The sequence below is a fragment of the Diadema setosum genome, chromosome 9, assembly GCF_964275005.1.
Source record: "Diadema setosum chromosome 9, eeDiaSeto1, whole genome shotgun sequence".
NCBI lineage: Eukaryota > Metazoa > Echinodermata > Echinoidea > Diadematoida > Diadematidae > Diadema > Diadema setosum.
Genome location: NC_092693.1, coordinates 22,279,950 through 22,340,897, shown reverse-complemented (window position 1 = coordinate 22,340,897; position 60,948 = coordinate 22,279,950). Strand labels below are relative to the sequence as shown.

General features: G+C 39.8%; 3 protein-coding genes across 3 annotated transcripts; 2 read left to right on the top strand and 1 right to left on the bottom strand.

The window, feature by feature from the left end:
• The first annotated feature begins 1,775 nt into the window (after positions 1-1,775).
• LOC140232951 (cytochrome b-c1 complex subunit Rieske, mitochondrial-like) lies at positions 1,776-11,903 on the top strand. The gene is made up of 3 exons (XM_072313063.1): positions 1,776-2,067; positions 9,491-9,759; positions 10,752-11,903. Exons 1-3 carry the CDS (start codon positions 1,851-1,853, stop codon positions 11,091-11,093), a joined length of 828 nt encoding a protein of 275 aa, XP_072169164.1. The 5' UTR covers positions 1,776-1,850; the 3' UTR covers positions 11,094-11,903.
• Positions 11,904-16,760: 4,857 nt separating this feature from the next.
• LOC140233451 (NEDD8-activating enzyme E1 regulatory subunit-like) lies at positions 16,761-42,062 on the bottom strand. Its single transcript, XM_072313568.1, has 14 exons — positions 41,995-42,062; positions 32,478-32,642; positions 31,367-31,469; positions 30,205-30,284; positions 28,740-28,849; positions 28,134-28,243; positions 27,067-27,129; positions 25,119-25,334; positions 24,127-24,260; positions 23,205-23,280; positions 22,245-22,371; positions 21,413-21,549; positions 18,877-18,947; positions 16,761-17,812 (listed from the first exon to the last, which is right to left on the bottom strand). The coding sequence occupies exons 1-14, from the start codon at positions 42,054-42,056 to the stop codon at positions 17,653-17,655; spliced, it is 1,614 nt and encodes a 537-aa protein (XP_072169669.1). The 5' UTR covers positions 42,057-42,062; the 3' UTR covers positions 16,761-17,652.
• A 1,075-nt stretch (positions 42,063-43,137) lies between these two features.
• Positions 43,138-55,703, top strand: LOC140232712 (eukaryotic translation initiation factor 2-alpha kinase 1-like). The gene is made up of 13 exons (XM_072312829.1): positions 43,138-43,225; positions 44,217-44,395; positions 45,445-45,546; positions 46,570-46,734; positions 47,633-47,707; positions 48,443-48,591; positions 49,353-50,221; positions 51,287-51,393; positions 52,012-52,153; positions 52,435-52,538; positions 53,046-53,183; positions 53,621-53,713; positions 55,317-55,703. The coding sequence occupies exons 1-13, from the start codon at positions 43,138-43,140 to the stop codon at positions 55,434-55,436; spliced, it is 2,331 nt and encodes a 776-aa protein (XP_072168930.1). The 3' UTR covers positions 55,437-55,703.
• The last annotated feature ends 5,245 nt before the right edge of the window (positions 55,704-60,948 follow it).

Genomic DNA, 60,948 nt, shown 5'->3' with positions numbered 1-60,948 from the left:
TTGAGGAAAATCGGACAATCCGTTCAAAAGTTATGAATTTTTGAAGTTTTAATGCAGTAACCACTGGATGAGAAGACTACTGCATTGTATGAATAACTTAGATGTCACATGCGTACAACAATATAAGGAAAATACAAAGAGAATTTCACAAAATTTCATCTTTTGAAAAAAGTACACATTCCCTTGACTCGTTACCGACATATGTTAGGGGTAATATCATTCCCCCTGCCTTTTTATTAGAAAGAGGCAAGTCAAGTGCTCTTTTATTATGCGAAAAAAGTGAAAATATGTTGAATTTTCTTTACATTTTCTTTATACTGTTGTACGCATAATTACTCACAAGCTGTAGTAGTCTCCTCATCCAGCGGTTCCAACACAAAAATTTTAAAAATTCATAACTTTTGCATCGATTGTCCAATTTTCCTCAAACTTTCACTGATGTGTTCTACTAATATTGCTGCATTCTCTCAATCCTTATGTTTATGAAGGTGAACTTGTCCTTTTAGTTTTGACATTAGTCTTTTCGAAGGTGAATATATACAATGGAGAGGAATTCTCCTTGTTGTAAGACTCCTATAGAGGGATAATCATCTGCTCCATACGGAATAAAAACATGGAATATCAAACTTAGTGTCATGATGAGTGTTGAGTTTGAGTTTATCATAAACAGCAATACCAAGAACTAAGAACGGTATCAAGTTTGTATAAAAACAAAAATGAAATTAGATGAAATTGGGAAATAAAAATGCGACACTGGAAAAGGACAAACATGTAAGAATGGCATGATTTGAGAGTCGATGCATCATAACCCATTCTTTGCCAGGGACAGTGGACAGTGTGTACAATGCGATGGCGTTTTCTGTGCTGATCGGCACTGAAGACACACAAAGAGTAACAATAACTGACAAGACCAGCACATAGGCCTTACAGCATATAGTGTTATTTATAGTCCAGTCCTCATGGCTCCACTCCCCCCCCCCCAAAAAAAAAAATAATAATAATAATAAAACAAATAAATACAAATGACTAAATAAATAAATAAAAATAAAAAAAAAATGAATAAATAAAGCAACACTGTAGTACACTGTACATGATTTTGAACTGGATCTATAGAGCATATTAGGTACAAAATGTAAATGCTGAACAAACAAACAAAAATAACAGAATGAATGTGGTGTTGCAACAATGCTCGAGTGATTATCGATATCTAAGGTATAGGGCTTAATTGCAGAATTTGTGACCTCTGTAAAAGAAACATTTGACGTTAAATTGGCAACGTAAATCACGATTCATTGGTTGTCAAACGTGTCGGTTTCTTCAGCCCCTGCGTATTGACCGATTCTGTGACGCGCTATGTGTATTTTTGGCATGGGCAGCGCCATTACTGCGGTGTATCGTCCGACCCCCCCTCCTCTCTCCCCACCCCTCTCACGCGCGCAGAATGAAAAACTGATGCATGGTTGTTTTAGCCAATGGGCATCTCGTACTGAGTGCGCGAATGCTTGTTTAGTGCGCGAACCTTTGTTACAAGTGCGCGATAAACATGTTGCCCGTGGGGTGGGGGAGAGCAGGGGGGGTCGGCTGAGACACCGCAATTTGAGCTCATGGCTGCGCCCAGTGCCATAAAATGTCTGCTGCCCTCAACGAACCCGAATCGGTCAATACTAGTAAAAGAATGACATAAAAAACGCCGGTTACGTATCGCAGCCTCCATGGTCATACACATACACAGCACACGTTACATGACTCGACTGCATAGCTAGCTTCGCACTCACTGGGCGGCGTGCGGGTATCGCGTATCGGTAGTATTAAAGTCGTCATAAAATCAATCCACCATTAGCACCAAGAAAATGTACTCGGCGGTCAGTAAACTTGGAGTTGTTGCTCCGTTTGTTAACGCAACAGCACACAATGTGGCGTGTCAAATTAGACCAGCTGTTGTTACATCAACTGTGATCCAAAAAATTGATATGCCCCTTCCAGAAAAGGAAGATAGGCTCTCAAACTACAAGCTTACTGCCCTCCTTCCCAGATCACACACTACGCGATCAACGTCCGGTGTGCAAGGTATGTACAGTATTCAGAACCGGCACTGTCTGTACAATGTCAATGTAGGTCAAGTCTGAAATTGTGTCACTGCTTTCTTATTTTTCCCCCAATATTTTACAGTATTTTATTGTATTTAGAATTGCTGTAATAAAGCGTTGTAAATTTTACTGTACATTGTGTCTTTTACGACTTTGTAAGTTTAAGAGCATACAAATCCCAATAATGTGTTAACTGTTAGAGTGCCATAGCATAGGGGTTCTACCTACGGTCGGTTTCTATTTGACTATGTAACGTTAAAAATTTATCCCGGCCAGACGCTGTTAATACGCTGTGCGAATGGGCTGTGTATAGTTAAGTTTCTATGCAGAATTTAGGCCTAATATTGTTACCAGTTTAAAAAAAAAGAAAAATAGTAACTGACGACCATGCAGGTGCGGCGCACCGGCTTGTTACACTATAGCAGTGGAAAATGCCCCCAGACTTGCGCGCCCGTGCCCGCGCCTGCACCACCAAGTTCAAGTTCAAGTCCAATGTTCGTCATCATAAGCAGCGGAAGCAAAATAGCGTGCATAATCCGAACGCTTGCGCTGCAACCATCGTTCGGCCCCCTGTACTCATTGTTCGGCCCCTTATGTCCATGCATCAACATGCGCAACGTACCGCGCCGTGCGCTCGCCCTGCCTATGTGAATGTATCAGTGCGCGGGCTATGCACGGGCGAAACCGTATACATCAGTTCGGGAAACCCACTCACAAGGGGGGCCCCTCCTTATAAGTAACCCGTCCCCCTTATAAGTAACCCCGTCCCCCTTATAAGTAACCCCCGGGGCACCCCTTATAAGGAGTCTCCACGCTTTTTTGCAATGCAACGCGAAAATGAAAGGACTGCGGCAATTCGCTTGATTATGTCCATAAAGCTTCACAAGTTTCCTAGTTACTCACGAAATTTGAGCAAAATCGGTTTGAGGCATCATATCTAAAATCATGGATTTAAATGCGATGTCAAACGACCCATGCGAATGCTGAAATGCGAGCGATTACTGGCGTGAGTGTCGCCAGGCGCGGCGGCGTGGCAATGCTTGAGTGCAGACGTGGCGACTGAGTCACGGGGTGGCATGCAAAATATACATATCGCGTAAACGCCTAAGTTATCTCAGAAACGGTTGCAATCATGGCTGTAAGTGTACCTGCTGTATAGATTCAATGCAGATAAACGGACTAGTAACTTTAAAACTTGGAATGAAACAAGTCTATATGTGTTGCTATGCAACTTTACTTACCTGTTACTTACCCGTTGAACTGCTTGTGCGAGTTGACCCGGGAGGGTTCAACAACGATTTTCGGGGGTCCGGCGACGTGGCCCACTGTTGTGCTCTTCGGAACACGTGTGGAGATAGTTGCATAGTTTGAATTTCGCACTTGATATGCGCCATTTTTTATTCATGAATTTCAGTGAATTTTTATTTGTAAGAGTGGTTGATTCATGGAACCCTGCCGAATCATGGACCACTTGCTTTATAGTAAGGGTACTAGGTCTCGCGCAGGGACCTAATGATCGCGCATAGCGTAACTGCGTATAACAAGCGATATTACGCACAGGACTAAGCGCAAAATTTGCCGATACCCCCATGGAATAAACATACCTGACTTACCGCTCAACATGAGAAGGAAGCAGGTAAGAAATTTTGATTTCCAACAAATTTTCCGCTAAATTTCCAATTTTTTACCTTGTACAAACCTACCTTCCCTTAAAATCTGTTCTAAGGATGTTGTAGCCTAGACGTGTCGTCTCGCTTGTCTCGTTCGTAGTCGATAGAATTCGTAATTTGTTCGATCGATCGTTTACCACGTGACGTCATCATACACAAGAACAATGTATGCTGCCAGCTACGCTGAAATACTGTTAATACGTTGTTTTAAGTCAAATTTTAACACAACGATTATAATATTACAAAGGAATAAATATTTCAGTCTATCGAAGTTGAAGTGTGATTTCAATTTGAATTTGCTTGTGATTTCTTGCGCTAACTTGTGATATATTTGTGACAGGGGAGGGCCATTTAATGATACTGAAGAAAACAAATTAGATGAGAGTGTGACAAATGGGTGACGAAAATGAGAGGGTGACGAATGGGTAAGCACACACACAAACACACACACACACACAATATATGTTCATATCAGGGAGGTGTGAGACCTCCCTATTCATATTTGTGACCGTGCACCTCAAAACGAACATAAAGTCGCGCACACTGATTTTGAATCCCTTTTTCATTTCTGAAAAACCTTGTCCATACTCTTCACTTTCAACTCTAATAACTTTGGAAAGGATAGTGCTACTGCTTTGAAAGTTGGCAGTAATTATGGACAGAATGTGTTAATGAGGCATGCTCAATGTCATTTTAATCTGATATTAAATCCCTTTGTTGTTACTCTGGTGGTGTACTTCCTGTTTTTTGTCCCATTCATCGCACAGCCAGCATGGTTTGGTAAAGATTAAGCGCTTGAATAGACACTGTACTTCAGAGCCTCTTTTCTCAGTTCACACTTTTCCTGAGTTTGTGCTTTCTTTCCAATATTTAGATAGGTTAGGAGAGTCCATTTGATTTGAGTTATACATCATTTTAAAGCTTAAAGTCTGCTCTTTCAGCATAATGGTCTTAACTAAAAATTCATGTCTGGCTACTTTTTGTTTGTTTTGAGGTGGAGAGTCTCATTTTACTTTTCTCCATTTTATATTACGTGTATATTATTGGTTAAAGTGATTACAAATATTGTAAGAAAACTTTATAAATGAAAATCATTAACGATTATGAAAATATCAATGATAAAAATAATAATAAGAATGATTAAATGATGATGGTGGTGGAGTGATAATAATAATGAAAATAATAATGATGATGATGATGATTATGTCCGATGATGGTGGTGGTGATAATAGTAATAATGATAATAATAATAATAATAACAATAATAATAATAACACATATAATAATAATAATAACAATAATATACACAAGTTAGGTAAAACTGCTGTTGCTTAACAGGGACAAATTTAATATCAAGTGAAAAAATATTCTACGAAAGCCGGAGCACATTACAGCCGCAGCGCAGAGGGGCAGACACTTTCACGCATGAAACTACAGAGGGCAGCTGCGCGATCTTTTGATACATACCCCGAGAAATTGAACGCATAAAAAAAAGTCTGACATACAAACGGCGACAGCGCACTACTCCGTCATCGTATCATCAGGAGATTCTGGGAGGTGATATTTCTGCATTTCCGTGATATTCATTGAGAAATTTAGGTACGATTATGGAATAACTTCTATTATAAGAGCATTTCAAATTTTCGTGCGCGATATCTAGACCCCTCAACCATACTGTATGCGTCATATGATATATTTCACGAATCTGAAATTCCTGACGATTTCGCGAGTGGTTAAATTCTCGATCGTTGAGACTTGTACTGAACGGAGAAATGTACACGCGTACATCACATCCACATCTCGAGCAGAGTCAATATTTTCGTGTGTCTTTAATTTCGCGAATAGCACCCGACTCGCGAAATTCGTGAAAATAAAGACCTTGCAAAATATTCGGCGTATACAGTATAGTTGAGTGACCGACACCTCATCATAGTTAATGTTTATGCATGTTTGAATCACATTTCGTCACTGAAATTCTATGAAATCCCACTCACATAGGAGGTAAGAAAAATGCTGAAGATTCCAATAGAACCACCAAGTTCACTGATTGATACCGGAAATTTGCAGCTATTGTCCTAAAACGCATAAAAAAGCAAAGCATGTAAAACTACTAAAAGACGTGTGCAGGTGACCGTGATGTTCCCATGCATAGACAAGCACGTAAAGATGTGTGCCGTGATGATACTTACGGTATAATGTGTATTCCTATTTAGTATTATAAATTTAAGATTTTTGCGAAAAATTGCTCAGTTTTTACCACAGTTTGCTTGGTTGTGATAACCCTGCCAAGTTTCAAGTGTACTGAACACAGTCCCAGGCATAAATTTTTGTTCAGTGCAATTGTAACAATATCAAGCAGGGTGACGGTATTCGGGCCCCTGACGAGGTGCAGGCACCTCACTATACCTGCGCTCGTGCTGGACGCCTCCTTTATCTACCCAGAGCAAACTGCCTGTGCCTCCCTTCAGAACACTATTTAGAAAGTATGTAAAAGATTATTTCAATATCTATACAGAAGGCACATTCATATTTGTAGTTGTGTTGAGATCAGCAGATTTTATCTTGAAAAGAGGATAATTTTAGATTCTAACTGATAATTATAAAAATGAAGCAGATTGTGAACGAGGGTGGCAATTGTACAGACACAGTCACGACAGTACAAAATTCTGTGGCGATAGTCATCGTTTTCACTTTGCAGAAAGATGAATGAACGACGCCCCTAGAGAGGATGCGAAAGAGACGGCAAATAAACGTGACAGACACGTACGAACGAGGCTGGTAACGGGCCATGCGACTCTGTTAGATATCACAGTGCTCGCATGAGGCATATGAAATACTTGTACAACGCGATCATACCTACAATTGTAGCAACACGTTGCCAATACAAGAAATATCACATGATGCGAAATGACAAGTTCGCTTGAATTTTGGCATGTATGTTTTATACTGTACAGCGAACACACCACACCTCACAGACAACACACAATGCAATTATACTACCGGGTATAGTAGGGCCCACACAGAAGCACAAGCGAAGGCCATGAGATGAGACAAGCAGTAACCTAAAGTCAGTGAGTAAAGATGACCACTGATATTCGGTAAAAATAGATGGAGGATATCGGCACAGCGACCACTGTTCTACAGACAGTGCTTCACATTTTGGGGGAGGCGCTTGGCATGAAAGGAGGCGCTCATTCCTTCCTGACTGAGCCTGCTCCAGGAGAGGCTGCTTCCCCTATATCTTATCCCCTGTGATGAGGGCCAGGGGAGGCGGGTATACCTAAAATTTTAGGAATGCCGGCCTGGTGCAGGCTCGCAGCTCTGGAGGCGCTTTCCGCTGCTACACTGGCTAGAAAGTTTTTGAACTCTGACTCGATTAATATACCAAACATGACCCAATGCTTAATGGCAATGGTGTGTAGACTCTAGTTCTACAGAACAGAGGGCAGCAGTTGAGCTTGCCGAGATGTCTGGTACATAAAGCAGGCATGATATTCTGTAGATTTAAATCTGATTTCAGATCTTTTTTTCTCAAGTCTACACACATTTTGCTTTTTCCATGAATCAAAATCACCTGAAAATTTATGTTTTTTTTCAACAAACCTCAATATCATCCCTGATAAAGGCAAAACCCCCTACCCCTACACTTGTACGACGTAGTACCTACCCAAGCACACTGTGCTTCTGATGAGAAGTATCTGCACCCACACCAACGTTCGACCTCCCATGCCGAGGTTCGACCGTGCACAATTTAAGCATACTCAGCTAGGTTTCTACATGTAGCAGGCGGTCAAATTTTGGATGGCCAAAATACACATTGTATGGGCTGTGTATAGTTGGCGAAGGCCATGAGACAAGCAATAGACCACTGATATTCGGTAAAAATAGATGGAGGATATTGGCAAATTATGGGTGGCTCGCGTTCTGACATGTTTCAGCTTCTCAACAATGCCATTTTGAACCAAATTGACAATTATGAAATTATATTACATAAATATTGTCAGATACCTACAGAAATTGCATATGGTCACTGATTCGCTACTTGGTCACTAGCTACAGTACCTGTACCTGTACTCCCAGATCCTGGCATTAATGCCCATATGCCTAGCGTACGCACATCATCTGCTGAAGTTACTTGAGTGCTTGAGTGCTTGAGCCAGTCACTCTGATTGAAAGCTGGCATGTTATACCGCTCCTGAGGCCAGTTGCAAGAATCTTGAATCAAATGCAAGTCCCCCAAATTGTATGCACCATTGCATTTAAGGGCGTGTCTGTTGCTGGCAGCATGAAAGTTTAATTTCATGTGAAAATATCAGACTCAAATTCACATTTGATTCTGACCAACACAAAGTTTCGGCCAATAATTGCATTTGAATTTGATGTGAAGTTCTATCACAAGTCGAGTTTCTAGCAACGGGCGGCCCGCAGTAAGCGTTACGGAGGTCAGCATACCCAGACCGTGACAATTTATCACTTTTGCTGGCTGCATGTAAATTTCAGTAGAATGTTCGCTTCCGCCAGGCATACATGTATCCGCAGGTGATGATGCAAGGTTGAAAATGACCTGTTTATTATTCCTTCATTGATGTTGGCTCTTACTCAGCGTCTGCTTCATGTTTTCAAGTGCTGTTGAAACAGCACCCTCAAGTCGCTTTCTTCATTTCCAGATGTACCAGAGATGGGATCTGTATGTGTGTAGATATAAGAACCATTGATTCTTTGTTCCAGAGTGTACTGCTTTGCACTTACTTTCATTCAGTGGCAATTGCCATTCATTGGACCAGTTTGTTATGGCAATTGAATTCCATAGCAGATCTGAGTCAGCTTTAGAGTCATTGTCCTGTATAGCTTGGTGTCATCTGCAAAAAGTGTGATACGGGAATCAACTGTTGAAGGCAGATAGTTTCTATTATATGTTGAACAATGTTGGTCCGGTTCTAGCACACTTCTCTGCGGTATACCGCTTGTCACGAATAGATCTCAACTCCTTACCATTAATTACTACTTTTTGGGTCCTGTCCTACATTGAATGTATGTATGTTATTACACATAACATTATGATAATGATAATTATAATAGTAGTAGTAGTAGTAGTAGTAGTAGTAGTACACTTTGTAGTAGTTGTAGTAGTAGTAGTAGTAGTAGTAGTAGTAGTAATTAATTAGTTCATAAAGCTCGTAACCTACACTGTACATATCATGTATATATTCTTCTGTGCTGCAATAGCTTCTGATATGCTTAACAATATTGTCTTATGTCAGTATCAAGAGAAGGAACAAAACATTTTTTGTACATATATATATCATTGTCCTGCGGCAGGGGTGGATCCAGGAATTCCGTAAAAGGGGCTTGCCTTTACAAAATTAAAGGGAGCGCATGCGCCCCCCTTTTTTTCTTTTGTTTTAACAAAAATCAAAAGGGGGGTACGCACCCCGTGCACCCCCGCCTACATTGTAGATATGCCACTGTACGGTGACATCACAAACTGTTGTAGACAGTCTTCTCATCCAGTGATGATGGCATAGAATTTTAAGAATTTATAACAGTTGAATGGATTGTCCTGTATTCCTCAAAATTCACTTGTCAATACATGTACATGTATATTGCCGTATCAACTCAATCCATATACATGTACATGTACATTTGTCCAGTACATTGCCTGGCAGTCAAGTAGCTCACAAACATACACTGCAATGTAGTTTTTTATTTGTTGTAAATACCTTTGTTGTGCAGGTCCCAGCCATGTCAGGTTTGCGCACACAGATGTCCAGGTTCCAGATTTCTCAGAGTACAGGCGGGACACATCTCAGGACCCAAACAAGCCGGCTGGGACATCGTCCATTGACCGGCAGATGTTCACCTACCTCTTGGTTGGCGGCGGCAGTATCGCTGCGGCCTATAGTGCCAAGAACATCGTGACAGACTTCATCCAGACCATGAATGCATCTGCTGATGTTCTGGCCATGGCCAAGATTGAGATTAAGCTGGATGAGATTCCAGAGGTTAGTGCCATTAGTTTACACCGAGTATGGTCGTGGCAACAGTCTATTTTTTTGCTATGGTGCACCAAAAGGAACCATGTCTGGTTCTGTTACAATATCATTTCCCCAAGTTTCTTACTTAGATTAGTCTTCAACTGTTGAATTTGTTGCTTTTGATTTTGACATATGAATAACATTTTGGGTGACTTGAATTTTGAATTACAGTGGACTCCCGTTATAGCAAACTCCTTGGGACCGGCAGTTTTCTTTCATTATATATCGAAATTTTGTTATAATGAAACAAATAAACAATAAAAAAACATAAAACTGATAATGTTGTATTCTGAATTTTTACTTTGTTATAACTGGAATTTCATTATAACCGTGTTCGTTATAACGGGAGTACACCGTACCGATTTTTAAAAAACAAAACCAGACATGATTCCGTTTGGCGCACCCATAGCAAAAAACATGATTGTTGCCGTTACTTTCCTCGGTGTAAACACGCCCTTACAGTGTACGCCCTGTTTCACACCTCCTTTCTCCTTGTCAAAGTGTGAAACTATTTGACTGAGTTCAGGATTATGTAAAGCATGGTTACTGTCTTCCCAGTTGAATTGTTTACATGTTGTACTTGTTTAAAAGCAACTTTCCTGTGATTTTTGTAATCAAAATGGTAGTACATGTATCTCAAGGCTGTTTCAATCTGTGTTACTGACTCGCCCGTTATTTTTTTCTTTTTTTTTTATTTACCAGTGGTAGCATGATTTTTAATGAATGGGGATAAACAGAATTCATCACGTGTTGTCATACAATGCATTTATGTGATAGTGAATGATGTGATTCAGTATCAGGAATATAAATTTGATAGCCTTGTTGTTAGAAGTCATTGTGTTTATAGAGTTACAGGGATCAAGGAAATGAGAGAAATTTGACAATTCATGCCCTTAATGAGTTGAATGTGTTGAGGGAGAACTTCAGGTTAATCTTTCCTTTCCTTTCCCTTGCAACAGGGCAAGAACATGACCTTCAAGTGGAGGGGCAAGCCTCTCTTCGTCAGGCACCGGACACAGGAAGAGATCGACGACGTCAACAGCGTCGATGTGGCGTCCCTGCGCGACCCCCAGGCTGACAAGGAGCGTGTGCAGAACGACAAGTGGCTGGTGCTCATCGGCGTCTGCACCCACCTGGGATGCGTGCCCATCGCCAACGCCGGCGAGTTCGGCGGCTACTACTGCCCCTGCCACGGCTCCCACTACGACGCCTCCGGCCGCATCAGGAAGGGCCCCGCCCCCCTCAACCTCGAGATCCCAGAGTACGCCTTCCCATCCGATGATCTTCTCGTTGTTGGTTAGCAGCCATCAAACCTTTCCCCCCGCACAACCATCACATTGCTTTGTGATCGTCAAGACACAAGCCTACATTTCGACAAACTGTACACTTTGAAGAAGCGATCCTGATACAGAATGAGTGATAGTCTTTTTTTTCCTCCCAACTATCACCCAAGTTCTCTTTTATCATTCAGTAACAAAGACCACTCTAGTGAATTTATGAAAGATAGGTTATGCAATATAAAAAAAAAAATCTAATAAAGATGTCTTAACTATAGGTTAACTGTGTACCATCTGCAGTGATATGCCTGTTTTCTTGGAAGTAGTGTATCCAGCAGTGAGCTCAATGTCACACTGATATAGGATGGAAATATTTTAAATATTGGTGAGAAAATTGACATGCATTATTTATTACCATATGTGAATAAAGAAAAAAGAGGAATATTAGGATCTTATGCATTGACTGCTTTACAAACTATCATCATTGGTCGAGAAAGAAAGTCTTCAGTGTCCACTTCATGTAGGCTTTGAACAGTGTTTTAGCCCTGGCGCTCTGTCATAGACAATAACTTACCTCATCATGGCAGTGGACTGGTTTATATTAAGCACCATATGCAGAGCAGTAGGTGAATACTTGCCTAGAATATTTTTGTGGGCGATTATTGCGAGGTATGTGCAACAGAAGAGAGGAGTACTGCAGTTTGGCATGGTGAAGAATTTGCTGTCCCATCATGACTAGTAGGTATTTTACGACACCCACTGTGTGTTTTATCTATGTACAAGAGTTGAATTAAAGATTGAGAGTTATTGTATTAAAAGACATGTTGTAAAAGAGCCAATGAATCTCCCTTTTTCCTCCCTCTTGTGTGTGTGTGTGTGTGTGTGTTGTTGTTTTAATAGTGGCCCTCCTGTGATACCGTATATTGTATTGATACGTCTGGCATGTTGAAACGGAGTCTCTCTTTATATGAAAAAAAAAAGAAAGAATGGGGCCCTGTTGTAAATACAGTAAACCTCGCATGAGTCGAATCTCTCGGGACTGAAAAAAATGCGTCGACTTAGGTGAACTTCGACTCTTGCGAGAGTCAATTTTTTTTCGACTTACAGTTATGTACATGTATTATAGTACATTTGCTTGCATGTGTGTGTGTTTGCATTCAAATTTGTCTGTTCTTGAAGATAATGTTCTTATTTTGTTCTACATTGAACATGGAATTTGTATCAATACTAGTAGTTAAACGTAGTTCTGAGAATGTCTGCGCTAATGTGGCAATGTGCATGTGCTATGTCTATTGTGCAACATAGGTAGCCATTGCTGGCAGACATTCTCTCAGCTGCGTGCTTTCATCTCTGTCAACCTTCCCCGAGACAAACACTCTCCCAGGCCCATCCCACCTCCATTGAACAAAACTATGCAGCCAGCATGCACAAACAAGCTCCGCCCACTTGGCCTGTCACTAAAATATTAAAGCAGCGATTGGCTTGACCAAGGAGTTCTGGCTTGACATGGATAAAGTATGGATGTGCTGTGTGTATGGATAAAGTATGGATCGATGTGCTGTGTGTATACATGTATACATGTGTATGTATTCGACATGCGTGCGGAACGGTACGGTATAAGATATTGAGTGTGCATGCTTACCTGCGGCAGGTCAGGGACGGGGTACTGCGACATGCCGATTTTTTGGTTCTCCTCTAAATGTAATGAGAATGCCAGACAAATCTTCTTCGGCTCAAGTGATGTAAACTACGTGTATTTTGTACAAAAGGGACCGAATGTTTTACTTCGACACAGCCGAAATATCGACTCTTGTACTTCGGCTTATCCACACATTTCTTAGAGAAAATAGATAGGGAAAAATCGGGACTCTTTATTTTGCTTCGAGTTAAGTGATTTTCGACTCACTCGACGTCGACTTATCCGAGTCCCGCTGGTACTGATATCAAATCAAAAAATGTTGCCAAAAAAAAAATCAAACAATACTATGATTTATACCTCGTATACTACATATTAGGATGTCTCCATGAGGGAGCTCATATCCATATTTGCCCTCGTAGAGGAGCTCACGATGAAAGGTCTCCATTATTATGGAATCTCATATTATAATCCAAATAGCATTATAGTCTCCATTCAGGAGCTCATGAAATTAATATCTCCACATTGCAGCTTATTGTATTTTCATCGCCCAAATACACTATGTATCTATCTACCTATCTATCTATGTGCATCTGTGTGTGTGTGTGTGTGTGTGTATATATATAATATATATACATAGGACTTACTTTAGAAAAGCACATTACGTGAACTTTGTTTTTAAGCTGTCTTATATACTAAATTCTGTCCCAATTTAAATTGCTGTGTTGAAAAACATTGGTCAAAACATTAGATGGACGTGTATATGTCCCGCCATTGTAAAAGACCTCATAATGTATGTTTTCGAAGCATGGAAGGTCCATCTAAGGTAGGCTTTGTATATATAAATATCTATCAATCTCTCTCTCTCTCTCCCTCTCTCTCTCTCTCTCTCTCTCTCTCTCTCTATATATATATATATATATATACATATACATGTGTGTGTGTGTGTGTGTGTGTGTGTGTGTGTGTGTGTGTGTGTGAAAATGCAAACAAACTACACTTGACCACAAATACACAACTCATTACTGCATGTACTACACCTGTGGACCTAAGGGGGCATTGCAAGAAAGTTGCAATCAGAGCTCTTTATGGCTCGAGTTGTGATCAATTGCAAATCCCTCAATCAAATTCCAAGTCTTGAAATTATTAGCAAATTTGTAATGCAACTCGACTTTCTTGCAATACCCCATAAGTCAGATACAGTAGCCACAATGCAAACTCACCTGTACTAACGTATAGGTCATAAAATGGGGATACATATTAATACAATACATATTATGAAAAAGCACTACCTTCTTATTCACATTTCTCATTCATGTCTGATCGCATCAAAATACAGACAAACATATAGGTACAAATAAACCTTTCACCAGTGATATAGTTGACACATGTACCAACATATGAGACGAAGCAATACAATGTACTTGCATTTACTAATTGTGTTTTTCATCTACATTACGGCAGTCTTTCCTGCCAGTCTGTTTGCATATGATTACATCATGTTTACAATCGGGTATTACCTCGCATTGTCATTTTCTTCGTATTACAGACAAAACATGTAGCTAAATTCATAATAACGGCATAGTTTATACACGGCGGTACGTGTGTGAATATTAGAACCCCACTGGTTGAGCGTGCACACTACACTGTCCATCAGCACTTGTGTGGACAACGTGACTTTGTAATAAGCATTTAAAACTATCCTCCTTGGTGTTGTTTTTGGCTTTGACGACAGATCATTAATCCTTTTGCAGACAAGAAATAGATAATTCCTCAATAATTTCTATCCCTTGGATTGCAACTGAACAAAAGATGAACATTATAGCAAATTCAGTGAACTTAGACCCTGTGCCCCATCATCTCGACATAATTGTATACACACTACCCAGTACATGGTCCTCCTTCTATGAAATCGTACAATTAAACTGAAATTATCTCCAGTGATCTTTGACCTCGACGTTTGATGCAATCACTTAACTATATATTAACAACGTTTGCTAATGTCCTTCCTTCTCACAAACTTAAACCATAAGAGATTCCAAGCTGTCAATCATGTTATTGGCCAAAGGTCTTTGACCTTTGTTTTCAGAGATTTTGCCAACATTCTCATCAGCACAAATTGCACCTCATATGACAAACACATGCTGAGCATGAACAGATTATCCTTTTTGTTGTGAAATCACAGTAACCAGATGGACGGATGGACAACTCAACTACACATTACCTATGTCATCATGAAAGGGTGGCGGCAAAGTAGTGATATGTTTCAAATCATTTCATGCATACACATTACATCACACCCTTACAAGTAACAACAAAATAAATACAATCACAGTGTATGCACTACTTTGTACAAAACAAACAAATCTAAGAACAGTTCAGTTTTTTTCCTTCGAGTTCTCTCTCTCTGCACCATGCCAGAGATGACCACAGATGTAGTGCGTTGACTTGTATGGAACTGCTGTCAACTCCGCATAAGTCGACGACACATGTGTCAAAGACAAAAAATCTACCACGTCAATTAAAGCAAAAAGTTTCAATTTACATTGAAAGCCTCAAGGAGTGTACATGTGCTATTCCTCCGAAGACGCAGAAGTCGGTGCCTTTTTCACAGTCGTGTCAAGACCGACTTACGCAGAGTTGACTGTATAGGGTATAAGGCTACAAGAAACCTGTCCTTTCAAAAGTGCCTTTGGAAAGAGGGTTTCTGTGTCTCGCTGTGCATCAAAAATAATAGGATTGAGTGTACTGATGGAGAATGTTTCAACACGGAAACCTGGAGATACTTTTAACAATTTTTCCCCAACATGATGCCACAAAATAATATCACGGCACTGAAAAAAAAAGAACATAAAACAAGAACTGGCGGGTCTGTATACTTCACATGACAGGCTACAAACAGGGTGGAATCAACCACTGGCCACAAATACGCATGAAATGATTTACTCATGCAACCAACATTTTGGCAAATTTATTTGACATATTGTTTCAACAGACGACATAACCAAGACAAAGATGCATAATCTTTGACTCCTGTAACCCTAATTACTGTACGAGCTGACATTTTTCGCGTACAGATATTTTCGCGAATTGCTACTAGGAGGACATTTTCACGTGTTGTTAATTTCGCGGTTGCGAGGTCTAACTGTACTTATCGTTCGCACGTTGTTATTTTCGCGTGTTGTTATTTTCGCGGTTCAAAGGCGATTCGCGAAATTCGCGAAAATAAAACCACCGCGAAAATTTCAGCTCGTACAGTATGAGGACTGCTATATATTTTCTCACAGCAAGTTTTGGAGAGCTTATTCAATTGTTGTTGTTTTTTTATATGGGTATTTGTCAGCACTTCAGTCAACTTTATGTAAAGTTGGGACTGGTAGGTAACTACAGTATTTGACCAACATGATGTAATTAATACACATCTATCATATCTTGGGCTCATGAAATTTCTTTGATTTTGGCATAAATTTGACTCATATGATTGACATCGGCAGAGTCAACTGTATCAGAGCTATAACTGCAGTAAGTTGTACCCTGTTAGTGAAGACTTCTATACAATCATCTTCTTCATATGACACAATGTGCCTGGTTGCCTGTTTGCCAACGACTGCTAGTCACCTGGACCAAACCATGAGGGGTTTGCCATCATTCATCCAACTTCAGTTTTGTCATGTATGCTCAACAATAAAGCTAAGACAACACCACAGAGCATCTATTGTATAACCCTAGAGCTGGACCAGGGCCACAAGTGATGTCACATTTTGCATTTGTGATAGCGCATATAATATTGTGCACATGTTTGTGCAATCAGCACCTCCATTTTGCTAGCGGGTCAAGGTGGGAAATTCTCCATTTGAAAGAGGTGCTTGGGGATGGAGTTTCTGAGTTTTACGATAGCCGATTTTGCAGGTGACGTACAGTCTTGTTTGGTAAAATTTCTCACAAATTTCAGCAGCATGGATACATCTTATCCAAAGCATGAAATATTTATTGAAACACTTTCGGACACAGTGTATGTACTTGAAATGAGGTGATTTAGGTCATGAGACTATTTTCTTTTTATGACATAGATACTGAAAAACCAGAAATTTTCGCATACATGAAACTTTCGTGAATTTTGCAAGGGGCCAAGATTCATGAAAGTTCTCGTCTGCATAATGCACTGAATGCCAGTGGCAAATCCTGAAAGTTTCGTGCTGCGAAAAAGAACGGTGGCCCCAAATTGCAAAAGTTTCATACCGCAAATGTTTCTGGTTTTACAGTATAGATCAGCAGCATTTGCCATGGTCCTTGTGACATGTCACCACAGCACACTGATGCTTCACATGGCTCATGTCCGTACCATCGACCAAAAATTTTCATTTTGCGACTGGTGAATTTTTCTCCAGTCAGTATCGAAATTTTCACATGGTTTTGACACCTACCTATGGTGGTAGCCCCAATAACACTTGAAAAAAAATCACTCTCAATGGACTGAAATATGCAATTATGGCAGTGTGCTCTCGGTTTATAATCGCACAGACCTTACTTGCAATTTGAGATATAGGGGGACATCAGCAGTAGAATTTTCACGGAAAACATGATACATGTATATGTAAATAATCCTTCATTGTTTAGTTCTCAATGCAGATGCAGTCAGATCATATCACATAACTGAGGCATCCTCCGCCTTGAGGCGTCCTCCGCCACTAATTTCCAGATTACTTCAACTCCATGTCACAGGCTGCTGCTTTTGTGACTGCATGTTTTGTACCATATTAATCCAGTACCTGCGACGAGATCCTCCTTCGAAAATTCAGCGTGAATGAGGACAGAACTTTGCATGGTAGCACAAATGTTTGTGAGTGATGCGTCTGTGTTCTTGTGACAAACATGCACGCTGTCACCATGACAACAGTACACACATTTTCACCGAATTTTCACCGCAACAGAGTTCTCACAGCTGGATTAGAGTTGGTAAGTGGCTGAGCTACCATTGATGCCACTGTATATGAAAGTGTTGCAGAATGGCACGAACTGGTGTGTAACGAGTTTGATAACTTCCTGAGCAGCCACGCCTCCAATGAACGCCGCCACTGAGTGGAGCTCTGCAGCTCCATAGCGACATCTACACAGAACAAGAGAAAGAAAAAAAAAATAAGAGAGGAAAGATGGGCAAGAAAAATTATTGCTATCATGACAAATTGCACAGACTGATGGATCAATTATTGAAAGTGATAAGGGGTAGGAGATGACGATTTGAGGGAGGAAAACCTAACCCATCAAGTCCAAGAAATCATACTTCTGTGATTTGGTGCTGTGTCTTTTCTTTATGAGCTAATGTGTCTGTTGTTATGACAACTTGCTCCTTCATCTTATATCAAAACACAACCATGCCTCCTACCAGGTAACTTCATATTGGCTAACAATGGGCATGTAGAACGATATGAGCTCTTGACTCTTAACCCATTAAGGACGAGTCCCGTGTATACTTCTGAATCTGACATGAATGCTACGTGCCCGCATCCATTTCTCTGTTTATAACTGTATTCCACAAACCCGAATATACCCACGCACATAATTGTTGGGAATTCCTGATTCGCAAAAATTACACTTGCTGTATATTTGCTGTATATTGTGAAAGATTATACTTCCTGTATACCTGGCGTCTACAAGAGTTCATAAATACTGGCAAGAACCTTTTTCCTCACAAACTTAACAATTATAAATCAAAATGCTAGGAATTACATTCATCTGATCCTTGAGGACCCAAACCACCTGTGGCTGCCCCTTCTGAAAATCAAAGAACTGCCTGATGCTGCCCTTGCATAATGATGATAATAGACCGTATTTATAAAGCACCTATCGCAAAATATACATGACTGTCTCTATGCACATTAAAAAAATCCATGACTGTGTGCATGCTTGTGTGTGTGCGTGTGTGTGTGTATGTGGAAAGAGAGAGAGAATCAAAAATAGACAGACAGACAGACTGTTGGTGGTTCATATCATCCATACATTACCCCCACCCCCCGCACTTTTCTATCCACTGATAATGTGAAATTGACTCCTTTCTCCAGTGAATAGAGGTTTAAAAAAACAACAACACACAAACAAACATTTGGGTGATAGGAGGGTTGACTTCAAAATGTCCTGCAGACGTCTTTGCTGCAGTGATAGGGAATTACTTACATTTCTCTGAAGTAATCTTCCTTGATGCTTGCCGTGACATTCCACTCATGTTGGAGGCTGTTAGCACATGCCTGGATCAAAAATAAAACAGGCAACATGTGATCATACACATACAAACGGGCTCCAAATAACAATGGAGCAGATGGACATCCCCTACAGAATATCCAACGTGAAAAGTCAGATCAAAAAGCTAAGCATTATAACAAACTAACTGCTACTGTCATCAGGACTGTTGTACTTTTATTTTTGCATCATCTTTTCTCTTTCTGCCCCCTTCCCTGTCAAACTCTCACCAATCCTAACTTTTGAACATGGTAAAACCAGAAATATTCACTGCATGAAATTTTTGTGAATTGGAACCAAGAGCCTTTTTGGCGGCATGAAATTTTTGCTAATTGCCACTTGCATTCAGTGCATGGTGTACACAAGAACTTTCAAGTGCTTTTTTGCATTTTCATTACTTAAATCAAAAAGGTCATAACAGTCACAGGACTCATCCACTCAGCCCCGGTGCTACGGTGCAATTAACTCACTGATAAGAGGCCAAAGCTTTTGAATTCTTAACGGTCATCGAAGCGCTGTGCGGAGGGAAGGACAAAAAATCTCGAAAGTTCACCTCCTCGTATCTCCCTTATTTTACCACCAAATCCCTTGAAACTTCACACATATATCAAATATGAATATATCATCCTTCATATGATTTTTGGGCGAAAACGCTGATGTATCTTTCGAGATATGTGTATTTTTCTGCTTGAGTCGACTGTGGGAAAGGGTTACGATTTTTTCCCGACACAAGTCTGCGCCTGCATGAATATGCATTTGATCAACATATTACTAGTCTGTATACACCAGACTCACTACCTGCGAAGTCTCGTGTTTGTGCAATTAGTAGTTAGGTAAAAATAAGAGCAAAAAGACAACCAACTTTAAGAGAAGATACTGGACATGCACAACTAGATCATCCTCCTGCGCATGCGTTTTCTACTGGTGAGTGCACGCTTAGCCAATCAGCGGTGTCAGGCTCGGCGCAATGCGACAGAGGTCGATTTTCGGTCAGCAGGGTGGTGAGTGGGCAAGAGAGGAACCCTGCTTTGTGCTTCAACTGTTTCAAGCAGCACAAAAACCAATACATCGGACTGCGTATTCCTTGCGCCATGGATTTTACGTGGGTCACAAGTGACAGTGATCTCGATCTTTTCCAGACATAGCTGTGCGCCAAATGATACAGAAAAGATATTTGGAGAGCAGCATGGATATACTACCATAAGTCATATACCGAAGTTTCATTTTTGTGCAATGAAGGAAAATGTGAGAAAATAACACTTGTTTTGAGACCAAATTTTCTGTTTTGGAAGCTAAGTTTCGACATTATTTTCACACGTTTATCCTCAATAAAACCCCAAATAACTAACATTACGAGTTAGAGAATAGTTTCTTCTTCAGTTTGCTGTATAGATTTAATCATTTGATGGCTTTGAGGTGAGATATTGCGATTGTCCTGCAACACTTCCCCAGCGGTTTTACGCACACAAGCCGTCTACTTTTTGCAACTGAGGCTTCGAGGTCATAAGCTTTTGGCGAGTTAATTGCACCCTAGCGCCGCGCCTGCACTAATCATCACCACTGCATATCAAACTGAGAAGGAAAAGTCCAATGTTCCTTAGACTAGATATTCATTTCATATTTTCATTTTAACAGCAACTGCTTAAAGGCATAGTTTACCATTTGCAGATCAAACAAAAGCACAGCATTGGTGCTTTAAAATAGTTGTTAGATGTGAGTTAGGGATAGAAACAACCACTGTAGAAATGTGAAATTTGTATGATCGATGCTAGGTATTGTTAAATACACAGAATGTAAACAGTAGCTATAATAAAAATGTTTCCAGACTAAACCATCTACAGTTATGGTTTATTGAGAAAAATACTGATATGTCCTTATATTTTAGGCTTTATTGCAAAAATTTTATATGGTAGGATGTTTTTTGATACAACAGACCTACACATATGCATCAAATAATAATAATAACAATAATAATAATAATAATAATAATAATAATAATAATAATACTAATAATAATAATAATAATAATAATAATAATAATAATAATAATAATAATAATAATAATAATAATAATAATAATAATAATAATAATAATAATAATAATAATAATAATAATAATAATAATAATAATAATAATAATAATAATAATAATAACAGTGGCTACTTGTATAGCGCACAGGTCCAATTTTCAATTTTGTGAAATTCTCTTTATATTTTCCTTGTATTGTTGTACGCATGTGACATCATACACTGCAGTAGTCTTCTCATCCAGCAGTGACTGCACAAAAACTTCAAAAATTCATAACTTTTGAACGGATTGTCCAATTTTCCTCAAACTTTCAATGATGTGTTCTACTAATATTGCTACATTCTCTCAATCCTTATGTTAATGAAGGTGAACTTATCCTTTAAAAAATTTTTCAAAGGATTGGAAATGAAGAGATATCGGCTTTAGCCTGCACGATGTACTGACCTTTAACCTTCCAAAATCGTCCTCTGTCTGATCATCATACCAGCCAGGATAGCGGTTGTACTGCCTGAAGAACCTGTCTACTGCCCTCAATGCCACATACAGGCACATCTCACTGTCGGGGTTTTCTAGGTTCATAGCTAAGGGGGAGAGAGAGACAGTGACAGACATAGAAATGACACACATGCATGACGTGACACTATCATTACATTACTGTTGAAAATAAAGGCAAAATCAACAAACATATAGCATTCTGACATTATCTGATTGGCCCGAATTCTCAAAGGTGGTTTAAACCTAGAAAATGGTACAAATTTAGACCATGGTCTAAAATGAGCCTGAAATAGGCGTACCTTTGACATGCGCGTGTCAATGCATGTTCGCTACTGGACGTCTGTTGGCATACGCAATCTGTCAATCATATCTATGCAGAAGAAATGCGCTTAAACCATGGTTTGCACCTTCGTGAATATGGGCCATTTCACAAGTCCATTTCACAAGATCAATGTTAAAGCTATCCTGTCATGTAATTCATGTTATCAGGCATGGCAATAAGTCCCCCCCCCCCCCCCCCCTGTGTATCAAATTATTAGTGCTTGATTTACTTTAACCTTCATAACATTTACTTAATAGAGAAAGTAGAGAAGATAATGCTGAACTAGGCCCACAAGGTAACATGTGATCACAGTAAACATCCAGGTCTGGACAAATTCTATATTAGTATCAGTACACATTGTGTCTCCACAATGCTCATCTACATCAATGACATGCCAAGGTCAGCTCAAAGAACTTATAGTGTATCCCTCGTACCGACTGTCGTGGGGAGGACTCTTACCTATGTCCCCGACGTTTGCCTTCTGGGCCATGTGCTCCTCTTCCAGTGGGCGGCATCGCACCACGCGGAGAAACGACGCGTTCTTGCAGAACATGCGCACTTCCCAGTCGGGCACACAGTCAGGGGACTTTGTGTGTAATTAAAAGAAAGATTGATGGAAAAATTGAAAGAAGCTTTCTCATTTTGATAAGATCTGTTCTGTTTGTTGGGGTATTTTGTTTCCCTTGCAAAAAGAAATTAATGGACTTGTCAGCCAAAGTTACACTGAAGCTTTTAAAGTACAGGGAATCTAATGTAACGTAAACAATGGTATAGATGATGCCAAAGACATGGAAAAATCATAATTATTGTATATGTTGCTACACATCAAAATATTCTTATTACCATTTTACTATTCAGAAAGTGACCAAACACATGAATGCCATGCATTCTGCAATTTGCATACATATTTGACAGCTTCATGTCATTTGTTAGTTATGAAAGATAGCATTAACAGCAGCAAATACAACAGTCTCCACATAATCGGGTACCACTCAATCAGGTACTCCGCTTAATTGACATACAAAGCGAAGAGACACTTCCAATTCGTGTATCTTCAATGGATAATCGGGTAGGCATTTTGGTCAAACAGGTAGAAATTTTCCAAACAAGCCCTATCTATTGTTGCAATACAGTGGACTCCCGTTATAACGAACATGGTTATAACGAAATTCCGGTTACAACGAAATAAAAATTCAGGCCGCAACATTATCAGTTCTATGTATTTTTATTATTTATTTGGTCGCTTATGACGAAATTTCAATACAATGAAAGAAAACTGCTGGTCCTGAGGACTCTGTTATAATGGGAGACCACTGTATCTGACTGTTTTTCTGGTGACTTGTTGAGTCCATGCAGCTAAGATACCACACAAGGCTTTGTGTGCACAAGCAGAAGTTTGCCTCTGTCGGCAAGACTGACCTTTCCAAGGGAGGTTAGAATCTGTTGCACCCTGGTGGACACAGCTGACACATCTTGCCTTGCTTGTTCCAAATATCTGCCAAACAAACACATCATGATGCTCATTAAATAGAATCAATACTCTGTCTGCAAACAATATTACTCATATTTGCACAAAATGGTTTTGAAGCAGAATCAGTCAGCAAGGGAAACCAACAAACACATTTCAATGTGATTACATGTGTATCTCATCAACGGGCAACCAATGCAACTGTTTGAGCAGTGGAGATGTACACATGCGCTTGCTTTACCCCTGGCACAACATGGGCTGCTCAGGTTTGAACACACTGAAGTCTAGCTATATGGCATGGCCCCCATCCACATACATCACAGCAGAACTACAGTAGTCCAGCATACTCAAAACTTGAAAACATCCAATAAGCAGGTAGCGATGTTACATATATGTCCTATATTCTTGATTCTACAGGCTGGCAGATGTAAAAAAAAAAAAAAAAAAAAATGTTCAAACTTGTTGAAGACACTGCTGACAAAGCACAGCAATTATTTGTCATAAATTAGATTCATATTTATTCATGTATGATATCAAAGCAATACATTTTAAGGTTATAGCAGAGCTTTGAAATCACAAAGATGCATGCATGGATTATATTATTGTCTGTCATTTGATATGTGATAACAGTATAAAGTCTTGCCATTTCACTTTAATGGTATCAAAAACAATATTTGCATACATGTGCTAACATGGGTACGAAATAACAAAAATGAATCAACGTACCTCACAATACTAATTTTACATCAGCCATCATTACTACACTTAATTCTTATTTCCCTAGAGCTTTTTTTTTTTTCTAAAATTTGCCACTGCACTACATCACTTATAATGTATCTGGTGTTGATCAGTGATAACCAAAATATTACATACACATTTTGCAGCTGAATGTATCTCTTTGAGTCAGCTGTCATGTCCGGGATAGAGCCACGGAGTGGCAGGGCTCCACTGCCCTCATTCTCCACAAACTGCTTTACTGCCTGCGCCAGGATCCAGAAGTTGGAACTCTTTTCATGGCAGGGAAAGAAGCAGAGGATAACATTTGGATATTGACGGAAACATAAGCACATGTTACAAACTTAGAATAAAAACACTTCATCTTTACACCACTTTACAAAATGAACACTCATATGATCGTAGTGATGTTGATTACCTTTCAATGTTACCCTTGACCAATTTGACAAAACGTGATGTACCAGGTAGTAAAAATGTCACAGAAAGTTAAAATCTCTTGGAAATCTGAGAGAGAATATCATCATGCAATTACAAGTACATGACATACCTCACTCTATATCCTAATATGTACCGTAAATTGTTTGATTGTAATAGTAGCAGGACATAGTCGAGAATATTACCTCTGTTCCATCACACAGCCCTATGTACTTCATCTGTGCATTTCTGTAGAACATTTTATAATCAAACCTTGCCATTGCCTTTGTTTCATCAAACAGTTTTATGCTCTTTGGGTGTTTTCCCTTAGATGCAAAGACTGAGCACATAAACATGCTGAAACATTAATCTTGCTGTCCAAAAGTGAGGACAGTGTTTTACTCAACTGTGCTTTACAGCATTAGGCATGTACCCAATAAATAGGAAAAAAAAAACACACACACACACACACACACACACAAAATAATTGCTAATCACTTTTCCTGGACCAAAAAAAAAACCACACAAAAAAAAATAAATATACAGATTAAAAATAAATATAAAGCTACTAGTAGTTTCATCTGATATTGGGGGCATTGATCATAATATGTATATTGGTTGATAATTTTCTTCTTTTTTTAAACCTTTTTATACATATTGATACGTACTCTCCACATGAGAAGAAATGCCTGAGATGGCAAACTCTGTAAACCCACCTCAGCATTGAGATTGGAACAGGACGAATCGTTGAAAATATCCCGAACTTGACTCGGGACCCGGGTAGCCACCAGGGTTGCGTTCACAGCTTTTATGGCTTCGTCAAAGTTCTCCTCTGCCTCGGGGACGCCGTCTTCATTCTTGCGGATTCCGTCCCTGAGGAGTTCCTTGAATGCCGTCTTCTCCCGATAGTTCTTTGGCATCTCTCCACCGTGCTGAAGTGGGGACAGAAAGGAGTTATTGTGTCGGAGTAGGTACATCATGCACTGATTTTGTCTTCCACACTTTTGGCCACATGGAATCCAAGTGTAAGTTCATTCCAGGCTCCATGTGCAAGTTAAATCTAACAATTAAGAATTCATGTGTAACTAACCTATGAACAAATGAAATCCATTCAATGCTCATGTTAAGCCTAATAAGTAAGAATCAAACATTCAGAATAGCAAAAAAATTTCATGAAATTTCAACAAAGAGTACGAAAGTGTTAGAATATCATGTCTAGAAGTGTGATATTGACCACAGTCACAAGAGTGCAATGAATGTCCATGCCTATTGTTCTAAGCACTCTCTATCTCTCTTTCTTACACACACATACAGACACAGACACACACAAACACATAACACAATTTCAACTAAAAAATTTGTTTATTCTGGCAAAGGAGAAAAAATCAGTGGTAAAAACCTGCTTTAAGATAAACCTTGAATTTCAACAAAAGCATATAGACTCCCTGGCAAACCTTAGGATCAAGGTATCCACAGGTGAATTTCATCAGACCTTTATATAAATACTGCTTGAATCAGTAAAGACTTTCTTGGCACTACTTCTTTCCCACACGGCACACAAAAGCAAACTGTGCTGTCCTTCATGAAATATATCAAAGGTCAACGTGTTTCAGTTTGCTATAATTATGCCTTAAAGGTAGGGAATCCCATTTGCACGCCTTAAATGAAGAGTTGTATAAATACAGTGTATGTTGAAGAGAGTATCATTTTAGAAACTCCCATAAAGTATTGAAAGCGGAAGGTAACATTTAGTACATTTTTTTGACCGTTAGATTTTGAATTGAACTGTTTTCGGGGCTCACCGTAAATTCCAGTACATTACTAGGCTACCTTTGCAGACTCATGTACTGCATGTGTGTCCATCATGTATATTTTGTGAAGAAAGTTCATCAACACTTACAAACATTTCTATATACATTCTTGCCACACACTCTATATGTTATTACATCAGCTCTTGTACTTTTAGATTTGTGTTTATAGATCACAAATACAGAAGAATGCAACAAAAAGGCTTAAGTGTGGCTGACACACAGAACTACTGAGTAGTTGAGTTTTGTGCATTATTCAAATTTTAGATAACTGTTGACTTCCAAATTTCTAAGCAGTGGCCTAAGCAAGTCCCCTGAGGTTCATATTTAATGTTTTGCTGCATTTTGGGAGGTCTGTAAAAGGTATCCCCTACCTTTAAAGGCATTATTACCATTTGCATATGAAACAAAAACCCAGCATTAGTGCTTTGAAATAGTTCTAAAATGTGAGTTAGGGATAAAATACAACCACTGTAAAAATTTGAATCGGTAAAATTGATGTTAATTATTGTTAAATATATATACAAAGTTACAAATTATAATAAAAAGTGTTTCAGGACTAAACTGTCTACAGTTATGGTTTATTGAGAAAAATACAGATATTCATTGATATTTTGGGATTTATTGCAGAAATTTTATATTATAGGATGTTTTGTGGTACAACAGACCTACACATATGCATTAAATGTCATATCTTGAACATCTTTTCAATCACTGTTTCCAAAGGTAAACACGACCTTTAAACTATGAGGTCTTTTCCCTCCCCAGGAAAATGTCTTTAAAATGTATAGGTACATGTTAGTGGGAAGGCGAAAAGATTGAGTGATTTGTGTTGCCTGACAAAGGTGGAACTCACCTCTTCTTTCCACTTTGACAAGAATTTATACAGGAGAATCAGGTAGGGTGTATGCATGTGGTCCTGCAAAAACAATGAAATACAATACTTTTGAGTGATGAACAACAAATAAGCCTTCATAGTGAAATTCTAACAAGATAAATCTTTCCGGCAATAAATTTTGCAAATTGATTATTGTTTACACCTATGCATAGCAATCTTTAATTATTCTTACATTTCCAGGCATTGTAGACAATCATATTTTGCCACAATAAATACTTATTTCCATCTTTGGTGCTTTCCGGAGAGAAGTCATTGTAAATGATCAATAGGTGAAGTGTGAATGCATAATCTAACTTGCAAGTGAACCCCTAATCTAGTGCTTATACAACAGCAACATTGAAGTAACAACAATGTACATGCTCCATGTTACACAACAGCAAGCACTCTTTACATTTCTTAATATTCCATATGTACATGACACCATATAGTAACCCTTTCCAATTCTTTATAAAAATTGTCTCCTAATTTGGAGACTGGAACGGAAAGGTCTTACAGATCTCCTTCAGTGTCATCTCAAAGAGTACAAGCAGTCCACATTGAAAAGAATTAAATCCTGGGAGCTGACTGTACAATAGTAATACAATTTGAATTGATGTGACATTTCTTCCATTATCATGATGCTACAGACATTGTATATTTCCTGTGAAAACAATCCTAGTGCTTTGCACGTGGGGATGACATCTCTAAGAATCAATCAATTTGAATGGAATGGGGTGGGCAAGATCCTGGACCTGTTAATCAAATAAGGAATATTTGGTGGGTATTTTACCAATTTGGAAATAACAGCAACTGTGTGGGACAATATCATTTGCTTGAAGGGGTTTTACATCTGCCTGGATATACTGCATATTCAATTTTTATGGTGATATTTCATCCAACTACATGATGATTGTCTCAGTTCAGATTCAGATTGAACTGTCCTCACTTGGGGGAAAAGTAAATGTTATGGGGAAGCTGCCCTGCATGGGTGGCAATTTTAACTGTTTGGGTGGCAAGGGTGGCAAGTGGTTATGTGGCAGTCTTACCTGCTTTGACATTGCACTGAGATCAAAGGTGTCTGCAAACTCAACTAGGCTTGGGAATGGACGGTCAAGCCTTAGGTCATCGTGGGTGCTGTCTGGGTGGGATTCCACAACTGGACATTTGAGTGGCAATATGACAAACAGTAGGAGAAAGAACAGAAGGTACCAAACATCAGCAAGGCAAATGCATTTTTCTGTGAGTTTTCGAAATGGGAGATCAGATGAAAAGTTTGGTCCTACTTCCATTACTAGTAGAATATGAGACATCGCCTATTGATTTCATATGATAATATTCATAAGATGAGAGTTAGAACTTACCAACTTATTAATAAAATGAATAGGTGAGGCCTTTTGTTTTCAAGAATAACACAGAGTAAAATTGTGGCCTTTCAAATCATGGGCATGGTACTTCCTGCTCTCTGTGCACAGCTTTGCTTAAAACTATCCTACAAAACTGTAGACAAGTGGGATCAACGGCTGATAGATAAAACAATGTCATGAATGTATGCTGCTGCTTGTTCTGTTGATTTGTCAAACCATCCGACAATGCATATTGATATATGTACGCAACCACGCACACATATTGTATTACAGTATAACAGTATTTACCGGTATGCTCTTTGACAGCAAGACGCATGTAGCCGATGAAACCATAGCAACGGCAAACCAGTAGAGGGATCCCCTCATTCCATAGCACGCCAGCCAAGTCCAACAATGTCCTTTGGATTAAAATGCATACCACAGTATGTGAAATTACCCTCTTTTAAAGCATTCTTCTGGAACTTTATGGCTCAACCAGGTCAGATATGACCTTGCCCTCCCCCCCCCCCCCATTTCATTTAGCATTTGAAAACAAAATTGCAATGTGTAATAGCTGTAGTTACCACTGTATCATAACATCCAGGCAGCACCAAATCAGATTTGGACATTGAAATTGCTGCTGTGTGGTACCAGCAATGATCTATCTTGAAGAAATTGTTTCTTAGACTCCATGGCCCGAATTCACGAAGGTGGTATAATTGAAACCATGGTTTAAACCAGGGACAATTTGTATGGAGCGCCAAGTGTCGCATGGCCTATTTTGTTATGAAATCTGTCATTTCATTGACGAAATGTTGTCATTTCATTACGAAATGATCATTTCGTCAACGAAATGACTGATTTCGTAATGAAATAGGCCATGCGACACTTGGTGCTCCATACAAATTGTCCCTGGTTTAAACCATGGTTTCAATTATACCACCTTCGTGGATTCGGGCCAAAGTTTTTGTAGTGTGCAGTGACTGAGAACATAGAGTTCCCCAAGAAAGAATCCAGAGCATGGCAAATTTGCTCTGACTGGACAGGCATGATTTGATGTCAGTTCCTTGCATAAAGACCACACAAATTTTGCACTTCTTGGACTGTCTATATCCACTCTTCTCAACTGGTGGGCAGTGAAGCTCTCTCAGGTGGGCCATGATGTCAGCCTTGAAAAAAATTTATAGGAGCCAAAGTGGGCCTCGGGTTAAAAAAGGTTGAGAAGCATGGATCTATATGATCCACAGAGGAGTCATTGAGGTAGCAAAATTCATTTAAAAAATGCAAAGAACATAACATAAGAAATTGATCACACATTACAAATTGGATAAATGGCACAATTTTTTCTTCATAAATATATGTCAGTTTATTTTTACAGAGTAAAACTTTTACACATAAGTATCTCATTACCACAAAATTACTACAGTCATAAAAAAAACTTCTTCAAAGAGCACTAAAGAGCTCCTAACTTATAGCTTTTTCTATGGAAATAAATAAATACATGAATAAAATAAGGAAAAATTTTAATTTGCATAAAATGTCAGACACACAAATATACATTCATAAGTAAATACATCATTTACAATCACATGGCAAAGACTGGTGAGGTAGAACCGAGTTAAGAAATAGTGCATAGTGCATCTTGTGCAGGAGGTACAACACAGAACTTGGCATCCTGTAACTTTCAACAGAACTATTTATAAGTCCCACATGATATAATCACATCAGAATCTGCATTGCTTAGTCTTATGCACAGGTCATTTATTCACAGTACCTTTCTGGGAGATCAGTAGCAACAACCACACTGAAAGTCTGGAAGAAACGAGGATTGTTCTCCAGCAGCTGCTCAACAGACTGAAAAATGAATGCATGAATTCAACACAAGTACACTCACAATTAGTATGTCATCTGAGTATTTTGGTCACAGTTGTGTTACAAATCCTGTTAAGCCATATGGAGCATTACCAAGTAGAAGTATATACACATGCATGCCATGCTCATGATCCAAATATATTTCCCTTGGGCTTTTCCGAGACATCCATCTCAAAATTGATGTAGCCCAATACAGCTGGCTGCTGCATCTAGCCAGCCCTATAGCACTCCAAGTTTTATCAGTCTGAATATGACACACCTGTCATGAAAACCTTATCAGGCATGGCAAACAAGCCCTACCTGGAATTTTGCACATGTTATCTCCACATCATGAGATATAGGTACATAGGCTCAACTCCTATAAAGCCACTGCAATATGTTCCCTAATAGTTTCACAGCAAAATGTTTGCAGCAATGTCACTCAAGAGTTTACCTTTTAAACACTCTCAAATTAGACAGAGAAACAAGGAAAAGGGCAAGAGACATCATAGGCTTTAGCTGGTGTGTAGTTCTTCCCGTTCCAAATTCTGTCATCAGTAATTGTCATAAGAAATAAATTTCTGGGTCAGCAGCAGACCCACACCACATCAAAAACAAAGCATTTAAAAACAAAAAACAAACAAAAATAACAACAAAAGAAATGTGAGCCATGGGGTCCGTTTCGAGAAGTTATTACATAAAAAATCTTTACATAAACCTCAGAATGGCCAAAGTTGCTCATATGTAGCTACATGAGACTTTCAAATCCATTCCATGAAGTCTCTCGTAAGTGTGTCTTATGCGCAAGAAGTCTCGCAGAAGACTTTCATAAAACGGAACCCCGGTGGTTTGTATTAGAATCTCCTGAGCCTTGTATTGTCTACTTTCAAAGCTTTCAAAGAATTATCAGAAAATTCCAAGTTCTTACAACCAATAGCAAAATAGCTTTATGGCAGCTTTCTGCTGTTCTCAATGCATTTTACAATGTGAAAATGTCACAACACAGAGTATGGCACATTATCTATACTATACCAACATGGAAGAGGTAGAACACAAGACAATATGGTGGAAAAACAGAACCCTACCTCTTCAACAAAGTCTCCCCTGACATCACTGTTTAGCTCCTGAAGAAGTTCTGCTGCTACTTGGGCCCTGGCTTGTCCAATGCTGTCCTTCGTGAGGAAGAAGCTAGAGAGGACCAAATTAAATAAGAACTTTGTGAACGATTCTCAAGTATGACCAGAATACATACTGTAATATCTCCTTGTTATAGTTCATGAATATCCTGAAGGAGACAATACACTGTAGATCTACCAAAGCTAATGGTCTTGAAGAAATCTGTGAGATAAAACTTTTGGTAACCAAAGAACTGACATAATATCTATTGTAAACAAAGAGTAATCTCACTCACTACACGATGTCCCATACAGTGATGTCTGTGTACTTGAATATAGGAATGAGTCAAGATTTCTGGCGCTGTTTTTATCGGTCATTGCGGTCACATCTACAAGAGGGAGAATTTCAACTACACAAGGTGGAAAAGGTCAGGACCTGCAAAGTGTATCACTGTACATCAGCATGACATAACTGATGTCCTTATTTCTGTCACATCTGATATGATCATTACCATTCCAGTCATTGATCTGAAAAGTTTGTGGAGTTATATTAATAAACCAAATCTAGCCAATCCCCTCTCTCAAAACACACACACACACACACACACACAAACAAACAAATCTGTTTTCCATGCTTTAATTTCCCACTTGACTGGCACTGTTCATCTCTTTTTAAATGAAAAATCAGATCTGTTGCAAAGTCCACTTCAATTTTTCCATTTCGCATATTACAACAGGAGTACAATGCAGGGAGAATTTGATTCAGCAAGCCTTATCCCGGGGTACCGTCGTAACCCGGGGAACGGCGTTGTGTAGCGCCATCTCGTGTCCATTATCATACAGTTGTGCAATGTTGTCATGGCGACTTTTTTCTCATCATCAGCGCTGTCATAAATTCGCGCGGCGATAACGATCCCAATGCCGATTATGTTGCATAATCACAAACAAAAAAACACTTTTGTGCATAATGATACTAAAAATTATTTTTACGATTTTTGGGTAACCCAGGGTACCAAATGTATTGCATCATTCAAATAAAAGGGAAAATCATAGCTGCAGTCCATCTGACAAGTACACTCACTTGTTGCCGACATCTTCGCCTCTGACCTTGCTACCATCCACTATGGTGAAAGAGCCCACACCTGGCAGGATCAAGTTCTTCAAGGTCTCAGTCCCAGTGGCGGTGGCATTGATCAGGCAGACATGCGCAGACTCCAGGGCTGCCTGTCCATGGTCTCCCCACAGCCTGCAGCAGGTGAGCACAGATGAATGATGGAGAAGACAACATAAACATAACAGCCATGTCAAAAAGTGTAGGGTCCTAAATATCTACATGAATTCTTGGCCAGGAAAATCTAAGTAACCACAGTTCTTAGTTTGGTTATTAAATGTGACATTGCCATCATTAGCCTAAAGGAGATGGCTAGTAACTGATCAGTGGGAATGCTGGGGGATGATTGTTACAATCCTTGTGGGATTCATTTAAGAGTATATTATCTATTGTTGTATGAAAATTGTTTGCTTAAGAATGGTCTCATATTCAAGTAATGTGCAGTTTAATGTTTCCAGGTTAGCATGCCTGTACAGTGACAGGGCAATCGTATACAGCCCGTTAACGACTGCCCCGTCACTATATTATTGGTTGTTTTTTTTTAGATTTGTAGTGTCCTAGTGTATGTGTGGTATATATAATATGGAGTGTGTCATGCTGTTTAGTGGTATATTACCGATTATACAACACCTAAGAATGAGATCGCATTGTGATTAGCCAAGAGCATGTCACATGACATTCGATAGAAAATACCTATCTAACTCCTTGACAGAGGAAGCCGTGCATTAGGCCCCTGGCATGGTACTAATGCACGACTCCCGCAGGTACTAATGCACGGCCGCTCGACTCCACGTGTAAAGCGCCAGCAAACTACGTGCTGGCTGCGCTGGTTCATTCACAGGCCAGGCGTAGCGTGGCACGACTGCCGGGCGTACTGCATGTATACCTGTGCGCGCAGCTGTCTTACGTACCGTACCATTAGCTGCATGTATTGCATGTGTATAGTACTGCGGCCGTATTTTTACTTATGACTTGGATCTGATAGCTGCTACATGGACCACAGTGATCTCAAAATCAAGCTTTCACTTCAAGTTGAGAAACCGTAATATGATTAATTTTCTGTGTTTTTATACAAAATGATAGTCGGAAATAGACATAGTCTAGATCTAGACCTCTAATGGGTTAGTCTTTAACGTGGGATCTACTGACATTTCAGATCATCCTAGGCCTAATGTTAGAACGTTCTCGATCTAACTGCAGTGTAGACTGGGTATAGACCCTGCAGAGTTTGCTGTGATTCCTGTGCGGTCGAATCATGGCGAGTGTTTGAATACACTCACTGAGTGGTTTAGAATTCTCAGCCTAATTGTTACATTTATTTTAGGGGCTTCCCGAGTTGCTGGTCATTGATTTAGTAGTGTGATTATGGACAAGGTGTTGTATAAAACAAATAATTTAAGATTTTGTTCATGCATTGAGGCACGTAATATCGCACTCAGCGCGAGATTCGCCACTGGTCTATTCAACGCGGCGCTACGCGCCTTGTTGAATAGACCAGTGGCTTATCTCGCGCTTCATGCGATATTCATGCCCAATGCATTCATAACTTATAAATTATTTGTATAATATGTTGTAACTGCCATGAATGGGCTCATGGCCGCATACTGCCACAATTACTCTACGGAGAAAAATAAAAGAGACAGAAAGAAGAAAGAGGAGTGAGCAAATTCAACTTCAACTCAACACAGAGGCCTTTTAACTCCCTTGGAAACATTTTTACCTTCGATTATTGGGACATTTGTTTTCGTGTTGCAATTGCATGTATACTTTGTGTATGTAGACTGGCCATACAGTAGTTCAGCAATAATACACACATTGCTTTAATGTAACTGCGCTGGTCAGCATCCAGCGACCCCAACATATTCGTAGCTGTTCTAGTGTTTAATACTGGTTGACAGCACTACTACTAGCACTAGACATATATATGCACATGCTGAGCAAGATGCCAAGAATGGTTTGCTGCTCCATTGTCTGGGCTAGGCACTGCCAATGGCACTAGCTGCCGCTGCCGTGTATGTGCATCGAAATTCAATGTGCGCTGTGCGTCACTGTATGCCCATAGGCATACATGTTGTATGCCAGCTATTGTTGTGCTATCGCTGCGAATTTTTAGTGCATGTGTCAATGGGAATGTGGTACACAAGGATATTAGTTTTCACTTTGTATAAACAGGCATTTTTCGGTATGTATCGAGAATACACGATTTTCACTTAGGCCAAAAAAAGAAAAAAATTGTTGTATTGGCGTAACCCGCCCGACCCTGAACTTTTCAAAAAAAAAAAAAAAAAAAGGAAATACATCGTTTTTAAAGAGAGAGGGCACGATACGGGTTTGCGAATTATCAAAAACACCACCAACAACAACAACAGCTCGTGTCGGAAAATGGCCGCTGTTACGACCAAAATCACTCTGAGAATGATCGCACAAAAGAAACAATCAACTAATGTTCAGGCGGTTTATTAACAGTGATATTCTGGGTACAGACTTGTAATCAGTTTTCACATCAGTACAATAATGATCAATAAAAACAATTATAAATCGGTAGTGGAATCACTTACACGCATTATATGCAATATCCCTGGAAATCAAATAATCCTTTGAGAATGTCTAGCTACGATGTTCGATGCACAGATGAATGATCCTTGACGCACCAACGAATGATTCCTCCGACGTAACTCCAGAGGCGCTGGTTGCAATAATCCACGTTATAAATCCAGGGTAAAGTCCACGATATATGTCCACCGCAAAACGTGCAGAATCCAAACGTTTTAAATGACGACCACGTCCAGTTGCGTTGAATGATGATTCACTTTATAATGTCCAGCAAGGAATCCAGCCCATCACAGCTTTGCCGTAACAATGTCCGTTGACACTAAAATATGGAGTCTATCTCCAATGTAGGCAAATTAATTCTCTGCAGGCAAAATGTCTCCCAGGCCTTATCTCCACAAACACAGTTTGTATAGCAGGTCAGCAGGTAACACAGGACTGACTATAACAAGTCGCTTCAGAGCCAGAAGTGACGTAACTCTCAGAGCAGAGGTGTTGGGTACTCTGCCTATCTCAGAATTTCTCAGGCTTATATACTATCCATTCACCCCTCTCTAGTACATTCTGTAATTTTCTCCAACCTGGGGCCACATACCTGAACATACTAGCAAGTCCAAGTTCCAGGAATCCTGGATGACTCACTGCCTAACTATGTGCATAACATCATTGCCAAAATTAACTACCAATCACATTGGGCTACAAGGGCAGTGCCTCACTCAGCCAGCACTTCCTAGAATATTCTGGAATGGGTTAAATCATTCTAGATTGAGTGAGCTCTAGACGTCTAATGTATTTCCTGTCACATGCATACATGCACTGTAGCTACATTGTATACCACGTAGAAAATTCTCCACTGATCTGGTCAGCCTGTATGTACTATATCTATATCATATAGAATGTTCTCCATTAATCTGGTCCACCTGTGTACATACACATTAAAACAACCATGCATACAGCCTTGATACATGTACATAACTACTTGTGTGTACATTTGTGACAGCCGCGCAGTACAGCGTGTCGGTGACCAGCAAGTCCGATTCGAAGATTTTATTTAATATTATTCAGAGAATCGATTTGTCTGTGGCGCTGGGTGATTTAGCCCAGGAATTTGTTCGTTCGTATTCTGATCGGTATGTCCTGACGGCTGTCAAAGTGGGGAAGGCAGAAACAGGTCCGTTCAAAGATGTCCTGCTGTCCGACCAGAGTGCCATTCTGTTGGATATGGGGTACCGGTATATGGTTTGCTACTACGAATACGATGGAGGCGAAGAAGTGCCGGTCGCGCCAGTACAAAACTTGATGGCTTCACCAGCGAGATTGGCGAGTTCTGTTCTTCCCAAGCCATTGACTTTGCATTTAAAGTGACGTCATATTTCACCTCAGAGTACTGTGCGCGACTTTTAAATTTAACTGCACAAATTTAGGTCCCGCACGATATTTGATCCCCTGACCATACTGATATACAAATTGGACTCCTAGAATAAACACGGCTACAATAATGTTTCTATGATGTTTTATTTCACTCTATATTTCTCCATGTGAATACAGTAAAACCTTGTCGTAACAAAAACTCTGAAATAACAAATGCCTGTCACAACATTGGGTGGAATTCTCGAAGGTGCTTTCATTTTAGACCATGGTTCTCACAGCCATGGAGTGGTTTAAGTTGGAGGTGAGTTCATTGGACCACTTTGAAAATACGCGCTTGATTTAGCGCATGTTTCAAAAGTGGTCCAATGAACGCATCTCAAATTTAAACCACCCCGTGGCTTAAAGGTATTAGCCCACATTTGTAAACCTGCAGCAATTGGTCTCATAGTTAGCATGGAGTTTGGGTATGATTGCAGTAACACCTGTGCAAAATTTCGTTCCAATTAGTCCATTACTTTCATAAAAATAAATGAAAATGCACCGTAATCCGTATGCATGCGTATAACGCTCGCTAGCTCCGGTCCACGTACGTGTTACATGTACAATGTACGTAGCTATAGCCCGCTTGTAATTTGATTTTTGGTCGGGTTGACCTGGTTTGAAAATTGATTTTAAAACGATGATTTTCTCTCTTTTATCGAATGGTATAGACAAAGAGCGACAGGTGAGGTATGTTACTGTTATAACTTGTACTTGAAGTCATATTGGACCTGTTTTATGCAGTTTTGATTTTCGTGGGTTTGCAAATGTGGGCTAGTACCTTTAAACCAAAACCACCTTCGCGAATTTCACCCCCCTCCCCACCCCCCTATTTTGGGTGGACGCCTATACTTGTTCCCTATTTTCAAAAGACCCCCCCCCCCCATCTTGGGAAAACATTCAGAAAATGACCCCCCTATCTACAGAAACTGACAAAATAACCCCCCCCCCCCTTCCCCCCTTTCATAAATTTCTAGGGAAAATCTTCTGGAGATCAGTCGAATTTTTTTTTTTTTTTTTTTGGGGGGGGGGGGCTCTGACCCTCTATCTATGGAAGAGTTTTCAACAGACCCCCCCTTCCCCCAAAGTACGAAAGAATTTTCAATGGACACCCCTATCTACGGAAAAGACTAAAAAACACCCCACCCCCTTCATAAATTTCTAGGTACAAATCTTCTGTAGATAGACGTTGAAAACGGGAACACGCATGCGGTCTCCTATGGGTTCGAGTGGGGGGCCAGGGTGTTTTTCCATGTCCAAAATATGATTCTCTTTTAATATTTATTGCTTTTAAACCGGTGATATAACAAACTTTGATTGCAGCAGACCCTCTCTATCAAATGGGGTTTTGTTGAATATGAGTTTTACACGTAAAATACAGGTAGCAAAAAAAAATAAAAAATCCGCCCGCCCGACCCTATTTGAAAATCTCATGTTACGCCAATACAACATTTTTTTTGGCCTTACCAACGAAGGTGACAGTTGCCTTCGGAAAGCTGAAATTTCAGCGCAAATTGTGATGATTCGTGACGTATCCTAAAACACCTAACTTAGTCTAGTCATTCAGAAATTCCTTCCACCTCCTTGGGTAGCCATTGACACACATGCACGCATTTCGGTAATGAGCGATTTGACTTTGACATACGCATGACGCCAAACGCCGCGAGGCCACCCTGCAAACAAACGAGCACAGCATAGTCTGCCCACCGGTACTTCAGGCCATGCCTTGTGCGAAACAGGACTCCCTGGTGCCGTGGACGCGCACCCACCACTAGCAGGCACTGAGCGGCAACATAGCAGACCATAGGCGCCGGAAGTGGGGGGGCAAAACGCATTTTTGCCCCCCCAAAAAGCCCCCCCCCCCCAAAAAAAAAATATAATAATAATAATAGAAATAAATGAATAAACAAAGAAAATAAAATAAATATGTATAATATATGAATAAAAGGGAAAAAATATGGCTACAAACGGCAGCTTTTGGACTGTAAAATGTCAAAATTTTCAAGCTCGCTTGCTTCGCTCGTTCGCATTGAATCGTTATGCCACTCTCCTAACGTTGCTGCCAGTAATTGCCAGCAGTTGCGCCCGATGCCCCCCCCCCCCTTAATTTCCAAAGCGAAAGATATAGCTACAAATGGGAGTTTTGGGACTGTAAAATGTCAAAATTCTCAAGCTCGCTCGCATTGAATCGTTATGCCATTCTCCTAATGTTGCTGCCACTAATTGCCAGCAGTTGCGCCCGATGCGCCGCCCCATTAATTTCCAAAGTGAAAGATATAGCTACAAACCCCAGTTTTGGGACTGTAGAATGTCAAAATTTTAAAGCTTGCTTGCTTCGCTCGCTCGCATTGAATCGTTATGCCATTCTCCTAATGTTGCTGCCAATAATTGCCAGCAGTTGCGCCCGATGCGCCCCCATTTATTTCCAAAGCGAAATATATAGCTACAATTAAAACTCCAGTTTTGGAACTGTAGAATATCAAAATTTTCAAGCTCGCTCGCTTCGCTCGCTCGCATTTTATTGTTATGCCATTCACCACAGTACGTATATTATAATTTGTCGATCGTTTCACACCGTCATTCCATAATCCATGTAAGGAAAACTTTCAATGTTCCTCAATGACTGCGTTGTTGAATGTATCACATTCCGTAATGTATTGTAGTCCCATTATTGCTCACGCACACACACACAAGCATACAGACCGTCAAAATTACTTTATGGTTTCCCCCATGTTTCGACCCACCGTACGCCACTTTACATATATATATATATATATATACACACACTGTATATAATAGATGTGTGTGTGCGTGTGCGCGCGCGTGTGTGTGTGTATGTGTATATTGTGTAACATATGCATGGTCTAATCTTGAGCCCCCTCCAATGTTTGCCCCCCCCCCCCCCCCCCCCAATCCAAAACTGCTTCCGGCGCGCCTGTAGCAGACGACGTAGACTTCAGAGTGCACATTTAAAAATACGGATGCCACAAGGTTCGATCACAGTCATCACGTGATATCGGCAGTGGTTTGTGGTCAAAACATCAACACGTAATTTCTTGTATATATTGTAATCAAATTTTGGGGTCAGTTTTTACTGATTAAAAGCATATTTTTGAAGTTCCAAGGCACAAGGCAAGATTTTGTGGTTTTTTACTTTGCAACGAGAGTTCTTTTGAAGAACGTAGAACATTTTTCGATTTCTATTGAATGAGCCTATCTCAATCTGGGCACATTCCAAGAAGGCAAATACTCTTCTCCAAATGTTGGACTTTGCCATTTTTCGGCAATGGCCTTTTTTTTTTTTTTGACAATTCTTTATTCGAATTTCATACCATTTCATATCATAGAAACAGAAATGTTCACAGAAACAAAACAAAACATCATACAAGGACAAACTGCTTTTTACACAAATATTGTATGGTTGAGGGGTCTAGATATTGCGCACGAAAATTTGAAATGCTCTTATAATAGAAGTTATTCCATAATCGTACCTGACTTTCTCAATGAATATCACGAAAATGCAGAAAAATCACCTCCCAGAATCTCCTGATGATACGATGACGGAGTAGTGCGCTGTCGCCGTTTGTATGTCGGACTTTTTTTTATGCGTTCAATTTCTAGGGGTATGTAAAGATCGCGCAGCTGCCCTCTATAGTTTCATGTGTGAAAGTGTCTGCCCCTCTGCGGCTGTAACGTGCTCCGGCTTTCGTAGAATATTTTTTCACTTGATATTAAATTTGTCCCTGTTAAGCAACAGCAGTTTTACCTAACTTGTGTATATTATTGTTATTATTATTATATGTGTTGTTATTATTATTATTATTATTATTATTATTATTATTATCATTATTATTGTTATTATTATTATCATTATTACTATTATCACCACCATCATCGATCATCATAATCATCATCATCATTATCATTTTCATTATTATTATTATCACTTCCACCACCATCATCATTTTATCATTCTTATTATCATTATTTTAATCATTGATATTTTCATAATCGTTAAAAATTTTCATTTATAAAGTTTTCTGACAATATTTCTAATCACTTTAACCAATAATATACACATAATATAAAATGGAAAAAAGTGAAATATGAACATATTTGTGTGTGTGTGTGTGTGTGTGTGTGTGTGTTTGTGTGTGTGCTTACCCATTCGTCACCCTCTCATTTTCGTCACCCATTTGTCACACTCTCATCTAATTGTTTTCTTCAGTATCATTATGGCCCTCCCCTGTCACAAATATATCACAAGTTAGCGCAAGAAATCACAAGCAAATTCAAATTGAAATCACACTTCAACTTCGATAGACTGAAATATTTATTTCTTTGTAATATTATAATCGTTGTGTTAAAATTTGACTTAAAACAACATTTATTAACAGTATTTCAGCGTAGCTGGCAGCATACATTGTTCTTGTGTATGATGACGTCACGTGGTAAACGATCGATCGAACAAATTATGAATTCTATCGACTACGAACGAGACAAGCGAGACGACACGTCTAGGCTACAACATCGTTAGAACAGATTTTAAGGGAAGGTAGGTTTAGGTTTGTACAAGGTAAAAAATTGGAAATTTAGTGGAAAATTTGTTGGAAATCAAAATTTCTTACCTGCTTCCTTCTCATGTTGAGCGGTAAGTCAGGTATGTTTATTCCATGGGCGTATCGGCAAATTTTGCGCTTAGTCCTACGCGTAATATCGCTTGCTATACGCAGTTACGCTATGCGCGATCATTAGGTCCCTGCGCGAGACCTAGTACCCTTACTATACACAATAACGTCAACCTTACACTACTTAAAGACAAAATGCAGTATCACCACCATTGTGCAAACTAATATCAAATTTTACATTGTAACCCTCTAAACCAAGGAAACGAAATCCAAAAGTAGTAATTTAAACACATATTCTCGCACAAGCCCGCGAAACGGGAACATAATAGATCATTTGCTTAAAACACAAAACAGGGCATATTTCACTGTTTCTCTAAGACCCTAGTGGGTCTAGATTTTCTACTTGTACTTAACTTGTCTAAAGCTAGGGGTTCTAACGTTAGATACTAACATTAAAAGATAGATTCTAATCTATATTTGGCCATGGCATGGCCTGGCGCGCACCACGCTCGCGCTGCGCTGTGTCACTCTGCAGAGTATTTGGCAGGGTTAATTTTCAAGCATACCCCAAGCGCCAGTGCTCACCAGTTCATACAGATTATACTTAGAAGAAGCTAACGTTAGACATAGAATCTAAATTTACATGTAAATTTTGTGATTGTTTTTATCACTTATTTACAATGTGTTACATGCAGGACATCGAAATGCATACATGGGACTGAGATGATCTTACCTTCATAAGGTTAGGACTCGACTCTCACTCTTAAAAAAAAAAAAAAACTAAACTAAAAAAAGACAAACCTATCAAACTTTGTGTATATTGTTAAATAGGCACTACAAATTTTAATGCCTTGGTTTGCATGGCATGGACACTCAAGTGAACGGTGAATTCTACTTACCGAAGTTGCCGGTCGTATTTTTTAGCTTTGTCTATCACTGGACTTCCCCTGAGCGCTGCCATCGCAATGTCGTGAATGGTCCGTGTGTTGTCCGTCCGTGCAATACTCGCCCTACTGACCGACCGATCGCGCTTCGGGAATCCAGGCTAGCGTGTAATGTAGACTACTCCAACAGGCAGGGATTCTCGTGGGATTCCTCGCACATCACTGTGCACCAAGGCCAGTACAGTCCGAGCGAGCGTACGCGCGTGCGCCTGCGACATCGGCCTTACTTCCGAATCGGAGAGCGTACTCGCAGCGCTGAAAAGGTGAGTTGCGCAACATGATGATGGCATGTATCATAATACTAGTACAGACCTGTATAAAGCGCGCGCGAAGCATACTTACGGTTTACGGTACAGTACATGTTTTGTAGGTTGGTTTCGGTCATGTTCTGCTGAGCCGCGAAATCTGGATACCTAAAATTGTACACTAGCCACAACTAGGTCCTATACAGGAGCAGCTCCTCGTATTCATCGATGTCTTTTACTGCTTAACCATCCTTGTTATCAAGACTTTGGCACTCCCAGTCACTCTAGAGTTTCTAGGACGGTAAGTGATCACTAACATTCATAAACGAAAACTCTGCAAGTTTATTTCTCTTTGCCTTTTTGGGTTTTGTTTTTTGCTTGTTTGTGTTTTTTCACCCTCCTCGCCTTGGTCCTCTCGGACCTCGGTCCGCCACCACAACACACTCAACACGATCACGCGTCACGACAGACTTCATTGGTCTTCAATATTCAACCTTTAACCAGCCAGCCAGTACGGGCTGGGCTTGGCCTAACGTTAGGCAGTTTAGACAGGTGTAACACTTACAGCTACCAGCTAGGTTAGCTATCTAACGTTACTTAGATGTCTAGAAATTAGGCCTAGCTATGATTCTAAATAAAAATCATAAAATAAGATTTATCGATATAGGCCTAGAAATAGAGTAATTATGTATAGACTCAACAAGATCAGATCAAGTCATTTTTTGTCACTCAATATATTTACTCGCATGAAATTTGTCAGGAAGTTCAATAATTCTAATGTTTATCTCTGTCCTCTATAGTTTGCAGAGCGAGCAACTGCCACTGCCCTGGTGTCCATCGATCCTGCTGAGATATGGGGGGCCAAAGAGAAATGCAGCATGAGATGAAGGAGAGACTTGGTGGGCGATGTCCCCCTCCCCCGCCGCTTCAAAGTCCAGATGGTGAGTAGCTGGTTATCCAAGAACACCTCTCCCATTCTTTCTTTCTTTGTTTCTCTCTTTCTTTAATTCTGGAATGTAAAAATGACCCTTGTCTGTCTGTAAGTGAATTTACGACTTTTCTTCTCTAAAGCCTCGTTTTAACAGAGCCTTGGACAACGTCTTGGTAGCGTACGGGTAATCTTCTTTTACCCTCCTGTTAACTTTTTTTTTTAATGTGTGTTTATAATTCCCTGCTGTTTTATTGTTTGAGGGTATGAATTTTGTTCTCAGGACGTCGCTACGTTGCTACAATAAGATTAGTGATATGATTTCAGCCATATGTTTCTGCATGTTGCCCTCATTTATTAAGACGGATAGAATTTGAGTTAAAGCTTTGTTTCTCATATTATATCACAACAGCTGACCCAGTGGTTAGTATAAATTTGCATTTGTGTAAGTTGTATATTTTTGTGAAACTTGTTTGTTAGACATGTTATGGTTGATGGTAGTGATGGTATGATTCAAAGGTCAAGATCAGTGGTCACTGTAGATTGGTATAACCAGGAATGTCCCATGGTGTCTTAATTTGATTGGACAGGTGAAAATTTGACAATTAATGAGATGAAATGAGAGGAGTAAAAAGTCAGGGCACAAAGTTGAATGCACTTTAGTATGGGAGGTCCAATGAGAATTTTATAAGAGCATTAGTAGTTGCACTGTGAGTGGAAAATATTTCCTTTATTCATTTGGCTTATAGGTCAGTCTGTAGGGTCAAAGTTCATGATCATAATGCTTAATATGAGTCTAACTGATGGGTCATTAAATGATACTTGTTGAATGTATATTTTGGTGACTGTGTAAGAAGGCAAAAACACTGCAGTAAGCACAGTAGAAATGCTCTGGTTGATATTAACCTTGGGTGGATTTCATACTTTCTGATCAGATCTACATTGATAAGTATTGAAGAAAGAGAAAAAGAAGGGAGGAATAATCTCTTTGAATCATTTTGTAGTTTCAGATGCAGTGTCAGCTGACACGGGAAAAGCCCTCATGCTGCTCCAGCCTGCCGATTTGCACAAGGATGTCATCCTCATCACCCTCCTCAAGGGCTGGTGTCAAGCTCAGATCAAGAGCAGCAGCAAGCGGCGGAGGATCTTTAAGAGGATGTTCAAGAAATTCAGAGAGCTGCAGGTCAGGTCAATCTGGAGTTACTCTTGTGAAAAGAAAAAAAAATAGCCCGTGTATGTGGCAATGTTTAATTTGTTATGCCTTTGCTCCTTAAGGGTCACTAGTCTTTCACTAGTGATCACCGTCTGAATGTAACTATATGTGAATTTATGCACTGGCTTAGCAATGCACCTGACTTATGCATAACTCAATCAGTAATCTTTTCTTCTTTTTAATGCAGTCCCCCCCCCCCCCCCCCAAGTTAAGGGTGACATAAGTTAAAGCACTTCAAAACCGAATCAGTTTATATTATTAGTCATATGTTATAGTCATATTATGCAACATGATGTTTGAATATGTTAATTAGATTCTTTTTGCGAAATCGCCTCTAGTTCAAAGCTCAAAGACCACTCAATCTTGGTATCACCAATTTTCTTGCCAAAATTTCAATTAGGAACATAATCAGTGGTACCTTAACTAATCTGGTATGTGTCATATAGCATGGTAAGGGTGAGAAGTCAATGTCATGGTCAAAGATTGAATTTCATTGAAATCACCTCCAGTCACAAGCTTGGATAATCTAAGGGGAATGTAATTTGTTGAGAAGGATAGAAATACATTTAGAAATATATTGGTCATGCAAAGGGGTTATTAAGATCAAAGGTCAACTGTAAAGTGCAGGGCAATTCATCTGTGTGTGAATGAAGGGTCATATTCATGACATAGTGAACATTTGAGAAGTTGGAAACATGCTAGTCTACATCATACTGCAGTTGAATTGTCATAGTTTATTTATGTACCAAGCAAGCAAGAAGATGGTGATGTCATACTGTGTGGTAAAATTTGTTGAAGTGTGTGAATTCACATTCTTTGTGGTGATGATACACACTTTGTTCACTGTAGCCTGTACATATGTACCACAAGAACAGTAGTTTCAGGAAAAAAAAAAACCAACAACAAATAAACAAACAAAAGACAGTCAGTTCTTGCCAAACCCAAGTCTATATCTGTTTGTCTACCCTTTTTTAATATTTCCTTTTCAACTCATCTCTTGCCCCTTTTATGCGTATCAGGTCATAGACCCAGCCTCGGCTGAGGCCATCAAGAGTTGCGGAGTACCATTTGGTCTGCTATTGAAGGAGCTTGTATCCCTTTCACTCTCAAGTGACAGTGAGGTAGGTGGAAGCCAAAACACACACACACACAAAAAAAAAAACCCCACAAATATTTAATTCTGACATACATGTATTTACACTGCATAACTGTAGCTTCCTGTAACAACTTTCCCATACTCCTTAGAGTTAGAATAGTCTGGGTGCCAGAGGCTGAACCTTGTTATACCATCCGCCCAATGTTTTTTGATGGTTTTACCCTATTTCGGGGGTGCTGAATCCAAATCTGGATGATGCAACTCTTACATCCTTGAGGGTTTTGAGATTTTCATGCACACATTCAGTCATCAGGTCCTACACACTGAAATATCTTTCAAAATCCATGTGCACACCATGCATCATTCACAAAAACTTAGATACAAACATATATTATAGTAACAAAGCACATGAAAACATACAGATATACATGTACCAAAGTTTCTTATAAAAAATAATGTATAAAAGTGATGAAGTATTGATCAGAACAAAATCCTTCAGCATTTTTTTTCTTCTGTTTTATTTCATTGCCAAAGTCAGAATGCATTTTATCCGGTGTTGTGGCTGGCCTTATTGCCGGTTGATATGGTAATCACAGATTGTGATATGCAGGCAAGATATCACTTGTTTGCCTTGTTAAAACCAAATGAGAATTTGTGTGCAACAGATGCCACAGTCCTTTAGTTAAATGACCAAGATGGGTATTTTGAAACTTCAGTGAGACAATTTGATACATGACAACACTTACACAAGTATGTTGCATATGATGATAAAATTTGAATCAATCACCATTGATTAGTGTCAGTAAATGAATTAGTGGAAAATTTCAGTTGACTTTGAATTTAGCTGTTTTTTGTTTCTGTGCTACTCTGCTTGCTGCAAGGCCATGAATCAGAAGAACAGATAATTTTGGAGGGGAATTCCCAGTGCTCTTCAATCAAAGAATTGAAAGCGAGAGATTATGAAGCAGATGGGTGAAGAAAACTCATACCTCAATCACAGAATTGTTTGTATTTCTGCCGTTCCTCTCTCTGCACCGACAATTTTCAGGATGTCGTGGACGGGCCAGGACGTGGGGCACTCCTACCAATCACCTACAGCCAGTGGATGCCAAGACCAGCAGCAGACCAGTCTCATTTCTTTCCCCAGCGCTACCAGGCAGACTTCATTGAACTGAAGAAAATTGGGGAAGGAGGATATGGCAGAGTGTATGAGGTGAAGTTAGCATTAGTAGGAGGGCATAAACATTTTGGATTCTTTTTTTGTGTGTGTATTTGTGTGTGTGTGTGTGTGTGTGTGTGTGTGTGTCATTTTTGTGTCTGCTTATTTTTGTTCATACAAATTTCATTGTGAAAATGAGCCTGATATTGAATGGAATTCAAGTAAAGAATTTCTTTTTTCATTTAAAAAAAAAAAGGTATGTGTGTGTGTGTCTGTTGGGAGGGGTATGGGCATTTTTTGATGAAATTGAATGAAAAGCCAAAATACCAAAGAGAGGAATTTTATATCACTTACACTTAACTTTACTTTACTCAATTTAATGCATTGCATAATATTCTGCATGTGTGCATGTTTCATCTACTCATATAATTTACACAGTTACTTGATATTACCTTGATATATAGATGATCTTTCGTGCAGGAGAGAACATACAAAATGGTCCACTCCAAGAGATGTGCAATGTTACTGAGGGAGATAACAAATCTCTCACCTTGTCTCAGGACACCCCCTCTCCCCCTAAAAAACAAGGATTGCAAACCCAGTGGTTTAAATACTCCATATATTCAAACATAATTTATTTTATTGGTTAAACTTCTATTCCAAGTGCCTGTAGAATAACACATGCATTGTATTTGTCAACATGATTTTTCTATGGTATACTTATTCACAGCATCAAGCCCACTGCTAGCTAGCTGAACTTATAGTTTGCGAGGTACGACTTTAAGCAGCTCACGTCAGCGTCAAGAAAATTACAACCAACTTCGATAGTATTTCATATACTTCCTGATGACATATTATGTGTATTTTCTCACCCACCAGTTTTCACTGATGTAATGTGTCGGCCTGACGTATAAATTTTGTGTTTGTTTATAAAATCATGTTAAATCTGCAGGTCAAACACAAGCTTGACGGGAAATGCTATGCCATCAAAAAGATCAAGATTACTTGCAAGGAGTCGAATTTACAGGTGAATATGCTCATTTCTGCGTACATATAAATGACGGAATATGTGTAGAGTGATAAGATATATCATCAGTGTAGATGTGCTGGAGTTATGTTATTGTTTGTTTGTTTGTTTGTTTGTTTGTTTTTGCCTTGGCCTGAGGGGTGGAGGCTGGAATTGGGGTTTGGGTTTTCAGTCATATATATATATATATATATATATATTAGTAGTGATAGTGGTAATAGAGCTGCCTAGCTTTTCTGATTCTGGAGGAGGCTCCCTTGAAAGCTGAATATTTCCTCTAGTCCTGACAAGAGAAGGAAAATGCCTCACTGGTTTGAGATTAACCTTTGCCCATCGAGGTGCATGTAACACACAGATTGCTCTTTGGAATCTCCCTCATATTGATGTGTAAATGTTGGCAGCCATGTAGTCACAGTAGAAGTTCTAGCAGTGAGAGTAGTGAAAATGATAGTAGTAGTAGCAGTAGTAGAAGTAGTAGTAGTAACAATAGTAGTAGTAGTAGTAGTAGTAGTAGTAGTAGTAGTAGTAGTAGTAGTAGTAGTAGCAGTACAGTAGTCAGTGGCTGCAGCCACTGCAGTCATCATAATAGTAATTGTAATAGTTGATAGTTATTGTTATAGTTATAGTTATAATTATAGTTATAGTTATATAGTTATAATTATAGCAAGAGTAACAGTGGCATCATCTCATCATCATCATCATCATTTTTTGCTATCATTGTAATCATTATCGTAGCGAGAGATTCAAACCCTGGCCTGTCTTAACCACCCCAACGTGGTCCGCTACCACCAGTCTTGGGTCGGCGAAGAGGCACACCGCAGGTCAAGAAGGCAGCACAAAAAAGTACTCTTGATGTCCAACCACCTTGACGATGATGACTTGGAGTAAGTGTGCTATTTCACGTCTTATTTTATCTGGGTGAGCTGCCGTATGCAAAGATACTCTTGGGGGCAGCACGAGGGCTCAGTTGGTAGCGTATCTGCTTTCAATTAAGTGGCTCGGGTTTGAGCATGGGTTCGAATCTAAGCGAGTCTAAATAAGCAATGTTGCGTGTTGTATCATCTCCTCTTGTAGAGGCAAAACACTCTGTCCCTCTGGTAGGACATATAATGGAGGTCTCTTGTGTGAGAGAGTCACAACCTGCACACTTAAATGATCCCCCATTATATGGGTCAAGAGAGGGACTTGGTGGGTAAAGAGAACTTAATGGGATTCAGAAACTCCTGTTGAAAGTCAAGAAACTTATCCACAATGCCACAGTGCCCCCACAAGTTAAAGACAGTATCAAAGATGTTGCATTGTCAAACGTTCTTTGCAGAGGAAGTAAATCCATAAAATAAATCGAGAAAAACATGTAATTCAGCTCATTTAACCAATGCTTTTAGTGAGCCTATGTGAAAAGGTCTTTACTTCCAAAAAGGTCATACATGTGAGAGTGGATCTCTTGATATCTCTACTCGGGTGTTTCCAGGTGAACTATAAAAACAGTTTTACATTTGTGTGTCTATGAGATATAAATGCCAGTCGGTAGTTTATGGTTATCCAGCAGTCATTTCACATACACATTTAAGACAAGAGTTTGCAAAGCTCTTCAATATGTTAATTGCATATGATTGTTTCTTTTATGTTTTTCATTGAACTCAAGGTCGAGTGAAGATGATGACACAGAAGAGGATGAAAATGGCGAGGAAATGAAGCGGAGTTTAAGTAACAATGTAAAGCGTGTTGCACAAGTGTCATCCCCAGTGATCAGAGAAATTGAATCCCCACCAATGTCTTTCCCAAAAGAGACCAAGTTTAATCATGCAGCAGACGTGAAAGAAAATATGTTTGAACTAGACTTTAAGGTCCCTTTTGAAGATGAGAGATTCAACAGTGATGAAACCGTGGAACAATTTTTTTCGGACACAAGTGAGCGTGCCGCCCAAATAAGGAAAGGAATAGCAAAACAGGAGTCATCCAAGAGTTCTGTGGGCTTATGGAATCCAGACACAGAAGAGGAGATTGGAATGGATCAGCTGGTGATATCCTCACTTAGCAGCGAGTGTTCAGGCATACAAGTGAAGAAGAGTACAAGCACCTTTAAAGAGAAACATGTATTCCGTGGTCAATCTTCAAGCATAAGAGAAGGCCAAGATGAACCAGACGTCAGCTATTTTGAGGAGAGTTTTGAAAAAATTGATTCTACCGAGATCAGCCATGTCATCACCAAAGGTTCCAGTCTTGCTTACGACGAGGCCGTCGAAGTGCTGTTCACTTCCACCTCGACCAGCCACACGATGACCAGTGTCCGCAGCACCTCCTGTGCCATAGGCGTCCCTGACCAGCCTACGACCGCCAGGAGCTATTACAGGTCTGTCAGCTGGGACGGCCAGGAGTCCAGTCCCGATCTCAGCTCTCGTGCGGAATCCCTGATGTTTAAGTTGACGCCTGTCTTGTACATCCAGATGGAGCTATGCTGCAGCACTCTGAGGCAGTGGTTGGACAATCGCAATGAGCATATCCCGGGTGCAAGTATGTATCCACTCAGCTATTAATGAGCTTTTGATTTCGGGATGGAAGACAAAGAGGATTTGAAGCAAAGCTTAAAATAGATCTGCAGATGTGCAAAACTAAATATCTCTCCATCCTGTTGATTTTTAGGACAGTTCCGAATTCTCATTTTGTCTGTAGACAAGACGGAACAGTTAGTGACTGCATGTTTAGGTACGACAAATGCATGTGAGACACCTAGACACTGGACAGGGGATATGAGCATCCCTGTCCCCAGAAGTCAAACAACTTACAAATCAAGATGGAGGAGGATCACCACGTTCGGTTAACTCTCCATCCTGTATGTCCTACCATACTGACTACCGTCCCAAATCAAAAGCTCCCTTTTGATAAAGTGTCTGCATGCCTACAGCGGCAGTCAATTCTCACAAGATTCTTTCATGCATATGAAATGCTATTTTGCTGAAGGAATAATGCTTTATGGATCAATCCTGTCTAGCATGTCTGTGTGTCCACCTGTATTTACTTTGTAACAATAGTAGTAAACTTGACAGTGACTTCAGGTATAACAATGAAATTTTAGTACATATATGGTCAACAGTACTAAAACGATCTGTTTGTTTGTATTCTAAAACCAAAGGGTCCGGAATTATGATCAAAGTCCAATATTTGTATGCCTCAGACCTAAAGGGTTCCAGAGGCTTTGTGTTTTCAGGTTGTCTGTCTGCCCATCTGTTCCACATGCCTTACCACGGTCAGGTAAAGACATTCAGTGGATTTTCGTGCTTTCTTGCTATCTAGTCCAGGTATGCTACAGGAGATGTAGATGCACTGATTAAGTGTGGTCTAAATCCCACAAGGTCATTGGTCAAAGGTCACTGAACTTGGGCTAACATTTATTTTTCAGCTGTATCTTCGTTTAGGAATATCTAATGGCAAACGCAGTGTATTTCATAAGAAGTGGAGGCATTTCAAATATTCCAATTCTAAGTATGCGTGCCAGTCAGATTGCTCTTCGTATTTTCTTTTGATATCACTTTATGATTAGTTTATACATGAATGTCTATCTGATACATTATCTTCAAGATAACTTTGATGCTGTGAATGAAGGTGACAATCAGTGCATTAGCAAGCAGATTCTGGAGGGGATGAAATATATCCACAGCCAGGGCATTCTGCATCGAGACGTCACGGTAGGTCACCTCTTTTCCCCGCAATCTAAGTTTGAAGTGTGTTAAACTGACATGAGAATCATCCTCACTGTATGTCTTTGTTCTCCCAGTCCTTTTTGATGAATCAGATTTAACTAAAATAGTTGGTAGACACATTGTTGTTTTATAAAACCTACCGGTGACAGATACAACATCCAACATTATGTTATATTTATAATGACCGGGATTTGTTTGCAGTAATCTGATCTGAGGACAGTGCAACTTAAGCCATGACTTCGGTCAGACTTCTCTCTGAAATACTTATCTTATCGGCAAATCAAAGACCTGTATGAATTTAGAAAACAGAAAGAAAAAAAAAGAAAGATGTGGACTTTAGCTGAAATCAGACCAATGTTAAGGAGGCAATGCAGCCATGAAATGAGAGTTGAAATGATGGGAATATTTATGCAAATGTTATTGATAGGCGCTATTGCATATTCTAGCTTAAAAACAATCTGTGTAGAGAATAAACAGAGCATGTCCAACAGAATGACCAAGAACACTGAACGGGGAAGTCCAAAGCACCCTGCCAATGTAAAGTGTTTTGGGGGTTTTTTTTTGCCTTTTTTATTTCATTATCTACTTTTGTCTTTACCTTAGCCTAAGAATGTGTTCCTAGGCACTGACAGTGGGACCAAACTTCAGGTGAAGATTGGTGACTTTGGGCTGGCCCGGGAAGATGCTGTCAATGAACCCAAGACGCCTCTGATAAGGAAACATCCACAGGAGAGGAACAGTAAAGGTTAGTTATCTGTGTGATTGTATCCTCGGGGGTTTGTCCGCTCAACACGATTGCCATTCCTTTTGCTTGGCACATGTTCAAAGAGTAGGTCAAGAGTAACTCATCTTAGACTGTGTTGATATCTAAGCATTGCCGAAAAATGATAAAAAAATGATTTTCACACACAGTGTGTGCAGGTGTATGTGTGTTTGTGTGTTTGTAGTAACTTTGCAATGACTGTTTAAAAAGATTATCAACTGCACATGTCTTCATCAAATGATGGTGTCCTGTTGTGTTCACAGATTGGTCGTGTGGATCATGCGAGCCAGACTGCTACACCACAGGCATTGGGACCGCAACCTATGCAGCACCAGAGCAGCTGGAAGGTAGTACCTATGACAACAAGGTATGACCACATGATTAATTTCATACAAGTGTGTCTTATGTCAAGGAATTCCCATCCAAGATTGAGGAAATATGTTGTGGTATCCAAGTATACAGCATGATGGATGCCATATAGTGGCTTTCTTGGGCTAGAATTTGATATATTGAGCTTGAATAAGCAGCTTCCTAGAATCATTAACTGTATACACCACATATTTCCATACTCTATTTTCGTAAATTTCACAAGTGAGGTGCTATTCGCATGTCAAACATCATACAAAAGTATTAACTGTGATCTGGACGTAAATGTTACATGCACTTGTACATTTCTCCGTTCAGTACTGTACTCAACAATTGCAAATTTATCCACTCACAAAATTGTTGGGAAGTCCCAATATGCAAAAAATTAAACTCACTAATGATATGGCATAAAATATAAGTGCTAGACATCTTGAAATTCTGACTTAAACAGATAATTTAGCTGTTCTCATTGACGCTTGTGACCCTTTTCTGTTTGTTGTCATCATAGTCTGACATGTACAGTGTTGGGTTCATCTTGTTTGAGCTCTACCATCCCTTCAGTACGACAATGGAAAGGGACATTTGCCTGAGGGAGCTGAGAAAAGGCAACATTCCACCTGAAATCAACAAGAGATGGCCCAGTGAGGTAATGGCTTCATCCAAATTGCAAAGATGTTCATCAACATATTGCACATACCCAGAGAACAAGTGCTTTCTGGATGTGTTTGAAATTTCAAAAAAGAAGTTTCTCCTCCCCCCCACAAAAAAAAAAAAAAAATTACAGTGTTGGTGAATACAAACATTTAAACAACAAGAACATGTGGTGAAAATGTACCCCAAAATAAACAATAGCATATCCCACTGTCATTCTCTTTTCCCCTCCCCCTCCCCAGCTAATTGTATGTCTCTCCAACTGAACATTAGTAGTCTACCTCTAATCGCCTGTCGATTGATTCAGTTTTATTGAGGGATCATCCTTTTTATTGTGCTGTCCATATATCTACCGATCTATCTCTCCATCTGTATTGTTTCTCCATACACCATTACCTCCTCCAACGTCCATGCTGTCTTCTCCATATGCAGCACACTGCCATACAGCAGCTAACAAGCCCTGATAGCAGCGAGAGACCCAGTGCCGAAGACCTCCTCCAGAATCTCTTCATGACCAAAGACAAGGTTAGTTGCTACTTTGATATACAAATGTTCCTCAAATTATGAGGCGGAATGCGTTTGGAACTCTGTGGTTCAGTGGATAAGACATTGAACTTTTGAACCAGAAGCCCCGAGTTCCTATCCTGGCTGGTTCCTGTGCCCCTCGACAAGATATCTTGCTCACGATGTCCCCCTTTACTCATGTGTATCATTGGGTACCTGGCAACACCAGGGTGGTAATAATGGTAGGCCCTTCTTAAAGAGCAGTGCTACTACTTACGATGCTCCAGTGGAAGAACATGACCATATTCCTTAGTCATGCTTCACTGAAAACAGTGAGAGCCCAAGAGAACTTTTTTTTCCCTCAGACACAAAATAGGAAAAATGGTGAAACATAGAACAGATGCTTTCTTGTGTGTATTTTTAGATACTTTATACAGCTGTATTACATCGTTGCAATCTAAGGACAACCAGCATTTTGATTCTGTACAGTGCACTCCCGTTATAACGAACACGGTCATAGCGATATTCCCGTTACAACAAAATAAAATTCAGGCTGCAACATTATCCGCTCTATGCTTTTCATTGTTTATTTGTTTAGTTATAGCGAAAAAAAAATGCCGGTCCCAAGGACTTTGTTATAACGGGAGTCCACTGTAGTAGGTAATGGCGAGGGACTATGCTAGGGACTCCACATGCTTGTGAAGGAGTACCAACACAGATCTGGATATATGGAACTAAAGCGATTACTGTACGAGCTGAAATTTTCGCGGTGGTTTTATTTTCGCAAATTTTGCGAATCGCCTTTGAACCGCGAAAATAACAACGCGCGAATAACTAAGTTCAGTTAGACCCTTGTAACCGTGAAATTAACAACATGCGAAAATGTCCTACAAGTAGCAATTCGCGAAAATATCTGTACGCGAAAATTTCAGGATTGTTAACTTCCACTTCTGCAGAAGTTTTCTTGTTACAATGTTCAGTGTCAGAAGATGTCTTCAGTCAAAAAAACAAACAAACAAACAAACTAGGCAATTCAATAATCTGTTGGATTTCCAAAAATAGTAAACAAGCTACGGTAACTTGAGATCAAAATCATTGGAAAGAGTTTGTAGAACTAGTTTACCTTTTGTCACACATGATTTTTGTGGTTCAGAAAATGTGACTGGCTACTAATGACTAGAATACTCGGGAAAGGACTTTGTTCAGTAGAGGTACATTTAACTCTTTAACATCCAGAAAACCACAGTTCCGTACTTTTGCCTGATGTTTTTGTTGTACCTTTTTTAATCTATTGTCAATGCTTCATAGGGAAGAGTCTTCAAATCTCTGTCATGTTGAATTTATACATGATTCTTGAATTGGCAACAGATTTTAAAGTGGAAGTGTACAAATTGTAACTCCATGATTTTCCTTCATATTTGATTTTTTTTTCTTTATTTTGCTTTCTGGTTTTGTGCAGATTAAGTGAATTAAACCAGTTTGATCCAATCCTTCTTCAATATAAGATATTCAGAGATCCTGTTTAATGATGACAAGATAATAATTTCTGCAGCAATTTGCTGAACTCTGATTAAATCTGTTCATTTTTTATGTTTGTGTGTGTGTATTTATGTGCCTCTTACAGGAGATAGCTGACTTGAGATCACAGATTGCAGAACTCCGATTGCAGATGTCACAGAAGGATGCTGAAAACGACCGCCTGAGGACGTTATTGAAGAAGCAAGGAAATAATGGAACCAACTGACACCTTGTCACAGATGTAAACAGTGTGCAATACCTTTTATGTGAGCATTTATTCCAGCAGAGATATTCTGAACCATGTTATTATTTGAACAGCCATGTAAGACAGTAGTTGCATTGTTGTTGTGTTTTAAGTTGTGCAAATCTTAATAAGAGAACAAACCGCAACTTGTCTTCTCATCTGCTACCAGGTGTGTATTAATCATCATATCAGGTTGAAACTCATGCCAGCTAAATCATTGCATTGATGATTTTTGTTTATCTTCATTTCGCACTGTAATTCATTGGGTGAAAATGATAACCATGTTGATGTGCCTCGAACACTATGGCTTTAGTGGCAACTTAACGCCCTGATTATTCCAAACCAATGAATTCTATACTGAAACTTTACCACTGTAGGGCGATGCAGAGTTTGTGTGTATCAAAAAACCGCAACAAGATCTGGGTCCAGATAGAACGGCATTCTAGAAGTTTCACCCTTCGAAAAAAAGAAAAAAAAATGGGTTGGTGGCAAATTTCACCTAACCACCTTCTGCTGCTTGAAAATGTCTTTGTGAAATTTGGCAAAAAGTAACTTACTTTGCCTATCCTGTTCATGTCTCATTCTATATGAAGCAAGAGATTTAAACACATCTCCAGATATGAACTTCTGCATCATTTGTTCTTAGTAACAATCTCGATCTTCCATCCTCGGTGCCTCTATTTCTTCCAACTGCCATCACAATCCTGAACTGTGGAACACTACACTCTCAATAACACAAGAGGTTGAAACACATCTTCCTGTTGTGATTGTTTTACATGTTTACTGTCATCTCTTTGTTGCGATGCACACTCGTGTATCTGGTTTTAATTTCTGCTTTTCTGTCCGTCATTTTTCACTCTGTGCTTGTTTTTGTGTGTAAGAGCATAGTCCTCTGCAAGTCTTGCTGCTTCGTGAAGCGTTTATACGTGGTTCTCTTCAAGAAGTAACCACACATCTGCTGCACGCTGCACTTGAATTCCTCGAGTGAAATCATTTCATTCAAACTGGGTGCAAGTCCCTACCTGAACCGATGAACACCATATATCAAATGACTCCTCTCATTATTTTGTGAATTCTGAATGAGCCGGGTGTCTTCTTAAAGTGTATCATGAAATGGTTGATGATATGCTTCAGGCACAAGCTCATATGCCTTTAGCCTAGCTTTCTTAGCCTTGTCATAGTCACTGACATTAGCTATAGACAAAGCTTAGAATGCATCTCTGTAATATCCACTAACCACGGAATGTTATGATTCTATTATTATTACCTCTCCTATGTTTGGTTTTCCCTCTCACTCTTCATCATTGACCACTTTCCAAGTAGACTAACCACAACACCTCAGCCCCCTCATACTAACATTAACACAAACCCCTATGCAACTGCTTGTAAAGTGAGATATGTTTCTTTCAATAGCACATCCATTGATATGCTCTGCCGTTACTCTGTCTCCTTCATCCTATCTTACTATCAGCAGACAAAGTTCATACTGCGGGCTGTTTTTATGCCTCTGCCACGAAGTGTCGTCAGAGGCATTATGTTTGTTTTAAGTGGGCGAATCGACGACGTTCACTGTAGCGCCGGAGTCAATGACCATGGTGACGGGTGGTCATCGATGGTCACGCAGGCGGTAGGGAGGCGATCCAGCCCAGTGTGGAGTTTGAAGTTGAACTCGTCCTCTCTGAGATGGAATGGGTCCTCTGGGGATGAGCTGTATCATTGTCCACCTGACGAAGGGGTGCAGACTGCTGCTGTGAGCGATCACGTTCATGACGACGTTTCGAACGGCAGACAGATGCGAAATGTCCACTCTTGGAACAATAATTGCAACGTTTACCTCTGGCAGGGCATTGTGTGTCGTGAGCTTGGTGGCCTTCTTTGCCACAATTTCCACACTGATCAGTATAACGTGGGGGAGGTCGTTGAGAACGGTGAGGGCGATGATCACAGCGGCTTCCGCGATCTTGATGGTGAGTCGCGACGTTCACGGTTTCAGGCTCGATGTGTTTTCTTTCCATGATGGCAGCCTGGCGATCCGCGGCTTCGGTAGCGCGAGCAGTGGTGAGAAGTTTGTCAAGTGTCTGGAACCGCCCTGGTCGCTTTGCGGATCGAGTAATGGATGATTCACCTTCTTTCTCATCATTGGGTGCATTATCTCCGTCTTAAAAGTGAAGTAGTTATAGAAAATGGGTTTAAATAGAATTATTTAAGCAAGATGGTGTTACTGTTACACGATCTTCACAGTCTTTCGCGGTAGGTGACTTTCATTGTTCTATTTTCATCTCCATATTCACTGAGGCCTGTGCAGAATATTAGAGGAATTTGCAGAAGAAAAGATAATAAAGACTTTAAACATACAATCCCAATCCCTTCAAAGCACTAGTTAGTATTGGAACAGAGTGAATCTATGTTTGGATGATTGAAGAGAATTTGGTGACATAAATGATAACAATAAATGCCCGGTATGGGGGCGAATGGCTAAAAAAAGCAGCATACAGATTGCGATATGAAGAATGTCATAACCATTCCAATCAAAAGCTACAAAATAAAATTGAACAATTTCATTTATATGCACTGTGTGATTGAGTTAAGCAAATTTCATTCTGAAATTGCATCCAATACAAGACTGTGTTCTTGTCAGAAGCAATACTTCTTCCATTGGGGCAAAATGGATGTAGGCCTATTAATAGGTGCATGTCTCTGCTTGTGTAGGCCTATTAAGAATAATGACATACGAGTAGGCCTACATTTCTTACACACTTCAATCCCTCTGCAATAGGAGTAGTAGGGATCACCCCACCCACATTGATCCTCTATTGTTGAGCAAATAAGTGTAGGCCCTATCTTTTAACCTTAGTTGTATGATTTTATCAGCTAAAGAATGTTAAATAATACAGTATATCAAAATCATCTTACCGATGGGCCTAATTATAATAATAAGCAAGACTTTGAGAATTAAGTGCTCACCCTCCACTTCGCTCATGAGTATTTTATAAGTTTGGAGATATACGTCTGGCAGAGACGTTGAAATTTGTTGAAATTTATTGTAACGAGCATTCATATAGGTTCTAATGTACATCCAAACAGTTGGCTAAGACGCATGACATATGAGAATGCTTCCTTGCTGGCAGTCATGATAATTATCGGGCTTAGGGATTAAAGCACAGTGGATCTAGTAGAATTACAAAAAACCTCACCCTCACCATACAGTTCTGGAGCTTTGAGTTTGAGAGTCCTCCGATGACCTCGTTTTCTGCCTGTCTGCTTTACAGGGTGTGTTTTAGCCACTAGAATTTTATAGCATGACCAGCAGATGAACGTACCCAATTGAAAGGGTGCTTGCCTCTTGAACGCAGCTGTAAATGTCTTCGGCGTTGTAATTGCCGTCACTCTATATCTGTAATAACCCTTGTTTTGGGGGGTAAATTTCCTCTTGCAACAAATACAAAATCCTTCCATATTGGCTGCTGGTATGGTACTAACATATTGGAGTCCCAGCTCCGTACCGTGGTTCCAGCTTCGAATTTGGCTAACGACATACATGGCACTACAAAACGTTTCCGGTCAAGTATGCGCACAATTTACATCGTTCAAAGCTAGGTACTGCCCTAAGGGGTCTAGCACGGATAGCCACTGTACTACCTCGACCAGATCCAGATATAGAAGTGGTCCTTCTTGTGCCAGATTCAACCCGGTGGGTAGAGGAGTACTATTGGAACCAGTACTAGAACTGGTACTAGGCCTATTAGGGTTCCGAATGTTAGTCTGCAAATGTGCATCAAACAGTTTAGTTTGCCTTTCCAGCGTCTTTTTTCGCTAGCATTGAATCGTGACTCATAGTCTAGCCCTGGGACTGAGGAGCCCTTCTTGGCTTCAATATATGTAGTACCCAAGGCTCCCGTTATAGAGCTATCCATATTGGAACATGAGCTGGTGCTAGTACTAGTATTCGTCGTCATGATAGTGTGCATGATCATGTGATTGGGTATATTTTTTGACTTGCCATAGGGGTCACATCATTTGCTTGTTGTTTCTCTCTAGGGTTACACTCGCCCCTTTTCTTTTCACTACCACGCATTGATCCGGGTCATAGTTGGTAGTGAGCTTGTTAGATTTTGCGCTTGTTATTATCACAAGATCTCCCGTTTGCACTTTGCTTTCGGTATTTTATGCTCCTCGATCAGCACAAACTTCAGTTTTTCACTTGTACTCTGCAGCTCCTGTCATGCTTTTTGAAACTCTTGCTTTTTTTTTTTTTGGCTTGGTTGCTACCGACAGTTTTGTGCATATCTTTCTACTAAACAGTAGTAGAGATGGTGATGCCTTCATTGTGGGGTGTGGCGTCGCTCCATGTGTAGGCCTATCAAGAAATGCATGAAGTGCTTTGCGCCAATTTGGACCCTCATGATGAGCGCAACGAAGGGCTGTCGTCACAGTCATGTTGAATCGCTCAACTGTTCTCTACTATGACTCTAATAATTCAAAGGAGACATGCTTTTCCATTCAGAGCTGAACAGCAAGTGCCTTTATTCCAGCCAGCATGGCTGATTATATAACATGTTCCATCATACACAAGTATACAATATCACAATGTTAACAAACATCTTGACTTCAACTGGTGTAATGATGCAGATATTCTGTCTGACTCTCCATTTGTTCGACCTCAACAATAAATGGAGCATCATTGTTGGACTCTTAAGGACAGGGCAGAGGTCAATGCTCTCTTGAGCTTTTGGAAAGCTACCTCGCAATTTGCATCCCATCTTACCAGATTTGGTTCAGATTTCTTGGTCAGATATGTAAGGGGGGCTGCAACGTCACTGTATTCAGGGATGAGCTTTCTGTAGTACCCTGTTATTATAAAGCCAAGAAAGCCTCTAACATCTGTCTTGGTTACTGGCTAGGATAGGACACCACAGCTTCAATTTTGGCAGGTTCAGAGCTGACCTTTCCCCCTCCAAGCACAAACCCAGAATGCCATGTATGGTTGCAACATCCCTTTTAGTGTGGAGTTGAAACACTCTGCTAACCCATTGCTCTGTGGATGATATTGGCTTGTTCTGATCTTTTTGATTGCCATACTCTGACACACTTGGGCCATTCGTTTGGACATGAAATTGGTTCCCTGGTCTGTGAAAATCTCTCGTGGTACTCCCACCCACGGAAAGAGTTTAATGAGCTCTTCCGCTATCTTGTCTGTTGTACGTAGGGGGAGTGGTTCTGGGTACCTAATGGCATAGTCACAGATTACCAAAATGTTCATGTTCCCCTTTTTGGTTTTGGGAAGGGGCCCTACAATTGTCCATGGCAATGCCCTGAGAAGGCTCTCTAATGATGGGCACCTGTACCATTGGGACCTTGCTACCTTTCCTCTTACTGCAGTTCTGGCAGTGTTCGCATGTGCAAATATATTCAGACACATCTGTGAATAACCCTGGCCAGTAGTAGTTTTTGAGGAGTCTGTCCTTAGTCTTTTCTACTCCTAGATGTCCTGCCA

Coding starts and splice junctions, on each gene's coding strand:
- LOC140232951 (XM_072313063.1), top strand. CDS start 1,851: ATGTACTCGGCGGTCAGTAAACTTGGAGTTGTTGCTCCGTTTGTTAAC. Junction 2,068..9,490: donor ATCAACGTCCGGTGTGCAAG/GTATGTACAGTA, acceptor TTTGTTGTGCAG/GTCCCAGCCATGTCAGGTTT. Junction 9,760..10,751: donor AGCTGGATGAGATTCCAGAG/GTTAGTGCCATT, acceptor CCCTTGCAACAG/GGCAAGAACATGACCTTCAA.
- LOC140233451 (XM_072313568.1), bottom strand. CDS start 42,056: ATGGCAGCGCTCAGGGGAAGTCCAGTGATAGACAAAGCTAAAAAATAC. Junction 31,470..32,477: donor GGCGAAGATGTCGGCAACAA/GTGAGTGTACTT, acceptor GGTCCTCTCTAG/CTTCTTCCTCACGAAGGACA. Junction 28,244..28,739: donor TGCTGTCAAAGAGCATACCG/GTAAATACTGTT, acceptor TCAAATGTCCAG/TTGTGGAATCCCACCCAGAC.
- LOC140232712 (XM_072312829.1), top strand. CDS start 43,138: ATGGGGGGCCAAAGAGAAATGCAGCATGAGATGAAGGAGAGACTTGGT. Junction 43,226..44,216: donor GCCGCTTCAAAGTCCAGATG/GTGAGTAGCTGG, acceptor ATCATTTTGTAG/TTTCAGATGCAGTGTCAGCT. Junction 48,592..49,352: donor CTTGACGATGATGACTTGGA/GTAAGTGTGCTA, acceptor ATTGAACTCAAG/GTCGAGTGAAGATGATGACA.